Source organism: Mytilus galloprovincialis, chromosome 4, assembly GCF_965363235.1.
Source record: "Mytilus galloprovincialis chromosome 4, xbMytGall1.hap1.1, whole genome shotgun sequence".
NCBI lineage: Eukaryota > Metazoa > Mollusca > Bivalvia > Mytilida > Mytilidae > Mytilus > Mytilus galloprovincialis.
Genome location: NC_134841.1, coordinates 67,313,183 through 67,372,155, shown reverse-complemented (window position 1 = coordinate 67,372,155; position 58,973 = coordinate 67,313,183). Strand labels below are relative to the sequence as shown.

Genomic DNA, 58,973 nt, shown 5'->3' with positions numbered 1-58,973 from the left:
CTTACAGATATATGTAAAATTGTGTAACTATTATATCTGTAGTCTATTTAATATTCAATTATTTTAAGATTTCTCCAACCTTCGGTTCAATAAACCACGAATAAAAGGGTTAATCAACTCTCCTCCTCAGATTACATTTTAATTGCAACGACATTATATGAACAGAAGCACATCGCTGTAGTTCTTCTAATTCTGTCAACTTTTGATACACTAGTAAGGTCGCATTTTGCTGATAGATATGCCTTATGGCTTAGAATCGAGGCAATTTCTGTGCAAGTAAAATGAACCCGAAATATTAAATACCAAGTCTTCAATATAATTTGCCCTCTAAGGAGTTCGGGGACGTTCCATATTTCTTGAAATAGTTTTATTCTATTCGCGACGGATTTGTTTGATTTGTCAGTTTTAACCAAGTAAAAGTCGACTCTTGTGAATTATAAAAAACCTCATATAAAAAATCAATCAATCAATCAACCTAGGGCAAAGCTTTAGTTATAATCATAGATAAACCTTTTTTCTCAAAATACAAAGGATTTTTTACACCAGGAACAGATAATAAACTTAGCTGCATGTGTGTGTCATTGTCAAGTCCTTTCGCAATTTTGAATCATAAATGCTCTCCAACTTCATGTTTTATTTGTCATTTTTGATTCGAGCTTCACTATAAGTCTTTTGTATTGACGAAATGCATGTCTATCTTGCATACAAAATTTAATTACTAGTATCTAAAGCCAATTTTAAATTAGCGGTAGCACGACTTCGTTTTATACTATGAGGTTTTTAAAATGTAATTGCGTTTTTCAGATGACCAATTAGTGAACTCCTGAAGATAAATCAAAACCACGATTTTGTCAGATTTGAAAATTCATTAATATTTAGCCAAATAATGAATAAAAAGACTGTTTTACCATAAACATAATTCTGTTGAATGTAACGATGTATTATTTTTTAGTTAGAGATCTCATTTGACGCAAAATTTGCAACAAACATATTTCAAATTTTGTATCAATAAGCCTACAATGGCATCTTTTATCTTCTTTGTTATGATAAGACAACTTAAAAAAAAACAAACCTGGAAGTGAAATATCTTCAAGAAAATATGGCCTATACCTCTTCAACTCGAGATCTATTGTAATTTATTCTCTCTTCTTACCTTGAGGACTTTGGATATTTTCTTTTTCATTGACAAATTTTTCTAATTCTGCTATTGTTTTGTGTAAAATTCTTTTTCTTTCATCCCGTTGTATTTTATGCTTTTTTTTAGTCAGTTCCACAACCTTCTCTTCTAATAGTCTTTCTTCTTCGTCTATTGATATGTCATCTGACATAATTTGATTTTCAACCTCATCACATTGTTTTACTTCGTAGGAAGCATTTGTTGGTAACGCTTCTCCTGTCAATATAATATTTAGATTGAAACTAATTAAATCAAAGTAATAAAATGTGAATATTATGGCGCGGCATCAGGGTCAAAAATACTTATTTATGTATAAACATAATAATTTCTGTATATACGGAATTCAATTTATGTATATACGTAAAACGAATTTCGTATATACGTTAATCGAATTCTGTATATACAGAAATAATTACGTATATACGTAAATCGAATTATGTATACTCTGTATATAGTGTAAACCATTCAAACAGGAAAAACAACGGTCTGATCTATATAAAAAAAAACATTCTGATTTTTTTCGTCACATAGCTCATCCAGTATTCATTTAGTTAGGTATTCTTAGCTTTCAATTTTAGTTTTGCGGGTTTCTTTGGAATGAAAATCAGGAAAGGGCTTCGAACGCGCCAAAATTAAAAAAAAATCATATTCTAGAGGTACAAGACTGCTAATTCTTACATAGTTTCCTTTAAATGGACACTAGCTTCGAGATAGATACAAAATTTCAAGTATGATTTTTTTTTTTTTGTTCCAATTTTAAATGAAAGTGAAATAATGAAATAATAATTCGCTATTAGCAGCAAGTATGGTTTAATTTTGTTAAAATAAGCAAAGAAATATCGCTGACGAATTATTCACTTGCAATTGAAAAACTCGACCTCATTGAACCTGTATTCATGTGACCGTCAATTAAACCCATTAGCTACATACTGGTTATGCATGCATGAGTCGTTTTCTATCATTTAAAGGAAAAGAAGGTCAACATTGAAAGTAAAACAAGGTTAAACACTTTCTTTGACTGATTCGATCCATGATGTGTTACATATTTGTTTTTCGTTAATTATTTTGTACATAAATAAGGCCGTTAGTTTTCTCCTTTGAGTTGTTTTACATTTGTCATTTCGGGCCTTTTATATCTGACTATGCGGTATGGGCTCATGGTTGAAGTCCTAACGGTGACCTATAGTTGTTAATATTGTTCCTCGGAGCTTAGTATTTTTGTGATTACATTTTTAGTAAACATTTATGTGAACTTTCAATTATATACTATTTCAAATCAAATCAAATGTTATATAACTCGTGAAGAAATACCTGTGCTTGTAATAGTTGCCAAGGAAGTCTGTGAGGCTCTAGTAGATAAAATTGATACGTCCCGTGTTTCATGATAACCTGCACTGACTTCCAATTGTCTTGATAATGTACAATATCCAGAAGACGATGTTTCCCTTAAATTTAAATAAAGTGGGTGTTAAAATTGTCGAAAAAATCTCAAACAACTTTCGCAAATGAAAGAAGATCAAAACGGTTGATATTTTTTTTTAACTTACTACTGGACACTGTAAAATTCGATCAAAATAAAAAAGAAAAATTTTCTGCGGATACAAAATTATAACTAATATATGCAATTCAAGTTTTTGCTCATCATAAACTGTGGATAGTAGGAGAGTTGATACAAATTTGAAACCTGGTAATAAATCTTAGATTAGTTTATCATGTTTATCTCAAATGAACTTAAATTAAAGCTACATAATGATAATATTAAACTAGCATTTTTAACAGATGAGTCTAGCTTGGAAAATCCAACTTTACCTTGAAGCTGTTGTTATTCGATGTCAGAAAAGCAATAAATATCCGATAATTGGTAAAAGCGAACTCCACAATACTATTATTCGTGGTGCCCAATGCAAACACATACAATATATCATATAGCTTTAATTAAATATGTATGTATTATTATTTTAATTTTAGTTTCTTGTGTACAATTTGAAAATTAGTATGGCGTTCATTATCACTGAACTAGTATATATTTGTTTAGGGGCCAGCTGAAGGACGCCTCCGGGTGCGGGAATTTCTCGCTACATTGAAGACCTGTTGGTGACCTTCTGTTGTTGTTTTTTCTGTAGTCGGGTTGTTGTCTCTTTGACACATTCCCCATTTCCATTTTCAATTTTATGTAATTATAATGTAAAAGACACCAAAATACCCAACTTAAAAATCCAACCGCAGAAATAGGAAGCCAGATTTGGGGATATTTTTAAGGGATTTTAACTGACTTTGTATCGATTTGGTCCTCCTTCTGATGAATCCAGCGACATTAATGAGTTATATGTAGACTTTCGTTTTAGCATGTAATAATCACGAAAATGAACTAAACATTAAATAAAAGTACTAGCATTTCAGAAAAAGGGTACATTTTTCGATAAAAATTAAATACTTCATTTTAAAACAGAAATTGATGCTTTTATGACAAATGTCAAAAGAAAAATGAAGCCAGTTAAAGTTTACCATCCTATTATATTCAATGTAGTATGGTTTATCTCATCATAAGCTTTTTAACTACACGTGGATATTTACATATTATCAAAACGTTATATTTTGCTATTATTTATAATCAGTTTGCATGGTAAATTCTTGAATGAAAAGAACCTGAACATGCTGAATGAAAATACATGAAAGGTTAAAGGATTCCATATGAAATATCTTACAGTTGAATTCCTCTTTCTGTTTTTCCCTGTTTATTATTTGACTCAGCACAAGTGGTTGGTAAGTCATTATGTCTTTCACATATTTCTTTTGTGTTGTCACAATCGGTGTCTTTATCTTTTTTCTCGGGGTATAGTGTAACTCTGTGCTTTTCAATTGTAAGACTGTTTTCATCTGAAGAACATGATTCGGACCCAATTCGGACAGATAGAACACTACACGTTTCAAATGGGCCATTTTCAGTATTCGATGTTTCAGGAATAACGTCTTCATATATGCTTTCATATTCAGTTTCAAAAGACACGTTGTTTGTTGGATGAACGATGGTCTCATTCATACAGATTTCTGAGTATACATCCACATTTGGTCGTTGTTGAATAACCATTTCATGATTAAACACCGATTTGATGCTTTTTGAAACCGTTTGATTTAGAAGCAATGGGGAAGAGTCAGAAGATTGGCCATCAATAATCGTTGAGTGTTCTACATTATGCCCCTTTGATTCTTTAATTGTTATATTCGAAGGAAACGTGGGTGCATTTTGAATGTTTTCAGTATCTGGAATATTTCCTTTCTCCAGACTGGGTTGAATGTGTAAATAAACATCACTCTTATCTGGTTGCCTCTTAACAAGCAACTTTTTGTTTAGTTTTTGTAAAGTTGATTCAATGTTTATGATGTTCTTGGAATTATTCACTGTGATGTTTTCTACCACGTCTAAATGCTTTGAACATTCTGGAATAAAACGATTTCTTGAATAGATAAACATTGTAAATTTCAATTTTTACCTGTCTGCTTGTATTAGAGACTGTTCAATAATTATTGGATAACTTGGTCGATAATTATCAGTTCTCTTCAAAATTTATACTTATCTTGCAAAATTATTCAAGAAAAAAAAGATCTGAACACTCAAATCAACTGGTATTGAAAAAAATGACAATTCAATTATAATTCTACATAAGCTGCAGTAGGAATTCCACAAGATCGTGGCTTCTTACATCTGCCATAAGTGTTGTTTTAGAAATGTGCAATGCATTAAAGTAAAAAATGTACCGAACTCCAATTAAAATTCAAAAAGGAAAAGTCCATAAAAACTGTTAAATCAAACATTATCAATTTGAAATGCAGTACAGTAAAAGAAATTACCGAATTCCAAGCAAATTCAAAAGTTACAATTCCATAAAAACTGACAAAATCAAACACTATTTATCAACGGAACAAGTGATAAACTAGTGCCATATTTCTGACTAAGTACAGGAATTTTCCGAAGAAAATAGTAGGTTAAAACTAGTTTGATAGCTGGTTAAACCTTCCACTTGACTTACAGTTGTTTATAAATAAAATCAAGATGAAGTGGTTTCATTGCATATCATTTCGTTATATTTACAAAATGGGATGAGCAACCAAGGCACACATAATAGGTTAATGTGACAATGAGTTGGACCCACCAGTCAAACCTGTTTAAAATACATCACAGACATACAACACAACTGACATATTAGTTAAAACAATCGTACAAATAAATCTAAAAGCGACGGTAACAAAAAGAATTATGAAATGACGACAACAAATTAAGTTTTTGTCGTTGATAGTACACACCGTATTTAGAAACTGATATGAGAGTTTAACACTGAAAACCGGTATGTTATTAGAACTGTCATTCATCGCAGGGGAAGCATACCCTGCAGACGCACCATGGGGTCACTTCTTGAAGAGTTCAAAAGATAACCTTTTTTATTACTTTTTAGAAGTTTGGTTAACATATCTATTGTGCTGGTTGAGGTGACGAATAAAATTTGTGTGATTGCCCAACTTTTTTTTAAGAGTTTTTGTTAAAAAGGTAATAGTTGACCAAACAAGCACCATAAGAAAAGGCAACAGTAGTATACCGTTGTTTAAATGTCATAAATCGATGGAGAGAAAACAAATCCGGGTTACAAACTAAAACCGAAGATAATACACCAACTATGAGAGGAAAACAAGGGGACGACAGAAACACTGAAGTGTAACAAAAACAAAAGCAAACATACTTAAGGGGGTTCGTGGGTCTAAATCATTTATATAGGATTTCTCTATATTTTTCTATAAATGAACTTTATCTTATAGTTAACAGAAAAATAAAATAAAAAAATGGGGTCACCGTTCATTTGCGCTCACAGTCTGCCTTCGAAAGAAGCATACATCTTTGTAAAAGTGTTTTTTTTTCTGTTGAACTAATAGGAGAAATAAAGGTAATATCGAAATAAAAAATGAATTTATTATAGAAATCGCTCAAATTTTACAATGAATTAGTTTAATTACAGCATATATCGAAATTATATTAAAAAAGATAGGTCACCGATGAGTTAAAAGAGATATTTCAATTTTAAAGCCAAAAAATGTCATTTTTCCACCAAAGGGAGATAATTTGGAATTTTTTCAATGATGTTTACATTTTAAAAGTCATCTGGGGCCAACACGAATTAATTGTTTTGAATGTGTTTTGTACCATATGATAAAGTAACAACTACAAAAGGTAATAAATAAAATTTATAATGAAAAACAAATGTTTAATTTTTTTCTGAAATTTTTATACCCTCAAGCCTCCTTAAAACCAAAATATTTGATAACAAGTGTCATATTCCTGACTTGATGCCTTGGACATTTTAACATACATGTGATTCTTCCGGCGGGAGTCAAAATCTCCCGCTTTTCAGACCCTCTTCTGTCCCTCCCGTTAAAATTTGAAATCTTCTGCTTTTTTAAAATGTCAACCTTAAATGATTTAACGAAATACACATGTGATAAACTTGTAGTCATGGCTAGACAAACATCCCGCTTATATGGCGATGTTTAAAAAATATAGCTAAAATGACATCACTACGTGACAAAAATACAGCAAAAACAAACGCAAGAACGATCACTACAGAGAAACGCACATACACATAATAAAATAGTCGTTTAAATATGTAATCCACACACTAACATCTTACATTAACGACATCAAAAACAGTGACGTACTTATACTATTATTTTCACAATACAAGTCCAATTAATAATCATGATTATGACGGTAATTAAAGGCTATTTTAAATAACTGATGTCACAACGTCATACTTATTTGGACTAACATAATACACTTATCCATTGAACTTTAAAAAATAATTAACTCGACTATACTGACAAATAAGACATGTGTGAAATGTACCGAAAATACAAAATTCCATCCACAAACGATAAGATATAACACAATATCCAACCGAAACCACACCAGAGATATCATAAATAAACACATAAACGTTGGATGCACATGCAAATACCGAGAAAAGTCGTATAGCAATGCAATTCTTACTCGGCAAAACATTCGAAAAAAGGTCACGTTCGGTATCTAGAAGAGAGACGACATAGATGTTAAACCACACTCTAAATCAGACTTAATTAATAATACCTTTTCTGCTATGATTATTTTTTCATTATAACCATTAACCATGGGAATAAGAATGAAAAGACATAAAGATTGGAGCATTTTCAAAATCACTGAAAGGGAGGATTAATACGTTTTTAACAATCAGTATCACAGTGTATCATCAGCTCAGTTGTCGGTACTTCGGTACGAACGTGATTTTTAACAGATCCTTCTAAAATTTTCCGTTTATAAATTTTGAAAAATTTAAAGAAACGAAGGTTTCAACTCTCTCAGACAAAGTTGATCATAGATTTATTTTGCTATATTTAGGTCCGTTTTGGTCATTCAACTGATTTGGTTCTTATATTAACCTTCAAATATTCGGCTTCGAGCGCTCCTGATGAAGGCAAATCCAAATAAGTGCTTCCACTGCATGAACTATAAAAACGTATTGTTATCAATTTCTAGCGCACCTGGCACAAATGGGCCAAGTGAGCTTTTCTCATCAATTGGCGTACGTCGACAAAAATCTTCTCCTCTGAAACGACTGGTCCAAATTTAACCAAACTTGCCCACAATCATCATTTGGTTATCTAGTTTAGAAAATGTGTCTGACGACCCCGCCTGTCAACCAACATGGCCATTATAGAACATAGGGGTACAACGCAGGAGGAGTTATCGACACTTTGAAGTCAATTATTAACTTTTGTTTTGTAAACATTTGTATTTTTAAAAAAAAATATTCTGAAACTGCAGAGATAAATTTAAAAAAAACCGATCCCAATCATCCTTTAGGATAGGTGTGTCACCTATTCAAACCAATATGACCAACAATGCTATAAATAGAACATAGAGGTACAATGCATTTTATTTTACTTTCTGAGACTAAAGCCTTTAGAGTAAATCTGACATTGGGTAAACATTTTTAAAATGTTTAGATCTATCTATCTGCCCTAAAATATTCAGACGAATCAGACAACCCAATGTAGCTTACTGCCCCTACATTAGTAATTTTAAGGAACTATTGATGATATTGGTTATAATCTTGAATGTTAATACAGATAGAGAGAAACTGTAACAGCAATAATGTTTAGCAAAGTAAGATCTTTAAATAAGTCAAATGACATAATTGTCAATTGATCCCTTATGGAGTTATTGCCCTTTATAGTACATTTTTCGTAAATTTTTGTAATCATTTACAAAAAATCTTTTACACTTAATCTTTTGTCCCAAATAGAATTAAACTAAGCTTCATTTTTCAATAGGGTGGCCGCTATTGTTGAACATATAACATAAGGGTTTAGTATAGAAGTCTAAGAGTATATCTTAGAAAATAATTTCAAATTGTCACAACTTGAAAACTAAAGATTATTTAAGATTATTGATAAGGGGTCTTCATTAACTTTTATAAGACTACAATGGGACGACCTGCTTTTAATTTAACTACTGGGCGAAATTAAACCAAACTTGGCTGCAATCATTTTTAGGGTACCTAATACCCTTATTTAAGATTTAAACCTTCTTTAACATGATTTCGAAAAACACAAGTAAATACAGGTGAGCCCCACAGTCTCTTGTGAGCCTCTAGTTTGAATATAAGTTCAAAATTTCAAAAGGAGATAGCCATTTATCCAAAGTGTTTTTGAATATTTTGTTTTAACTTGCTTTTAAAATTTAGTTTGAAAGGCTTTTCAATATAGTGAAATAAAGTTTACTTATTTTTGTCGGTACCTGTGACAGTTTTCTATTATATCGTTGTTTAGAAAAAAATCATTTCATTTACTGATTTAAGATGTATGATCTTTCTGCGCGTTTTTTCCCCATTGGTTGAGATTAAAGCAGTACGGTTGAGATTGTGATAAAAATTGTTAAACACCATCACTCATTCAAAATTCATTTTCCGTCGTTAGATGGTTTTATGTCATATTAATAAGTTTTATTTGAGGATTTTAGGATTAAGCGAAATACTGTCTCTAATAGTTTACACCTATTTACTGTTTAAGGCTTTAAATTGCCCTCAATATGTATTTCGAATATTTGTGTCTTTCTGTTTCTCTGCATTTATGCAACCATAAAGTTTCTTTCAAATACATTGGATGCATTATGATCTGCTTACCCTTTCGGAGCACATGAAATCATCACCAGTTTTTGTTTAGATTCGTGTTGCTGAGTCTTTAGTTTTTTATGGTATCTTTTGTGTATTATGTTTTGTCTGTTAATCTTTTTTTAAGCCATGTGGTTGTCAGTTTATTTTCGACAAAATTGAGAACAGAAATGTGAATATTTTAAAAGGGACGACAACCCGAACAAAGAGCAGATAACAGCCGACAGCAACCAATGGGTCTTCAACGCTTGATACCTATTGATTGCTGTCCCGCATCCAGAGATGGGCATCAGGTAGCACTTAAAAAGAAATGTGTACTAGTCCAGTGAAAGTGGAAGTCATACTTAACTCCAAAACATATAAATGAACTAAAATTCAAAAACATACATATGAGTTTGAAATTCCATTTGGTTTCTTTCGTGTCTCTTTCATAAAACATCATCATAAATGTCATTTATTTTCATTAAATAAGCCACCTTTCTTTTATAGAAGAGGGACAAAAGATTCCAGAGGGAGAGTCAAATTCATAGATAGAAAATAAACTGACAACGCCATGGCTAAAAATAAAAAGACAAACAGAAATAATAGTACAGAATACACAACATAGAAAACTAAAGACTAAGCAACACGAACCCCACCAAAAACTTAGAAGTTACCCCAGTGCTAGTTTTACAACAATATTGTCTAGAAACATCTTTGCCATATACTTCAATATTATGCATAGACAAAAGTCAAAGCTTAATGCATTTTATGAAAATAATTTATGAAAATGTTACAAAAATGTATGTCCGCTGTCTATTCTACACTTAGGAACGATAATTCTATGTTTAGATCAAGTTACAGTAAATGAGCTTTGTCACAGATTTCAGTAAATTTTGCATACAACTTTGGCTCGATGAACTCCAACTGAAAATCGAAAAAATAATGCATTTATCTCATTTATCATTGAAATATTACTGATTAAATTCTTACAAAATGGGTGAACATTTGTATAGAAAGCACATAAAATCGACAAAAACCTTCTAAAATTTGTCTTAAAATACTACTCCATAGATGCAACAAATTCCGTTATAATGATGTATAATAAAGATAGGGTCACCGACTTCATTATAACGTTAAACATCATTGACAGTTGTGTTTTTGTGAGAAAAAAATCACACAAAACATCGAAATAATCGTAACTTCACCGCGTCACAGGCTTTAAAACGTTGATTTTGGACAATTTTCACTACCTACAAGGTAACAAATTGATCATAAGACAAAAGACGAAGCTCGTAACCATTTGATTGTTTTTTTATATCATTAAAACAGAAATTTGTGTGTCAACAACATTCATGTTTTTAAGAAAAATCTATGAAATAGAATTAGAGATTTGGCGATTTTAAGACAAATTTTAGAAGTTTTTTTCGCCGATTTTATATTTGTTCTATACAAATATTCACCCATATTAAAAGAAATAAATCTGCAATATTTCAGATTATGAAAGAGATTAATGCATTACTTTTTTCAATTTTCAATTGTACAAAACAAAATGTATTTCAAAGAGCTACGGGTGTATGCAAACTTTTAACAAAATCTGCGACATAGCCCATTTGCTGTCCCTTGACCTTAAACAGTTCATCAAGAGTCTTCGTAAACACTTTCTTTTGTGTTTTTATTTTATTTTTACGTTCTAGTTGCCATGTTTTCAATGTTCCCTTTGGCTGTTAAATGTCTTACAACAAGTTAAACTTAGATTCATTTTTTACATTCTTCTAAAAGAAAATCACGTTGTACATTGTAATTGGAAAAGTGAATATTTGTATGCTAGGACATTATGTTTTAGAATATTTTTTTCGTTTTGTTTATGCCATTATAGAGACTAATCCATTTTAAAAGTAAAACTAAATTGTAATGACTATGTGTTTCCATATCTATTGCAGACTTGAAATATGACTGGACAGTGTCATTATATCTGCAATTTTCTTTGTTTATACTTACTGTCGAAGAGTTCTATAACATTTTGTCTTGCTCTATAAATATATAATAGTTGTGCATTAGATATATATAGATATCTGACGCTTAAGTACAGACATGTTAAAGTAAAAGGAAACAAAATATCAGTTCTTTTATTAGAACTTGTGTTCTCCAAAACAACAATTTTTATGAAATTAAATTTTATCAATTTTTGGCCGCCCCAAAACATTATGCAGCGTATGGCAAACCAATTGTATGATTGCTGGACATTTAAAGAAACTACAGCTATATTCAAATAATAAAAATCTTAAGATCCATTTCAATAGGCTTGCATCTTAACGTCTCAAACACCACAATACATCTAAAGGTCAACATATAGAGTTCATCAATGACAAATACCTTTACAATGTCCGAAGCTTTAAATTGCGCAATGTCTAGAACTGGAATTCAACCAGAGAAAGATTATCAAAAATATTTAATTAAATTGTTAGTTATTTTTTACTTAAATACTTTAGTTTATGTAACAGTGATTTTGTTTTGCAGTTTTATGTAATTTTCCAGAAAATAATGACGCCGGTTGCTTAAAGTATTACAATGGTTTTAGTTTTATTAAATCACAACACCTTCTCCTTATGTTACTCCGATGGCGATGCTCATCTATAGCAGCAGCTGTCCGACTCACATTTTCCTAAGAAAATACCAATGGAAACATATCATTTAAGGAATCTTTTGGTTTATAAAAGAACAAATATGTTGTCAATTTGATAACAGCAAAACTATAGTCGATTTCAATATATATTCAGTTTACTAAATATTGCTAAGAATGTAGAAAAATGTCCCATTAAAAAAATGTTAAAATATTATTTTGGTAGTACATTAACTATATAAAAGCATTAACTAGTGAACTGATATATTAACTCACCGACACATTTGGAAAGTCCATGCAATCATTATAAATTATTACTTGCTAAACCATTTCCTAAAAATATTTAAAAATATACGTATTACATCATATTAAGAGTTGTTTCTAAAAACCAAATCTGCCTTAATATATATAATTCTATTTAGCAACTCTTTGGGTAGAGCAACTTAGCTTTGTACAGAAAAGCAATAGTATACAATGAAATATTTATTATGTGTTTTCGTTTTAATATAACATGCTAAGTAAACCCTTTTATCGACAGTAGTACATTACTTGAAAGAACCATGCATTAGTGTATTTACACAACTATCGTGATAAATCAGTTAGTAGAGTTGTATCAATCTCCCTACCACACGCAGAAATATTATAGTACTACTTCGAATGATTGCCTGCAGATTTGTGTGTTAAATTGAGGTAAAAGTTTATCAACCAGGGTGATTACTGATCAAAGTAAGTCGTTTGAAAACAAACAAAGAATGCAAAAAAGAGCACAACACAATATGTGAAATGTATACTTGAGTGACATCATTAATGTTTTAAAATTTGCCTAATCGACATGTTCACCATAAGCCGATACCGGAACCGAAACCGATACCGATACCGAAACCAAAAATAGTGGTGAGGTAAATAAACTCATCATAGATACCAGGACTAAATTTTATATATACTACAGACGCGCGTTTCGTCTACAAAAGACTCATCAGTGACGCTCGAATCCAAAAAAGTTTTTTTTTAAAAAAACAAATAAAGTACGAAGTTGAAGAGCATTGAGATCCAATTTAACATTCCTAAAAGTGTTGCCAAAACAGCTAAGGTAATCTATGCCTGAGGTAGAAAAACCTTACTATTTCAAAAAAATCCAAAAAAAATAAAACAGTTAATTTATAAATATAACAATATCAATGATAATTAATGTCAGCACAAAAAGTGTTGACTACTGGGCTTGTGATACCCTCGGGGAAATAAATCTCCACCAGCATTGGCATCGACCCAGTGGTTGTAAGTAAACTCATCATAGCTACCAGGACTAAATTTTATATATACGCCAGACGCGCGTTTCGTCTACAAAAGCCTCATCAGTGACGCTCGAATTCAAAAAAGTTAACTCCATTGTATTGTTTGAAATTTGAATACACCAGATGGACAATTACTTCAAAAGTATGAATTATTCGAAATACTAAGGATTTTCTTATCCCAGGCATAGATTACTTTAGCCGTATTTGGCACACCTTTTTGGAATTTTGGGTCCTCAAATCTCTTCAACTTTATACTCGTTTGTCTTTCTTACTATTTTAATCTGAGATCATTGATGATTCTTATGTACACGAAACGCGCGTCTGGGGTATCAAATTATAAGCATGGTACCTTTGATAACTTTGACTTCAATTCATCAATTCACATGAATCTATCAAAAAAGCTTACTTAAATTCAACCATTGTTTTAATACAGTAATGCAAGTATTATACAATTAAAGAGATTGATTCAATTCTTTTATGATGAACATAATTCATGAAGCAGGTATCGTCGTAGGGAAAGAGCTGCAACGGTTCTACAATAGGTGCAATATCGTTCGGACTATGTTTATAACGAGAACCTATTATTTTATAAATTTTCATTCGTCTTATTGAATGTTCTACATAAAATCTTCTTGCAAGAATCTTTTCATTGAACATTAGCGTTGATCGCAGATTTTTACATTTTGATTGCGTAGCTGCCTTTCAGTATATGCTGTTGCAATATGATGTTTAGATGGATATATATGAAATCTTCAAGTAAGTAACAATCACGAGGAAACGAAAATATCTCGTGTGGAACGATCTCATCCATCAATGTGTAAGTCATTGCGTCATTGCTATGACCTAGGAACCAAAATTTGATGTATCTTATTTTCTTTCCTATGTCTATGACTTGCGTATTAGTACAGTTCATATGACAATGTCCACGAAAGATGCCATCAATAGATCCAAATGCTTCTTCCAATTATTGCCAATTACCCTTCATAGATTCCCATTCTTCAGTTGAAGGTAATGTTATCATTAATCTGGATGCTTGATGAATAATTTCATGAAAAGTTTTATGAATTAAGGTTTTGCTAGTAACATCAAACATCAAAGAAATTTGTTCAAATGTAGTGTAACATCTTAACCAAGTGAAAAGTTTATTTTTATATCTTATACGCACCACTCATTTATTTCTCTGTCTTATACTCTAATTTTTTTTAATGTATTTTAGTAAATTTGTATCCACATCTTAATTATATAGAACTTAGTTAGCGTTAGTTTATTTAATATTTATTCCTCGTTGAATTTCACTTTGCTTTTTTGATGGATTCATGTAAATTGTTGAATCTAGTGTATTCAAATTTCACACAATATAATGGAGTAGCAGGATTTAATTGATTGAACATTAAAACATTTACAATTTACAGGATTTACCTCACTACTATTTTTGGTCTCGGTATCGGTATCGGTATCGGCTTATGGTGAACATGTCTACGGGTGCCACATGTGGAGCAGGATCTGCTTACCCTTCCGAAGCACCTGAGATCACCCCTAGTTTTTGGTGGGGTTCGTGTTGTTTATTCTTTAGTTTTCTATGTTGTGTCATGTGTACTATTGTTTTTCTGTTTGTCTTTTTCATTTTTAGCCATGGCGTTGTCAGTTTGTTTTAGATTTATGAGTTTGACTGTCCCTTTGGTATCTTTCGTCCCTCTTTTACAAAATATATGTAAGATGTTGTTGGGTTTTTTTTCGAAAAAAAAAGTCAACAGATTGAACACTTTTATTTAAACAAAAAACTAGTCTTGACTAAAACTTTGCTTCACTTAACAAGTTCAGAATATGAATACTTTTCTCTTTAGCTGAAAGGTTGTTTTTGAAGCTTTAACATGACAAAAAACAAATACCAAAAACAGAGATGCCTGACAGAATAATTCAGAACCCTCAAGCTATTGTTTTTAACAGAACTAAGTGGTTTCAAACACAAGTCTCAGTTGTGCTCCGTTTATGCAGAAAAACTTTAAAAAGTTTTTAGTAGCAAAGAAAATAAATATTTTTTAAATGATTCAAAGGTCAGCTTTTTAAAATTCTTTATTGTTATAAAACCAATTCTTCTGTTCATGTATTGCAAAAATGTATTGAGTCAAGACAGGAATGAGGCAGTTGTTATCCATGCGTTTGTGCTTTGGAATTTGCCATTTGAATAATGACTTTTTGTTTTGAATATTCCGTAGAGGTTTTCTTTGGCCATTTTATTTTTAATACTCCGTTGAGTTGTTACCCGGTTTTTCCCGTTTGTTTTCGTTTGTTCTTTTGTGCTTTTCGTTTAATATTTGGTATGACCAATTTTATTTCTGTTAAGCACATGATTCTGAACAACTGCAATTCAAAGAGAAATGGGCAGTTTTTCAAATAACAATTGTCAGAAAATGTCTATAAGGCTTTCTTAGCAAATGCTTTCAACACTCAAAGAAGTTAATGTTTAAATACTTTATTTATGAAATAACTCACCAATTATCTTGTTAATATATGGAATACCCCTTGATTGTTTTTTATATTCTAATATGACGACCTATTATCGTCAACCAGTATAATCACAATATATCTACCTTTAGCGCAAACGCAGTAATACACAACAACGGCTGTTCTGCGTTACGACCAACTTATTTATACTACCAGATATTTTCAGTTTTCGACATCAAAACCCCTAGTTTACGTAGGCCAAGATTATTGTTTTGGCATGGCAACAAAAACAAGGTGACGTAAACAAAAAATCAGATGTAAATACCGGGCGTTTTAAAGCTTCGTGTACGCCTCAGAACAAATAAAATTACATTGGAAGAAAATATATTAGTGAACCAGATGCTCCGCAGGGCGCAGTTGTATACGACCGCATAGGTTGAACCCTGAACGGTTGGGGCAAGTATGGACACAACATTCAAGCTGGATTCAGCTCTAAATTTGGATTGTGATTAAATAGTTGACACAGCATAGGTTTTGGACACAGAATGAATGTGGTCTAATGAACTTATTTTAATTTTTTTGTCTTTGAGCAATCACTATGCTGTTGAATATTAATGCTCTCAAAAAAATGTTTGAAGAAATTTTCTTTTTATTTATGAAATCTGAAATGAGAAAAATTACCCCCCCCCCCCCCACCACCACCATTTTTTTTCACATCCCCCTTTCCCTTTTTTCAAAACTGATCTCAATTCAAATTTCTAATGGAGTTTGCAACAATAACTACTCATTTAAATACATCATAAAATATTAAAATGTAACAAAAAGTGCTTGTTATCACTGAATGGTAAAGAGTGTTTTAATTTATCAGTTGGTAGTAAAAGTGAATATACATTGTGCATTGTATAAAACAATGATTTCAGTTGATTCAACTACTATTCTGGACAAAGAAAGATAACTCCAATCAATTGAAAATTTCTTGCTATTGCACAATATTGTGCAATTAGATATTTCTTGCTATTGCGCAATACTGTGCAATTGAAAATATTTGCTATTGCACAATACTGTGCAATTGAAGATTTCTTGCTATTGCACAATACTGTGCAATTGAACATTTTTTGCTATTGCACAATACTGTGCAATTGAAGATTTCTTGCTATTGCTGAATACTGTGCAATTGAAAATTTCTTGCTATTGCACAATACTTAATATAATAATTTTGGATCCTGATTTGAACCAACTTGAAAACTGGGCCCATAATCAAAAATCTAAGTACATAATTAAATTCAGCATATCAAAAAAGCCAAAGAATTCAATTTTTATTAAAATCAAACTTAGTTTAATTTTGGACCCTTTGGTATTTAATGTAGACCAATTTGAAGACGGGACTAAAAATTAAGAATCTACATACACAGTTAGATTTGGCATATCAAAGAACCCCAATTATTAAATTTTTGATGAAATCAAACAAAGTTTAATTTTGGACCCCGATTTGGACCAACTTGAAAACTGGGCCAATAATCAAAAATCTAAGTACATTTTTAGATTCAGCATATCAAAGAACCCCAAGGATTCAATTTTTGTTAAAATCAAACTAAGTTTAATTTTGGACCCTTTGGACCTTAATGTAGACCAATTGGAAAACGGGACCAAAAATTAAGAATCTACATAAACAGTTAGATCCGGCATATCAAAGAACCCCAATTATTCAATTTTTGATGAAATCAAACAAAGTTCAATTTTGGACCCTTTGGGCCCCTTATTCCTAAAAACCTGTTGGGACCAAAACTCCCAAAATCAAACCCAACCTTCCTTTTATGGTCATAAACCTTGTGTTTAAATTTCAAAAATTTCTATTTACTTATACTAAAGTTATGGTGCGAAAACCAAGAATAATGCTTACTTGGGCCCTTTTTGGCCCCTCATTCCTAAACTGTTCAGACCTTAACTCCCAAAATCAATCCCAACCTTCCTTTTGTGGTCATAAACCTTGTGTTTAAATTTCATTGATTTCTATTTACTTATACTAAAGTTATTGTGCGAAAACCAAGAATTAATGCTTATTTGGGCCCTTTTTTGGCACCTAATTCCTAAACTGTTTGAACTAAAACTCCCAAAATCAATCCCAACCTTCCTTTTGTGGTCATAAACCTTGTGTCAAAATTTTATAGATTTCTATTTACTTAAACTAAAGTTATAGTGCGAAAACCAAGAAAATGCTTATTTGGGCCCTTTTTGGCCCTAATTCCTAAAATTTTGGGACCAAAACTCCCAAAATCAATCCCAACCTTCCTTTTGTGGTTATAAACCTTGTGTTAAAATTTCATAGATTTCTTTTCACTTTTACTAAAGTTAGAGTGCGAAAACTAAAAGTATTCGGACGACGACGACGCAAGACGACGCAGGACGACGACGCCAACGTGATAGCAATATACGACGAAAAATTAAAATGTTTGCGGTCGTATAAAAATGCGATTAAAACGCTCAGGGTAAAATAATCGAATATGAATGCCCAACCCATGGTTAAATGAAAACAAATCTACGGCTACCATGAATTATTTCTTAATTTTGTTTATGAACCTGAATCGTAATGAATCACAAGATTCGATAGGTACCAGAAGGATATTTAAAATCATAAGTCGAAAACATACTGACAACGCCATGGAAAGCAACAAAAAACGATCCGAAAACACAACGTAGAACACAAAAATTTGTGTAACACAAACCCCACAAAAACCAGAATGTGTCAGGTGCTCTCGAAAGGTTAGCAGATTCAGCTATAATAAATTATTGGAATTTTAAGACTAATTTGCGGGATTTTACAGAGGCGAGCCTTAAACTGTAAAATATGTTATTGTGCAGGTTATTCTCGAATTGGTATATAAATTCTTACAAGCATTAACATTTTTTTGTTTATTTACAGAGACGTGTTGTATGTTTTCTTTTTAAAATAACTTCTTCCAACTGTAGATTTTTTCAGAAGTCTCTTTGAGTTTTGTTCAAATCGAATGCCTTTGCAACAACCTTAGAGGCCATGTAAATAATTGGTAATTAAACATATTGTCAGTTTAATTAACATATCCCATATATATTCATATTTAAATTTACTGCAAAATGTTTGGTTTGAAAGTTACAACAACTGGCTTTTACACTATAAATGCAACACTTGCGGTGTTTACACATGCGTTTGTTATATCCGTTTGGAAACCTCGATTTCTAATGTTCTCTAACTTCTTATATGTGAACCAAGCTTTCATGTATTGATCTTTGTGCTTTCCTAGTGCGAGTCGGTTAGGGCGCATTAGGAGTTTATAATGGTTTCTTCATTTTATTTACCCCTGGTATTTATATTTTACTTCATTTGTACCTCATCTGGAAAGTGTATTTCAATATGTCTTAACTTTTTTTTTTGTTTGTCACATTTATTTGTAAATCACAAATTCGCCAAAATTCCAATAGATTAAATTTTCGGAAAATGACATCGTTATAAAGCATAAACCTTTTGCTACCTCATTACATGCAGAACCGAGTTTTACAAAAGTTCCTATTAACTGACTTCCGAAGCTGCCCAAAATACCTAACACATTTAGGTTAATTTTGAAACCATTGGTTCATTGCCGAAAAATATCTATTCTACTTAAACCTGATAGTACATTTTCCAAATAAGGTCCACAAAATAGTTGAATTCATTACTTTTGGAGTGTCTACAGTTCGTTGGCGGAACTAATTATATTGCTTGCTTATATAGATGTTTTCGAATATATTCCAACTTGATTCATTACCCTATTCATCACTTTGTTTCACAATCTCATGAAAAATATCCATTACCTAACTAATTAAAAGGTCATTTAAAAAGTCAGAATGTGAAAATATGTATGTTCAAACTCATTTATATCATTTTTAGAAATGACAAACGAAAAATCTATGTCAATTTAAACTGCATCAATGTGATTACTGCACTTCAATTTTCTCTTGATAACATTTTAGTTCGCTATGGAGATTCTGTATGTCGCCAAGTTATCGGAATTCCAATGGTGTCTAACTGTCCACCAGTTTCTGTATTGGTAAGAATCATAATTTATGTCTAAAATCAGCTACGATCCATCGAAACAATATCTGATACACTGTTTTGATTACACGTGTATATGATTAGATAATACATTGGATCTCAATAATGACGACTACGACCTGTATGTACACTAAAGTGATTTAATCTTTTGAATTTACTTTAAATACAACTAGTACTAACGCTGAAATCTGCCATTACTTGGATCTACAATCTTATTAAAACCCGATCTCACATCGCTCCCTTTTTATATTATCTGCTACATCTGCTACAGCTAGAGCGACGACAGATCGCTTCTTAATTAGATTGCTGAATCTTAATATTGAAATCTCTATAGGAAAAAAAATAACTACTAATCTTTACCATACAATGGATGATTTGTGTAGTGGTTTTTTGTTCCCAATCGCTCCTGTATGTAACAACTTATTTGATTTTAATGAAAGAAATCCTATGTATAACTGACAAATTATTACTCAGGGTTTTTAAAACAAAAACAAAAATTGTCAAAACTTTTACTTGATTGTATCATCGGTAACATCATTGGTAAATATAAATCAACGTACATACATCTTAAACGTTCAAGTATGTCAAATCCTATTTGTATGTATGTTATATACATAGCACAATTACATGAATAATGAAAGCATTAATTCGATACAAAAGTTAACCAAATCCGCCTTTTTTCCGAAAATAAAGGCAACAGTAGTATAACGCTGTTCAAACTCATAAATCCATGGACAAAAAACAAAATCGGGGTAAATCAGAAAATACCTGTTGTTTTGTTCTTGCTGACATGTCTGCATTTTCGTCGTCTTTCCCTTTTTTGTTTTTGCTTTGACGATGCCGGTTTTCGACCTTTTTAATGTCCACTTAGTACGTGTGTGTTTTCTATCACTGCCCGTTTAGTATTTTTCAATTATTTACTACGACTACCTGTGTGAAAGTTAAATAACAAAAAAATCAGAACTCCAAGGAATTCTTAACGGTAAGTCCCTTTACAAGTGGCAAAATTCAAAGCTAGCTTAAGCCTATCTTTCGAAGATATCTTTAGTCCTGAAACCTTATTAAGCAAATTAACATTAAAGGATAGTAAGCATATTGAAGTTGTCCAGTATAAAGTGGTTCATACTGATAATTTAATTTTGGATGTAACGCGTCTTCTGATTGGCTGACGTCGTTTAGTTTATAATATCATAGACACAATTTTGTCATGTGACCATGACGTCGTTAACGTTTTTTCATGATTTACGCCGGTTTAAAATGGAATTTAGAATTAAATTATAAGAAATAACTGTAATATATTGTCAGTATATTCGAAATAACATAAAAAAATGTGGTGCACACTGTTAATAACCCGCTACGCGCGTTATTCAGTGTGCACCACATTTTTATGTTATTTTTCATAGACAGAAAAAATATTACAGTCATTCCTTTAATATAAATGAACATGAAAAAAATGTGCAGTTATCAGAGCTTTGACCCCATACGAAATTGTCAAATTTTGAGCGTTTAATTTGCCTTAATTATGTTTTTAAAAGTACTGTATTGTTTAAAACTTGATTCAAAATAATCGTCACTGACAAGTACTAAACAGAAATTTCATGCTTGAATAATTATGTTAAATGTACAATTACCAACGTGATACTAAGATTGAGTATGCAAATTCACTGGTGGTTAATTTGTGCAGTAATTTAAGTTTGCTTTAGATGAACTTGGCTATTTATTTTAGGTATTTTTGACACATAGCTCTACGGTACTTATACATCTTCGGATTTCAAATGTTTGGCTTTGAGTGTTCCTGATGAAGGTAAATCCAGAAAAGCGCTTCAGACGCAAGAAATCATTAAACGTGTTGTTTTCAATTTTTGTCATCACTGGGTCGATACCTCTGATGGTGGACTATCAGCCCCCGTGGGTATTATCAGCTCAGTAGTCAGTACTTCGGTACTGACATGATTTAACAAACTTTACTAAAATTGTCGGTTTATAAATTTTGAAATCATTAAGAAACCAAGGTTTCAACTCCCTCAGGCAAAGTCGGCTTAAGATGAATTTGGCTATTTATTTTAGTTATTTTCGACATATAGCTCTTCAACGGTTTCGGTACTTATACATCTTCGGATTTCAAATGTTTGGCTTTTAGCGTTCCTGATGAAGGTAAATCCAGAAAAGCGCTTCAGACGCAAGAAATCATTAAACGTGTTGTTTTCAATTTTTGTCATCACTGGGTCGATACCTCTGATGGTGGACTATCAGCCCCCGTGGGTATCATCAGCTCAGTAGTCAGTACTTCGGTACTGACATGATTTAACAAACTTTACTAAAATTGTCGGTTTATAAATTTTGAAATTATTAAGAAACCAAGGTTTCAACTCCCTCAGGCAAAGTCGGCTTTAGATGAATTTGGCTATTTATTTTAGTTATTTTTGACATAAAGCTCTTCAACGGTTTCGGTACTTATACATCTTCGGATTTCAAATGTTTGGCTTTTAGCGTTCCTGATGAAGGTAAATCAAGAAAAGCGCTTCGGTCGCAAGAAATTATTAAACGTGTTGTTTTCCATTTTTCATAACGGTTAGACTGAATATATCGGTCAACTCGATATTGTATAATACCTGTTATATTTTTTTATTGCACGGAAGTAAATGAAACATAACCTATTTCCTGCAAGCAGAAGCAGTCTTTTTCAGTGCTCTGTTTCCTCAAACACCTCGCCCTAGTTTTCCTTCCGTGCAATACATTATATGGTACTAAGTAATAATAAAAAAAAAATTGATACTTGAACTTACTTTGACAGTTTTTCTTCGCTTCGAAATGGCCAACCCGTGTCAAACATAGCCGACACCCCGCATGTGGCGTTCTACACAGTGATACCTGACACCTCAAAGAAAGTCGGGGGTTTTGTTGGTTTTTTTTTTTATTTAAGGTGGTACCTAACACTACAGGGAGATAACTCTGTAAAGTCAACTAAACGTTTTAATTATGTTGTGTTTTAAAGGGAATATTAAGCTTCACAGTGATCAAAATTGGTGTTTGTCAAACTGCTATATAACCAGTGTAATTTTTCTGATAAAATGGTTGGTTCAAAATTTTTGAATTTTTTATATTTTTGTTAAAGGGTCAAAGTAGATACTTTGTCAAAATTTTATGAAAATTAAACGAGCCAAATTGATTTTAGTGAAAGTGTTTGGTACCACCTTAATGTTCCTATTTTGCCTTATATTTTGGTCGATGTACATGATAGTGTGTAATGCATCTGAAAAATATATTGGAATTTCGTTTCATTAGTTACAAAGAATTCCTCTATACATTTCTTAAATTATTAGATATTAATTTTTCTATATGTTATCAATAATATTAACAAAGATTCTCTGTAAATCTTAACCATGTCAAATATAACGTGTGGCACGCCTAGTTTCAGAACATCTTCAATATATGAGCCGCGTCGGATAGAAATCGACCTTATCCCAAAAAATCTCAATTTGAGTTTTGTTCATATTAATTTTGCTTATAGTCATACAATTTGAATGCAAAAAACCGTTTTACTCTAGCTTTCTTCTTACAAAAGTTTCGCTATTTCAAAGTTGTGACGGCTACATATATTTAACTTCAGAATCTCACGACAACGTCGTGAAATTAGCATTATCGTGCATTAATTTTATTCTTTATCGGTCCTTTTCTCGTTATAGAGAGAGCCACGAAAACATGCATTTGTATACAATATTTAATTTATTTTATAAGATTGTTACAATGAAAACATAAATGATTCTCTAGTTTTCAATCCAAATGTAACCAGTACATGTGAAATGTTACTCCTCTGAAGCACGAGGACAAAATTCGTCACGGAAATTATACTGGAAAAAAGGACGGACTTCATTGTACAGATAACGCATTCTCTCCTCTGTCAGCCCTGCTGGCCGAATAACTTCTGGAAGTATCGTGAGTAACTCCGGTACGTTTGTGCTTTCCTTAAGCAAAGCCAGTCTTTTCTCCGGTTGATCAAGAGTTTCTCTCGAAAATACGACTCTGGTAAATCGGAAGTGATGGAATTTCCCTATATCTCTGGGTGGTTTGAAATATTTAGTGATGAAATTATCCCATCTGTACCACTTTAAGCTGTGTTCGTCATCGTCATTTTCATTATAAACTTCTGACCTATTGCATTTGGCAGAATTGTCAACAATTGTAACCAGTTGTGATACAGTGTTTACGTCCGACTTTCTAAATTTCTTTTTCAACATGCCAAAACATGCGTCACATAAACATTCTGTGTGCCCAGCAATCATAAAATGCAAATTAATAGTTTTGTGTAAACTCTTTGCGCACCTCCACAACAGATAATGTAAAGTAGTTTTATTTTTTTTTTGTCCCACAGAATTATCAGCATGAAAATGACACGCCTTTTCATCGTAAGTATTACCATGCAGATAATGGTGGAGCATGCTTAAAACAGCATTGGGTCCATGTGTCCGACTTCCATTTTCCCCCGATTGTTTGTTGCTCATCAATAGAATAATTCGTTTGCATTGGAAAGTTTTCATCGCAAACTCCAAATATTTGAACCTTTCGAGGCGTTAAAAAGTAAAGAGCTCCAACCTCTTGGGACGAATGTTGCAAGTTTATATATTGTGAAAAGTCAATAGTGTAATGAACATTTTCAACAATTTTTGAACATGGAGTGTTATACTTTCCTATTGGAGACTCAGCCAACTAAATTCATCACGTGATCTTTGTGTACATAATTTATAATATTCACGCTGCGTCCGCGCAGACTGTTTACGGTCAATTAATTTTTGAGTTCTCACTTATTTCGCGTCTTCTGAAATAGATCCGGAAATATCATCCCTTAACTGAAAGCACGTTTTACACAGATCCGTCTTTGGTTTCATAAATTGAATATGAGGGACACATGCATTCCAAACTTCTTTAAATACGATTAGTTGAACATATCAGGGCCGTAACTACCTATGAGGCAGGGGAGGCAGTTGCCTCCCCTGAATTTTCTACATCAATTTTTTTTGAAGTAATAAAATGAAATATTGACAATATGTACACGAAGAACTTGAATTTGTATTATTAACAACACACGTTTACAGTTTTAACAGTGTTATCATGATACGTGATATATATCTGTCATTTTCAGGATTTTTTATCGAAAGTGAACCATTTCAGTATTTGTTTTAGTTTTTTTTTCGTGTGGCCATCCATCTGTTATTCAGTATTTCCTATGTCGTACGAGAACGCATATGAAACTATGCTTTCGGCAATTTTAATTAAAAATTAACTAATCACGTTTATTTACCATGTTTAGGGGCTCAATTAAGCAGAGGAAGTTCCCTTTGTATTGTCAAGATTCAAAGTTTTATTTAGAGTCCATATTCAATAAACTATAAACACAACAGAGATGCAACTAATCGTCGGACCCGTCGGACCTAAGGGGCAGAATTTATGCAGGTCCGGCAAAACTCGTAGCTGTGCAGGACCTGATGGCCGGCAATATTTAAGTCCGCTTGGGTCCGCCAAAACTGAAATCCCCGTAGGCCCCGGCAGAGTATTTTGTTTATAAAATTGCGATCATCTTTAATAAAAGTAAATGTCCTGTTCCCCCGCATTTTCTAACTCCGGGAACCAGTATTTCCGACCAGTAATAGTCTTTCGTACCTTGTCCATCTCGCCCCGAACAATTCTCCGTATTTCCGTCATGTTTTTTGTTTTAGAAATTCGCTCTCTAGGAAGGAGGTCTATTAAGCATAGTTGATAAGTTCAGGAAATATGTCATGGCCGATAAAATTTGTAAGTGGGTCGAAACCCGGTAAAAGACCAAACCAGTCACCTATTCAAGTTGATAAAGCTGTAAAGCGGTCTTTGTACGACTATGAGTCAGATTTTGAATTTGAACAGAATGAAACTACCAATGACTATCTTGTTTCCAAGTACTCTTGTGAAGAATAACTTTTAATCAGATCAATATTATGTAATGTATTATTCAATAAACTACAATTGTTATGAATCACAGGTTATTTTAAAATAATAATAATATCAACAAAATCGAAATTAACGTTTGTTCAATAGCATAATTTCATTTGATTTTTGAGTGAAAATATGGGTCTGGCAGAAATTTGATGGGTCTGGCAAAACTTGGTACCCTGTAGGCCCCATTGTCTGACAGGAAAAAAAAAACTGTTTGCATCTCTGACACAAGCTCTAGTGAGCTTTTCAAATCGACTTTTGTGAATCTTTTATGATATCGGAAATTCGTTACCGGCTGAATCAGCTGTTGGATAATTTTTTTAACGTGTCTAGTCAGACAGTACGTCTGCCGATCGTACGAGAACATTATGGTCAATGCCTTAATTAGTAGTTAAACACTCCCATTCGTTGTAGTTCTATACATGTCTGTTCAGCTTTCAAACTGTGATATTGAAATTCAAGATGCCTCGATAAAAAAAAAAATATTCTTGCGTTCTATTATCTTGCTTTATATGTTTTTTTAACTTACCAGTTTGATTTCTAACAAAAATATCTTTAAATACAGATAATAATTGTTTGCAAAACAAATTGCTCCCAGGTTCAACCATTACTGATGAGTCGTAAAGTAAGGAAATCGAAGGAAAACGGGTTTTTTTCCCGCAATTTTATTGAGAGAAAAAAATCGGCGGTCACAATGTATTTAATGTTAATAATTATAGTTAAAAGTACGACCTTCAAGACGGAGCTTTGGATCACCCCGAACAGCAATCTCAGTTTGTTTTTGCATTAAAATTGCTTCAAGCAATACTGATGAGTCTTAAAGTAAGGAAATCGATGGAAAACGGGTCATTTTAAGCCATTTTACTGAGGGGAAAAAAATTGGCGGGGGCTGCGCCCCCAACCCCCACTCTTAGGGCTTCAATCGGCGGCCCCAAACCCTGCCTCCCCTGAAATCGATCCCTAGTTACGGCCCTGCATATTGTTGTTCTGAGTTAACGAATGAACTAACATATTTGGAGTGTACATATTTCTTGCTCTCGCTACAAGGTCGTAGAAATTTACCACAACATTAAAAAGGAATGGAATTAAAGACAAATTGAACCAAGAGAATTTTTCGATACGACTGGTTGTCGCACTTTTTGACATAATACATTTAATAGTTCAACAGTGATTTGTGACAGGTAGGTCAAAATCCCACATACTATCATCTATTTAAATTATAGGAGTTCAAATTTCAAATTTTAGATGAAATTTTGGTTTATTATTTATTAATCCGACATCACAGCTTACATCTTTCAAAATTGTTACCTTAATCACGCAGACGGACGGACGGACGCAAAATTGTAAGACCCACCGATGCATAGATCGGGAATTTTATTGCCCGAAGACTAATTTTAAAGTTGTCGGGATATGAAAAAGGGGGTTTAAAGGTTTTTTTTTGAAAGTTTTTAGTTTTCGAAATACATGTACACATGTATTATGCAAAAGTTTCCCTCTTTCTTTCAATTTCTAAATAGAAATGTCATTGAACATAAATTACACGCAACACGTACACTTATAAATTTCTGAATAGATATGAACAGATAAATTGCACGCACATAGTACAAAATCCACCTAGAGCACGGGTTGGTCTTTGTTTAATATTGTATATATTTGTGTTGTTGTTTCTTTTTAGATTGTTCAAAATGCGACCTATTTTTGTTTTTGCGTGTCTCACTGTGTGTAGCGAAGTTTTGCAATACAGCACAAATTTCGTTTTATACTACCAGAAATAGTTTTTCAGAATATTACTTAAGTTTAGTTAAGCTTAAGAATTGCATACAATTATTTTTTTAAGCATGTTAAGACAGGTGTTACTTTCACTTTGTAAAAAATGTAAAAATAGATCGTGAACGTAAAAATAGTTCAATAATTATGTAGAACGTATTAGGAAATACATACCTTAGCAAAACAATGTATTCCTGTTAGCCAAAACTGATACTAAGGTTGAGAAATATGTTATTTAGAAAAGGACAGGATTCAGGAAGAATTTTTTTATCAGATAATTTGAAAATGTTCATGTCGGACCGGATAAAGCGGTTTCCGTGAAAGATTTATCGGCATTTTTCACTAAACTTATCAGAAATAATACACTAGTTTTGTCCTATATGTATGGAATACGTTAGCTAAAGGCTCGATTTAATCAGATTAAAATTGTAAGGTTTCCCCGTATATCTTTTTTTACCAATTTCATATAAAACCCCACTATAAAAAGTGAAGGCATATATATTATGTTGGATTTTCACCAGTACAGAGTTAAAAGACGCAGAATCGTCTAAAGTATACTAGTTTAATTTGTCATAGTTTTGTCGACCATAACTTTTGTTTCTCATGTTATGAACATGTATAACAGTTTTTACAATTTAATTTCGTTGAAATACATAAGCAATTTTTGAACAAAAATAATACTGGTTATATTATCAAAAATTGAAAACGTTATACAACAAAAACTATCCAAATAACCAAATACAACTGTGACAATTCTGCTTCTATTGGTACCTAGTACATTAAAATCCGACCAGAAATGTCCCCACAACATTTTTTTGAAAACACGTAGTTTTGTCAGAAAGCGACATGTTTTTTTTTATAACGTCAGAAACTACCTGTATGAAAACCTGTGAAACTTTATCGTAACGTTACTCGGTTTGACGTCGAATTGCATTAGGTCGATTTCTATTCGACTCGGCTCATATGTTAGTTATCACACTTTGATAAATAAATTTAAAAAATCGAATATCTTATATATGTAAAAAGCAAAATCACAAAAATACTGAACTCCGAGGAAAATTCAAAACGGAAAGTCCCTAATCATACAGCCAAATCAAACTTGTATCTAAATACTAGTAGTTTGTAAAACAATTGAAAGGTCTTTCCTGTAAAAGTGATGTTTTCGTAATGTACTTTTTACGACCTTTCGATTGATAAACGACAAGCATAACTTCTGACACTTTTTACACTTAATGACCCCATCCGACTACATTTTCGAGATTGGAAGTATGGTATATGTAATGTGGAATTGACTATCTTTCATTTGATATGCGACAACACCATGTTGTACAAAGTTTGATTTATGCACTAAATAACCTCATCCAACTCATTTTTGGGGAACAGAAATTTGATATTTGAAATGTAAAGCTTAACCCCTTTCATTTGATATACAACAACCTTATCTTCAAAGAAAATGTATTTTTTGCACTCAATGACCCAACCCAATCGATTTTTTGGGGAAGTCAATTTGATATTTGTAATTAACGCTTTGTGGACTTTCATTTGATATGCGACAACCTTACAATCTGAGAAGTTTGAAATTTTTGCACTAAATGACCCCACACTAGGATTAAACAGGGGTTTGAAATTTTCATTTTTGAGTAAGGCTCATTTAAACGTTCAATTCGATATACATAATGACTGCATTTGGCAAAGTGCAAAAAATGATGCAATATCAATTATATAAATAGAACTTATGAAACTTAAAAAGTTAATGTAAAAGATGAAAATTTCAAATTGACTTTTTTTTTAGTTTTTCATTGAATGTTTTTGGTAATTTGTCAAACTCTTTTCATGTGGTAAGAAGTTGTTGATTCAGAAATATATGCCTCCGCTTGCAAAACTTAAAACAGCATTATCTCTAAAACGACAATAGATATCTCAAATCTGTTAAATGATAAATGATCTGCTGTTGAAGGACAACGTCAACATATTAAAAAATTAAAAAAATTAATTTGAACGATTCCAAGATTTATCAAGGTCACAATGAATAATCAAATATATGATGCAATACCAGATTTGAGAACCGGACGTCATAGATACATAGGACTACCACCATTCAATTCAGGACCACTTGACCTTTCAAATATCATAGTATGTCAAGATCATAGTACACTGTGAAGGTCAAGGTTACATTTCATCATGACCTGCCATTGACCTCAAATTGAAGATCTCGAATTACTGATCATCTTTGCAGTTTAGAGTAGGTTTGACACATTTGCCATTTCCATTCTCAATTTTATTTGATATCTGTTACCTTTTAAAAGATATACAGATGGTACTATAGTTTAAAAAAATTGTTGATGAAACTTTTAAACAGAAGGTCTGACATTTTTTTAGCTTAATGTATAAAATGTAGAGCTCACCGAGAAGAACATTTTATACACAGTATGTATGCAGTAACTCTTATCGTTTTCTTAATGTGCAAGCTTTAAATTGCAGCGAATTTTTTTTTTAACTCGGTGACCTTTGACCTTGGGTGCAAATTGAAGGTTACATGAAGTTAAGATCATTGGTGTAGGTCCCAAGTCTCTATGAATTCCAGTTCTTGGGATACAATTTTTCTAAATTGGGTATATATTTTCAAGGGTAATAACTCCTTAGAAGGGTTAACAACAAAATAATTGCATATGTTTATTAACATAACCATCTGTTCTTGTGCATTTTGCCGGTTTCAAATCGAGTCTATCTCAAATACTTTTTGAGAAAATGCAACAACAAAAAATTGCTTCAAGGGGATTTAACTCTCATAGGGTATGATAAAATCCTATGCAGCCTCATATGATTATACATCATGATGAGATCTACCTTTTGTACAAATAAATTCTTGATATCTTGAAAAACAACGAATGGGGACCATGTTGAAAAAATAAATAAAAGGGAGATAACTTCTAAAGAGGATTATGAAATCCTACAAAAGTTCATATGGTAAAATCTTCATGAAGAGGTCTGTCGATGGTTCAGATTTGGTATTGATTACTTGAATAGAATTTGTAGGCGGGCATGTCAAAAAATGCTGGTAGACAAACAAAAGAAAAAAAACATTAGAAAAACAATAAGGTCTTTCCTCGCCTGTTTATGACAAAACACATCAAACGAATGGACAACAACTGTCACACTGTAAAACGCTGAAAAACATTTAGGCTATAGATATTATTTTTAATAATCTACAATATATTTTAAATCACACTGCCTTGTAAAATAAAGACTTACGTAAAGATAACTTGAAGTATTTTTCTGCAATCGTAATCGATAACTGCATTAAACAGTAAATATAGTGTGTATCTCAATCTATAAATAAAACGTTAATTTATTAATAACTGTGACTCCAAGAAAATCTTTCAATGAAATGATACAGAACAATTATGTATCAATTATATTATATAAATAAATATTTCTAACATTACGTATACAATTCACACAGTTGCTAAATTATAATTAGAAACATGTTAGGAAGAAGGAAATTATCAAGAATGTGATTTTTTTACTTAAATATCAGATTGTTTGTAGAATCTTACTGTATTATTGTATCATTCATTATGGTAACTGGTAATGCTTAATTTATATTTCACACATCATCCGTCGTACCAAAAAAGGTGTTTTTGTTTTTTCACTGACATAATCTAAGCCTAATCATACCTGTAGGTGAAATATGCACAGTAGACTTGCTACATCTTCAAAAGAGTATTATCAGGAGTTCATACTTCGAATAGTTATCAAAGGTACCAGGATTATAATTTAGTACGCCAGACGCGCGTTTCGTCTACATAAGACTCATCAGTGACGCTCATATCAAATATTTATAAAGCCAAAAAAGTACAATTTTTGAAGAGCATTGAGGATCCAAAATTTCAAAATTTAGCAAGTAAATAATGTGGTTCAAACTTTATGGTTTATTCCTTTGAATGATACAACGGACAATGTAAGGTAAGTATACAACGAAAACTTTAAAAGATCCTCTCTATATGAAATGTTTTTCATTTATCGTTTTATTCAGTTTTTGTTGTAAAAATAAAATAGAAATCGACGAACCAATATTGGCAATAGCTTTATATTTACTTAAAACAAAGGAAGATGTCTTTTTCTACAACTATTAAATCAAAAATTATTTGATAAGATTTAAGATAATGATCTATCTTGATTAATCAAAAGTCAACACAATTGCAGATAAATGAAGGATTATGCACCCTTGTGATTAAATTAAAGGCAACAGTAGTATACCGCTGTTCGAAAGTCATAAATCGATTGAGAGAAAACAAATCCGGGTTACAAACTAAAACCGAGGGAAACAAATCAACTATAAGAGGAAAACAACGAAACAACAGAAACACTGTGTGCAACAAAAAACAAACGACATTTCAACATACACAGAAACGAACTATAAGATAACAACTGCCATTTTCCGGAATTGGTACAGGACATTTTAAGAAAAAATGGTGGGTTGAACCTGGTTTTGTGGCTAGCCAAACCTCGCACTTTTCTGGCAATGTTAGATATATAACACTTAAATGACAACATTACATGACAGGACTAAGTACAGTACAAATAAATGCAAAAACATTCAGGACAGAGAAATAAACAAATAAACAATACAATAGTACATTTTAACATTCTTGTAGTTATCAAAGGTACTAGGTGTATAATGTAATACGTCAGACCCGCGTTTGGTCAAATAAGACTCATCAGTGACGCTCAGATCAGAATCGTAAGAAAGCTAAACAAGTATAAAGTTGAGGAGCATCGATGATCAAAAATTCTAAAAATTTGTGCAGAATACGGCTTAGGTTATCCTTTGTATTTACAATAACTCGTATTTTTGCAAACAGTAAATTTGTAAATATGACCATATAATTGATAATCATGTCAACACTGAAGTGCTGACTAACCACAGAATGAAAACGAACACGTAAAACAACCTTCGACAGCACATAAAAACAGCACAACAGGAAACGCATCGTCTGTCACACGACTGAATCGACGCCACAAAAGTAACGTTACAGGTAAATTTCTAAATATTTGATATAGTTCATGATCAGGTTTTTCAATTATGGTATCAGATATATTTCATAACAATTACAAGACTATTAATATAGAATTGTGTTAGTACTAGTAATTAATTATAGGGAAAACGGTACTATTTATTCTGCCATAGGCAACAATACTAACATTTTCTAATTTTACCACTTTTTATAACAAAAACCTGGATAAAACAGTTATGTGTGGTGTTAGTACTTTATTGCTCTATTTTAAAAATTGAAGCCAAATAGTATCATGACCAATTTCCAACGGAGCTTGTTTATGTTATCCATGCCCACCGTCATTTTGCAGTAAATTTATAAAATTTTGAAAGCCTTTTTGAATAATTCTCTAGAAAATATTTCAATAGGTTTTAAAATTTATATTGTAAATATAAACACTGCAGTTATTCATAGATAAATAAAAAAATATATTGTACCCTTACATCCAATCACGGCGCTCCTAAGTTGACTTCCTTCACCTGTCGTGGGTACACAAAAGGCCAACCTAATACAAGGAAAATGTATTACTACCGTTTTCCCTTTATTATCTAGCACTATCGGTAGATTCATAACTTTTGGTGTTTTTTCCGTGTGCAGTTAGGAGAACCGCCGGTCAATAATTAGGCGAATTGCACTTTCAAAAATATGTCTTACTTACCAACGAAACCAAATAAAATAAAATGAATACTAGTTTACAGGTTTCTAGTGGTAATCATTTTTAAGAGACCGATTGAAAATTGTATCATTAGTTTCTGTTACAGGGTTTAGAATAACTAGGAGGTCGTACAGTTTTTTAATCCTGTGTTAACATTACTATTTAGATAGGGTTTATGCAGAACTTATTTATTTGTCAATAGCTATATATTTCCTTTAAAAAAACCAAGGTGTCTTTTTCTACAACTAAATCAAAAACTATTTTAAATAGATCTAGAATAATGATCTAGCTTGATTAATCAAAAGTCAACATAATTGCAGATAAATTAGGCAATGCACTATAGGTAGATCCATTACTTTTTGGTGTTACTTCAAAAAATTTATATATTTAGCTATTGCCAAATATGTGTCTAATCTTATGTATTAGTATGTGATGTAATGAAAGTTCTGTATAGGGCCCTTTGAATGGAAATAAAATATTGTTATTCTTATTCTATTTATAAAATCTGGGTTTTTGCTTTTTTTATTTAAAGATATGGTTCATTCAGCACTATTTTTAATCTCGTACACTAGTACAGTACATAAAAAGATATAACGTCTTTAATAATCTGTGATACAAGTCAATCGCACCTAATTTCTATTTAATGATGCAGTTTCTTGAATAAATGTCCAAAGAAGAAGAAAGCAAAAATTTTGACTTAAACAAGAGGCCCACTTGGGTAGATTTCATTGAAAAAAGGGGGAGGGGTAAACTATTGAATGTGCTTCAATCAAACAGAAGGGGGAAAATAATAGATAAGAATACTCTTCTAGCTTCACAGTATCCAAATAATAAGAAAACATTCATAAAGATAGACTAGAATGAGATTTTCAGATCATTTGATAGACATGACTGATTTCCAAATTTTGCCTGTTTTCAGACATAGGTACTGCTTTAATAGTGTGATTATTTTTATTAATACAGTCAAGCAGTTCTTTTAATAGCATTTTTTATGTTCAAATATGGCTACTTAATGAAATTAAGTAAATGATTTTGTTTAAGACATGTCATTATTGTTATAGGTACCAGTCTTGTATTACAATTTCAGTTTCCGGTGCATGTCAAAACAAAATAGTGCATTTTTTCTGATTTTTTTTCTGAACTCATTTTTTTCTGTTTGATTATAGGTTTATGCTGAATTAAAACATATATATAGACTTTAAAAAAAATCTTGCATCCTTGGGAGATATCAATCCAGGAAAGTGGAAGGATATCATGTTTACTGGAAGTGGTGCGGCATAGTAAACACAGCAAACAGAAAGTATATAGAAAAAAAATGTTTTGACTTCAGGTTTACGTAACTTTTTATTCTTCGTGGCATGACCAACTTTTTTATCGATTAAATCAGAATTTCACATTAATACATACATGATATGAACATGAAATTTTTTTTCTATGTAGCATTTTTTATTTTTCTATTTTCAAAGATCAGCTGTTTTGCATGTAAGCCTATGGAGCATTCAATTACAAGACTGCAACCATAAGAACTTCTGAGACGAAAATTAATGAACTGGTATGAGCTACTCCCATTATTTGATTTTCATATGCCAAGGATATGAACGGAATCAATATGGAATCGAGGATTGTGAAAAAATAAATACAAAACATTCACTTAACAAACTCCTCGAATTTTAACATATGTTGTACTCACTCGAAGACAAAAATAATTTGCCATTCGTGGTACAATAGATTTTGTCAAGGGATTTGGCATTTTACCCCCAAAATGAATATTTTTTTTGTATTGCTTTGATCTATTAATTTCAACTTATTATATAGCAATATAGTATTTTATAATGCATTTCATGTATTTTTGTTAGTGCGATATTTAATCCAAATCTGTTAGTCTAATATATATACTAAAACACACCCGCGAATTCGCGGGCATTCAGAGCGTAGCTTAAAGTATCAGTATGTAAAGTGTTGTTGGAAGAATTTTGTTAAATACAGAATGACTGGAGAATTTCAGCAAAAGTATCATAAGTCATAGGTTATTGGGGACAGGAAAATGTTTTTTTTTACCCTCCACCTTTATTTCCGAAGTTCCCAATTTTTGTTTTTCTATCAATTTCAATATGAACATACATTTAGTATGTTATGAACATTTATTTAAGTAAGGAGCCTGTAATTCAGTGGTTGTCGTTTGTTTATGTGTTACATATTTGTTTTTCGTTCATTTTTTGTACATAAATAAGGCCGCTAGTTTTCTCGTTTGCATTGTTTTACATTGTCATTTCGGGGCCTTTTGAAGCTGAGTATGCGGTATGGGCTTTGCTCTTTGTTGAAGGCTGTACGGTAACCTATAATTGTTGATCATTGTTAATTTCTGTGTTATTTTGGTCTCTTGTGGAGAGTTGTCTCAACATGGCAATCATACCACATCTTCTTTTTTTTTTTGTAATCAATGAATTTTGTAAAAGATTTAATGACTGGAGAATTTCAGAAAAAGTATCAAAAGTTCACATGAATAATTTTAGCGCTTATCTGTATATATATATATTATGAGCGTATTTACTTTCAATTCTAAGTTTACTAATCGATCCATGGTGATCATTGATATAGTATACAGACCCTCTCTATTTAATAAACTCTGTGACTGCCGTGGATAGTAAACTTGAAAATGATAGCAGATAAAATTCTGAAAATACTCTTTATTCGTAGTATATGTATGTTCAAAGTATACAGAAAAACGCAAACCGGAAGTCTAATCTGACTTAAAATTTCGTACAATGACGGGACAATACCCGGATGCCTTTTTTCTCGTTTTTCTCCTAAAATAACTCAATCTGAATAATCATATGAATGGATGACAAATGCGACTATGCACTGTACCTATAGGACACAGAGGCATGTTGATTTATTTATTGTGGAAAGAAGAGAAGCGACACCAAAAATGAGGTCTTCTCGTTTAATAGTATATATATAAAAAAAAGAAGATGTGGTAAAAAAAAATTATCCAGGGGTGTACGTAATTTTTTAGGGTCAGATAACATATTAGTAGTTCCTTGTTTAAACATAACGCCAGACTATTATTTGATAAAGTAACATGGGGATATTCATTTTTTTCAATTATCTTACAGATTAGGAATTTTAGTACATTTGTAGATACAACTATATTGACAACATATTTGTTACGTTCGGAGGACGTGTTTTTCAACAGACTGTCGGCATTCAAATGGGAACAAACTGTGCCCCTCTACTTGCCGACTTGTATCCTTTAACTCTACTTTTTGCTATATAGATGATGTTTTTTCACTAAATAATTCACAATTTGGTGACTATGTGGAACGCATCTATTCAATCGAGCTAGAGATAAAGGACACTACAGATACAGTTAAGTCGGCCTCATATCTTGACTTGCATCTAGAAATTGACAATGAGGGTCGGTTGAAAACAAAACTTTACGACAAAAGAGATGATTTCAGCTTTCCAATTGTGAACTTTCCATTTCTAAGTAGCAACATTCCAGCAGCACCTGCATACGGGGTATATATCTCCCAATTGATACGATATTCCTGTGCTTGCATTTTCTATCATGATTTTCTTGACAGAGGGTTGCTGCTCACAAGGAAGCGATTAAACCAAGAGTTCCAAATGGTGAAGTTGAAATCATCCCTTCGTAAATTTTACGGACGCCATCACGAGTTGGTTGACCGTTATGGAATAACCGTTTCACAAATGATATCGATATGTTCCTTACGTCGTAACTACAATCCCCTTTCATGAATGTGACCTACCGAATTAGACTATTTACCGGATTTGTTATCACATAAGCAACACGACGGGAGCCGCATGTGGAGCAGGATCTGCTTACCCTTCCGGGGCACCTGAGATCACGCCTAGTTTTTTGTGGGGTTCGTGTTGTTTATTCTTTAGTTTTATATGCTGTGTCGTGTTTGCTGTTGTTTGTTTGTCTTTTTCATTTTTAGCCATGGCGTTGTCAGTTTGTTTTAGATTTATGAGTTTGACTGTCCCTTTGGTATCTTTCGTCCCTCTTTTCTAAATTAACAACTTTGTAACTTAATTACGGTATACAAAAAGAAATAATAGATTTAAAATAAGTATAACTACCGTTGATAGTTTTGAGCTGAAACAATATAACGTCTTTATTTATAGCTACATCCAAACATTTTCATATATCAATTACAGTAAAGTCTTTAATCATTAATAAGTGGTTGTAGGCGGACGCGGTTGAATTCTCTCACGTTTCCTTAGTGTGTTTTCTTAATCGCTTTAAGAGATTTGATAATCGGTAAACTGCTGTTGCCTTACTCTATCTTGGATCATGACATATTTTATTGACAAAAAGATCCAAAATAAAAACTGTATAAAAAATAACTGATTTGAATATGATTTGTAGCTTTTGAGCTCGAACACTGTAATCACATTTTTGTTAGTTATTTAGCTAGCTCTATATAACACTACTAACTTGTACTGAATTAAGTAAAAGGTCCTTTGATTATTTAGTGGTGAGATTCGTGCACGGCAAAATTTTCAACATTATTTAGTTGAAAATGTTGGCTTGTAAGTGACCATCAAAAAGTTTAAGTATTCCAAAAACAAAATCTCTCAGAAAGAGCAATAAATAATTCTGGCTAAAAAAGATCAACAAAAAGAGGTACCAAATGGTAATGGTGTGAAATAACTAGCAAGCAAAAGAAATATTCGATCAACTAATTACTAAGACTTTGACTTTATCTCAAGGCATCTCTAAATAATATAAAGACCGAAACAGTTTGTTGCAGCCTTATGTCCCACTGCAGATGAAGATGGGCAGTTTCAAGTATGAAGTATGTGTCCTGTGCTTTCTACACATCGTACACCACCATCCTCCCTCATTTACAGATAACGATTTGAAATGTATTTGAAGTTTTTTGTAATGAGCGAAACAGATATTTGATAGGCAGCTATGAAATCAATTGAAAATTACAATACATTTGATACGTGTATCTTCAATCTGTTTATTTTATATTCAAATATTGAATGTTGTACTTTCGGTTTGTATAATTGGTCAATCATTTTTTTTTTCATACATTGATCTACGAAACAGAATAGGAATTCACTAATTTAAATCATATAGAATTATTTGATCAATAAATAGAGGGTAATTCAAAACTTTAAAACAATTGCTGGTTATGCAACTTACATGTGATAGGGTTAAATCACTTCCAGGTTACAGGTGAAATATCACCTAAGATACTTATCAATCATTTAAATGTGTCATCATTTTATTATTCATTTTTATTTATTTATATAAATTTAATATCATGTTTTTTTTAACATTTTATATTGAAAACTTTTAAAGTATATATGGATTTTTTTTTATTTAACATGCTATCTCTAAGGTTTATTGTATTTGTTTGGTTGTTGCTGCGTTCCTGATTGTTTTATTTATAAATAAACTACCGGTAAATTCAAATCGATGTTTTCTTTAAATATGTATTTTAACTGTTTTGATTATATAGACTAAATTATGAATCTGGTATTTTTTTTTATAAGTTTGTACATATTTAGTTATGCACAATTGATATGATTATAGTTATCACCAAATATCATTTGGTCGAAAATAATTATTTCTTTTAAATTAGTACTTTCAGAAACACATGCACAAAGCCAGTTTACACTCTTTAACTGTCTACGAAGCGAAACATGTAAACTGCACCTACTTTAAGTATGTTGGAAACAGTGACAAATATCTGAGTATTGTTTTCTGTTTTTGCATCTGCCAAAATCACAGATGATAAGTAACAAGGATCGGGCAAGATGTGTCTTTTTTCAAAATCCTCAACTTAATAGTAGTGCTTATAATGTAATAGTTTTGTCCTAAATATTGAATTATTTGTATGCATAACTAATGCTGCTAGGATTGAAAAGGCAGTGAAAATCACCATGTAGGGTTTTAAACAATTTTGCCCATGTTTGCATATTTGTAGATCTTGTTTTGCTAATCATGTGTTGCTCTTTGATATTTTCAGAATTATAGACAAAAATGTAAAAATCAAACTGTCTTATCATTTACTCCCTCAATTCTTTCAATAAGGATACACATTGAGCAAAAAGTAAAATCACAAAAATACTGAACTCCGAGGAAAATTCAAAACGGAAAGGAAAGTCCCTAATCATATGGCAAAATCAAATGATAAAACACATCAAACGAATGGACATAAATCGTCATATTCTTGACTTGGTACAGGCATTTTCAGATGTAGAAAACGGTGAATTGAATGGGTTTTATAGCGCTAAACCTCTCACTTGTATGACAGTCGCATCAAACTCCATTATATTAACAACGAAGCGTGAACAAAACAGACATAAAAGGTAAATTTGTAAAAATAGGGATATAGCAGTCATCACTGTGTCAACGTCATTAACCTTTTTAGCTAGAATATATTTTCGTTAACCATTTTCTAAACCGTTAGTTTATATACATAAATCAAGGTTTGAAAACGTTTCCAATCTTTCAGACTAATGTTATTAATTAAGTGTGGGTTTGCATGGCGGTTGGTACAGGCAAAACAGGAGACGCAAACCCCGCTGCCTGTACCAAGCCAGGAGCCTCTGGTCTTTTTTAGTCTTGTATGTTTTTTTAATTTTTATTTTCGTTCATTAATATGTTTTGGAGTTTAGTATTACGTACTTTTTCACTGAATTAGTACTCATTTTTGGTTATGGGCCAGCTGAAGACCGCCTCCAGGTTTGGGATTTTCTTGCTATGTTAATGAAGACCCAGTGGTGGCTGTTTTCTGCTCTATGAGTGGGTTGTTGTTCCTTTGACATTTTCCTTATTTCCATTCTCAATTTCATAAAAGACTATATAAGACTGTATATACATATGAGTATAATCAATGGTGGGTTTTGTTAACTCTAAATGAAGCAAGCGTGATTGGTTATGTCTTGATTTTCAATTTTTTTTTTTATCATCCCGTTCAAGATTTTAGCCCTGACGGACATTTAATCTTTCGTGGAATTGAATGGCCAAGGTTAAACAGGATAAACCATAAAAGGCAAAATGTCAAATGTTTGACGAGTGGTTTGGCTGCTCTCCTCTTGACAGTTATTTGCTTGTTTTACTCATACAAACAAATGATTAATTGTTTCATAACGAGTGGAGTTAGTACCTAGATAAAATATTCATGCATGGTGCCAAATGTAAATGAAATCGAAATATTTGTGATACAGTTCTTCACATATATGATAAGCCTGGGACCTTTGATAACTATTGAAACTAATTATTAGCTGTGTTCACATTTCTGAAATTTGCTTAACTTTCGATTATGTAATTATTTTCACATAACATGAACAAATATTTTAAAAAAAGATTGTTAAACATTGTTTATGGCTCTGATTGTAGTAAGTTACAGGAAAATGAAATTGCTCAATGTATATTGTGTGCTCAATAATTAAACCTTAGTTTATGATCAAACCTTTATAACAATGCGGGATGGCGCCTCGCTATTCACATACGTGTTTACATTTGATTAGTTGAAACACTTACCTACTGGTGCAAAGGTAAACTTATTATTACACCGAAAGCACGCCTGGTAAACCATCTAATCTCAACCAAATGGTTGAGACGGAAAAAAGTATTCTGGCACTTCCTGTAGAGCTTTTCTGGTTCAAAATATTGAAAATAAACACAGGGTAGGTCGAATTTTCGTCGATTTACTGAAAATCAATGACTTTTTTGTAAAATCGGAGAATGTCATGCCATAGATAAATCATAATTGTAACTAATATGTCTCTTCTTGGTTTAAAATATTTTAAATTGAAGTCACAATCACCTACGGATAATAATAATGTTTACATTCTTTAAATCCGATAGAACTGCTATGATATTAATGACTAGCAAGAAAATATGTCAATTATTTGTGTTTTTTAGGCTTTACGATAACCACGTCTGTAAATTGCCCAAATATTTTTTTGTCAAGCCTACTCTGAGCAGAAAAATAAAAAAAATATAAATGGTTGAGATATAAAGGTATTGGTTGAGTCTTTCTGTCACAATGTTGAGACTTTCTGGTTGCGCTGTACTATTCGAGTTTACCTTTTTTTACGGTTAACCTGTTTCATGTTTTCTGTCTGTGGTAAATCTAAATACACTCAGATACAATTTTAAGCATTGCCGATAGAAAAATGCATGCCTTACAAATATAAATAAGATTATTTTACAATGGTTATTTATTAATATGATTTGGATGAATTCGATTCCTAACAGACATCAAAATTTATTTAATGCCGAAAATGCGTTCATTACTATACTATATATAAAAATATTAATTTTCGCGAACCATTTAGGTCACGGAAATTCCAAAATATGGCATCAGTAAGGAGAGTTGTACAAACAATGTAAATACACAGAACCCCATCTAAACTTGCTTTAGCTAATATTATTCATCTTTTTCTATTTTATATGTACAAACAACATTCCATTTTTCTATAATTTCGATTAAAAAATTCCAAAATCTGAGTTAAAATAGGTCGAATGCCCCAAATAAACGTTGTCTGATTGGTTGAAGTACTGTGGCGTCGATGATAAGCATAGAAAGCCTCGATGTAAAGCACACGCTTCACAGGAATAAGGAGAGTTTTACAAATAATGTGAATACACAGATCCTCCATCCTATTTATGTTTTACTGAAAATGTTGCAGTGTTCATCATTTCTGTTTTGATTCTGCTAACAACATTCCATTTTTTCTATAATTCCGATTTAAAGATGTGGAAACCCGTAATAAAAATAGATGGCCTCAATGATTTAAAAGCAACGCAAAAAAATCCGTTAATACGACCCTGAGTTCAACCGGGGTTATATAAACCGTTTCACAAATAGATCTCCTTGCGCTCAAATGTAATTCTTAGTGAAGTATACGGGTAAATTCGTTTACGGAAATTTATACACACTTTATCATTTATATATTACCAGGCTTTTGCATATTCACGTTTTTTTTATGCTCAACTTTAGTCAAATTCAATTCTATACATTTTTTTTACGTAAAGCAAAAGGAGTAAGAATATTATTTCGCGCCAATTTAACTAGCATCACCACCACCATCAAAATTATTTACCGTTATCTTTGTGAAATTTCTGTTATATAGTTTATTAATTAGAGAAATTTTGGTAAGTATTACTTATTAATGTTAAGGTTCTACTGATGTGCTTCTCTAGACCTTTTTGACGGTCAGTTTTATCCCATTTATCTCAATATTATCCCCGATGACAAAAATGTCAACCCGACCTATTCGTGTCAAAAGTGAAAATCGATCTATTTGATGAACTAATTTCTTCATAAACTGTACATGCATTATTTCTGTATTATTTGATAAGCAATCACATTCACGTTGCATGTTTGCATACTAATGCACTAATGGGTTATGTATTAGTGGATTGTAAGGGCGATGCAACATGCGAGGTCTGCGCGATCACGTGACATTATTATTTGTAAACAAACCTGCTCCCCGTGTAACACGTGTCTGAATTATCCTTTCAAAGTGTTATGAATCTTTCAATCACTGTTTTATGGTATATTTTTAGGTTTTTAGGTTTGCATATCAGTAGTCAAAGTGAATTAGACATAGTTCTGAGTATTGTGGTGTTTTTTTTTTTAAATTAGACTGTAACAGTGTTAGAAGGTAACAGTGTTAGAAGGTAAGTCTACATAACTTCATAAGTCATTATTCAACTCTGAGACTACTATAACGCATTATAGTAGTCTCAGTTTAACTGAAGTCTAAAAAGATGACTCAACTTTCCCTCTTATTCTCCCTTAATCCACAGTAAGATTTAGGTTTTGATAAATTTTGGAAATGACATTAGGAAGTTATAAACTTTGTTCTTTGAATATGTTTCAAGCATATTACATGCATGCTTGGCACCGCTTTTTATCAGGAATTTTACAATTTATGTCTTGAAACTCAGGTTTTTCCCATTATAATAGGTGGATTTTCAAGTTAACGAGAAAAATGCTTTGTTCACTAATTCAGCAATGCTTTAACTGTTGTGAATGTGAGCTCCCTTCGGCTATTATTAGAATCTAGATTTACATCATTCATTTTCAATGTTAGAGTTCTCCTTTCATTCAAAAGGTAGATTTCCATGTTTGCTGGTCACTTGACTAGAAACTGCATTCAGTGATATTGTTTGTCTCAATTTACGCCTGAATTTCAGATTTTTCCTAATTACCAATCACTAAAATAAATGTCATTTAATACGTATTAAATACATGTAGCATTGTATGTAACTATCATATTCATGTTTTTATTTGACATTATGAAAGTACTATTGAGATCCAGGATTCTGACTTGAATAAACAGTGTTTGTAACACACATGGTTTTATCCGTTTCTTTCCCTTCCCTTAAAAGTATCTTTCAGTTTGAAACTACCTGACAATCATACTGAGTTCACACCTAATCTGAATTGGATTGCATTGACATTAACTAATTTGAATTAGTTTAATTCACATTTGAAATGGTTTACATTAACAAACACATAGTTCAAATGCGAATCGAATGCAAGTGAATTGTTTGTCTATCTATGGTCAACATGTTGGGGTATGACTGATCATGACTATACCACTTTCACCAATTTTAAGAAACATTTGAATTTTATTTATGGAAGCTTACTTTTCATTTATATAAATTTAAGATTAATATTTCTGAGGTTATGGATTGTCTCTACTTATAAAGGGGGAGGATTCCCAGTTATTTAATATATTTAATTAAATTGTATTCAGGCGCGTAGCTCCCTATATGCCAACACGCAACTGCGTGCATATCAATTCAGCATGCAAAAAAAATATCAAAATAAAAATTTAAAGCATTCAGCATGCAAAAAAAATATCAAAATAAAAATTTATAGCATTCGGCATGCAAAAAAAATGTCAAAATAAAAATTTATAGCATTCGGTACGCAAAAAAAAATAATGTCAAAATAAAAATTTAAAGGAAACACAAATATGTTGTTTATAATAAACAAATCATTTAAAAATTGTATGTTTTTCGAATATCATAAATACAGTTGTGAAAATGAATAATCAGTCCCTTGCTTTAATGAAAATGAAAAATCTTGCTTCACTAGTGCAGAAAATGAATAATTTGTCCTCTTAGATTACAAAAATAAATAACCGATCAAAAACAAATCCTCCTGCCCCCTCCCCCAGAATATCAAATGGTCGACCCCTAAGTCTATATATAGGATTTTTTTCTGCGACAAGTGCCTCAAACCATGTATTAAGACTTTTGGATAAAGGACCACAATAGGTAAAAGTCCAATTTAATATTAAATGTTTGAAGTTCTTAGACTACATTCATTCTGTGTCAGAAACCTATTCTGTTTTGACTATTAGATCACAATCCAAATTCAGAGCTGTATCCAGCTTTAATGTTGTGTCCATACTTGCCCCAACTGTTCAGGGTTCGGCCTCTGCTGTAGTATCAAGCTGCGCCCTGTGGAGCATCTGGTTTATTTGAAGGGTAGATGTTCCTGACCTGTTTATTAGTGGAATTGTGAATCAGGCCATTACTCTTCTCAATTGTATTAATGCATACTTTTCATGTTCGGACAGTTTCCCTCATTTTTGAAGGCTGTATGGTTGCCTATAATTGCTTTGTCATTTGAACATTTGTGGGTAGTTGTCTTATTGGCAATCTTATTACATATTTTAATTTTTATACGTATCCATCCTTCAGAAAAGTTGTTCCAAATGTAATGAATCCCCTCCAGGCTTGCCTTTATCTCCATTGGAACTATTTTTGGGATACGATTGCTTTCGAGCAATCTGTAGACTTATACTGGTGGCTCAGAGTATTGCCCTCACGTCAATCGTTTTATTCTAAACATTAAGGAACATCTCAGATTCTTATGATTGTCTTGCTTTAAAAGTTAAAAACAAACAAAGGGATTGAACTTTAACAACTTTCCTATAATGTTCTTTTCATAATCTTCATGTTTGATAATTCCCTTGACTTATATGCGTGTTTTTAACAACACGGAAAATCAGAATTAAGCAGTATTTATATTTAGTGTTTTTATAAATTTAGAAACACGTTAGAGGGAATTCCCAGTTTTGATAAAATGCGAGAGTTCTCTGAATTCCGATAAATCTTATTTCTGTCATATAAGAACTGAAGTGGAGTTTTTCTTATATTTTACCTTTATGAAGGTACCTTTTGAGATTGTACTTCCATAAAGAAATAGAGAACTATCTAGGTCGTTTAATAAACATTTAATATACGTTCTTGCTCCAGGTTTTTTTTGGAAATTATGCGCATGGGTATAGTTTTCTTGACTTCGAGGGGTTTTCGATTGAATGGTTGCTCTGGATTCCCCACTCAATTAATTAATTTTTAACTCGTGGGATCTTTTCTATGTATGTCTGCTATTGAAGGTTATTATTGTTGCATAATTTTAAATCATATGCATCATTTAAATTAAAATAAATATAGTCCACATCGTAGAACACCCCTTCGGGCGAAATGGAGTCTTCCATATTATTGTTTCGAGTTGTCTCCCTTCCGGAAGTAACTTCCGTGAATTCTGAATCAAAACAATACGTCGAGTATTAGCTCATTCTGTCAATAAAGTGTATTATATTAAAAACGATCGCAATTTAAACATATAAATGTGTACGGAAAGGAGTCATGATCACTGACCGAAAGGAAATTAAATATTTAAAGAGTTAGGAATTGGGTTCCTCCTAGAATTAACGTAGGAAAATAGGTGATAAGATACGAAGTGAAATATCTTCTCTCACTCTGAGTCTCAGTGACTGCTGTGGAAAGTAAACTTGGAATTGATAGTACAAAAATAAAACACAATAGGCCTAATTGCATTGTTCATACACTTTTATCCGGGATTGGCTATTTTGTAACTATTTTACATGTGCAGTTGAATTAGTTTTGAAAATAATATTATCCAGCTACATGTACATGTGTCAACAAAACAACGGCAATCGTATCCCTCAGAGCAATCTGCTCTTTGATTTTTTTGGGGGGAGGGTTCCAAACCAGTTGTTTATAAGTTGCAAATCAGGCCATTACTTTTCTTAATTTAATTGTTGCTTACTTAACATGTCTAGACTGTTTTTTTCTCACTTTTTAAGGCTGTATGGTTGCCTATAATTACTTTGTTATTTTAACCTCTGGAAAGCTGTCTCGTTGGAAATTATACCACATAGATACAGATTTTTATATGGATTGTAGACCTGAAAAAGATGTTCAAAGTTGAATATGCTGCAAACTTCAAACAACCTACTACTTATTTACCATGCATGTCTATCATGAAACTTTTAATCAGAACTATATATAAGTGATTTCACCATTTCTTCATATGTGTACCACTATCAATCAACAGAACAAATGCAAATTATTTTTTTAATATTTGCATATGGTTTCCTTTAATTTCTCACATCTATTTTATTTGAATTTAGGGAAATAAGTATTATGTATATAAACAAATCTCATGTCGATATATAACATGTATAACAATCAAACATCAACCCACACCAAACTGGCTGTAGTTGAAAAACATCAAAAGGGAAAATACAGTGAAATTTGGAGAATTTATATTATCACATGTACATGCATTTGAAATATATTTAAAATATTTTTTTCAAATTTTTTAGTTTTAGGTTCCACCTAGCTACCATATTAGAAAACTGGGATTTAAACGCTAGTCTATTAGAGGGATATTTCCAGTGGCGAATCCAGAAATTTTCATAAGTGGGGGCCCACTGACTGCCTAAGAGAGGGACCACTCTGATCATGATCCAGTGGTTCTCTAAATAATCAACCATTTTTTTTTCAGACAAGGGGGGGGGGGCTCTTAATTTACCTTTGATTTCATTGGTTATAATTTTTATTTTATCATGAATCAGATTTGAACACGACTTGGGGAATGGAGGTAAAGACCGAATGTCAGTTTTAGTCTTATATATGTACTTTAATTTTAGTCTTACATGTATTTATGTGTACATATATCACTGATTCAGTGGCGATGGTGAATAGCTATATATAGACACTGACAAGTCTTTGATAACATTTTATAGTTTTGAATGTTTCTTCATCAGTTGACTAAAATTAGGTGGAGGTATATTTTTATTTCCAACAGAGGGGCACTCATGCTCAACCTATATCAGTTTGTGCATGAAGCGATTGATAGTTGCCAGACACTGAATGATTATACCACCAATTTGTGAAAGTTTTAACCTACATGTATGCATATATACTTTAAATACAATAAAAAAAAAATCATGTCTTTTTCAGGACTTCTGATCCAACCATGTAGAATGGCATGTTATTGAGATATGGTTCTGGTTGATGGATGTTCATGAAGGACCTGTAGTACAAAGTATATCACTGGATTGAGCTCTCGGTCAAAGTGTATTATTAAAGTGCTTTGCTTTGAGCTCAGTTCATTGTTATGCAATTCATTCTTTGTGAAATAAAGATTTTACAGACAACTCTCATGTACAAGGATGTCTCCAAGTATTATCATTTCTATGTACAATGTAAGTAACAGGGAGATAAAAGCATTTTTTTTTGTTTGAACCAAACATTATTTGTCCATTGACCAAATTTGTTTTGCTTTCACCAGCTTTGAAGGAGATATTATCAAAGAATTGATAGAAAACAGCACAGAAGCTTACTTTCTAGCTCATCAGGCCCAAGCATCATGTTAGGCATTGTCATTACTAAAAACCAATAAATGTCTTCTAATCTGAGGATCAATTCAACATTTTAAGGTGTTTTACTAATGATACTGACAAGCCACCACAAAGATATACTGAATGCCAATGAAAACGCAACACTTTTGTTTTTCAAAAAAGTCTGATAATTTTTATTTATTTTATATTAGAACTTTGTAAAGTTGGTTGAAAATGACTTTAAAGACAATTGTCGACAACTTTAGGGTTGGGTGATTTTTGGAACAAATGCAAAGTAAGGGTTATTTTGAACGGACATAAACCAAGTTCACCGCTTTTCAACATACGCACCATTTTCACGATTTTGTCATTTAAAGCTTGGCTAATGTCATGAATTTTCCCGCCCTTATTGTAAGGAAACTGCAATAAACATTTGAGTAAATGCCAGGACTTTCTGACAACCAGCGACATGCAGTTTCGGGCATGATCCAATGAAGCCTTTCACAGCATACAATAACCCAAATCATCCACAAATTCAACAAAAATGGATCAGTTAATGATAAGCCACATCCCGGGGTTCAAAAAGCAAGAAACACTCAGCAAAACCGATACATTTGGTCTTTAACATATCCGATATTGACTCTGATGGATGTCCAAAGGTCACGTGAGTTCAATGGTGGTCACGGTAGATCCTATGGAGCAATTTCAGTAAAGCACCATTTGCGCAGAAATTCAACGGTTAAAGAGGACCACAGTCGACATCTAAACTGCTGTCTGGTGTAAACATCGAATTCTGTAGACCAAAAATCATTCATTATGTACCAAAAATCATCAGTGGTGGTTACATAGACGTTTGGCACCAGCCTTGGCCAAAAGTCGTGCGTTTCGCCAGATTTAGGTCCGATAGAGCAAATTTTGCATCAGATTTGACATGGTTTAGACGATGAAAACCACCACCAATATCATAAAGTCAGCTTGAGTTTGCTTTACAGGACAAGTGGAATAACATTCCTCGAGATCACATTAAACGTCCGGGATGATCAATTCCACGGCGCTGTCGAGATTGCGCTGCACAACGGGGTTGTAACATTTTTAGTTAGGACTGTGATTTGATGATTCGACATTGGATGTTTTGTTTATCTATTGCGCCCGAAAGATGACAATGAAACATTTTTGTTTGATATCGATCTATTGTTAGAATTGTTAATTTTCAAGAACAATTCAGTTTGAAAGATTATGATTTCTAATATAAATTTTATTTTTGAAAAACCAAGTGTTGCGTTTTCATTGGCACTCAGTATATATAAATAGAACCATACAAATAGTTAGCAAATACATATTAAAAAAGATGTGATATGATTGCCAATGAGACAATTCTCCACAACAGACCAAAATGACATAGAAATTAACAATTACAGGTCGCCGCACAACCTTCAACAATGAGCAAAGCTAATGCAGCATAGTCGGCTATAAAAGGTCTCGAAATGACAATGTGAAACAATTCAAAGTAGAAAAATAACAGGCTTATTTATGTACAAAAAATAAAGAAAAAACGAATATGTAACACATAAACAAACGACAACCACTGAATTACAGGCTCCTTATATCATGTTCTCAGATATCATGTCTCTGATGGCATCTCCCAATTTAAAAAAATCACGAAAAATTGAACCTATTATGTGTTGCTCTCCTAACTATAAAATGTATCCAAAATCAAAGATGTGGAACATATTCTATCATAATCATTTGGTAACTAATGCAATTAGTGTCTCTTCCATGCCTGTCTTGAACATAAAAACTAAACTAAATATAAAATAAACAATACTCCTAATGCTCCGGTTGGTTGTCATCGTGCAACACAGTTAACAACACATATAGGAAAATCATAGAACTACATTTATCATAAAACACTGTCAAACATCCAAACATACTATCCACACTCATCTGTGTCCACACTTGTTTATAAAGAAATAAAATAGTTAAAAACTAAACAATCGAACAGGACCCCTTTTCTAGGTTTATTTTATCGTACACATTATTTCAGGTAAAAGGTGGTGATAACTTAAATATGAGTAAAAGATGTCATTTTTGTCATTATAATACTTATCACAAAAAAAAATATGATTCGATTTTAAAATTGCTTTGTAAGTACTATAAGGGAGCTACCATTTGATTTTTAGGGGGGGGGCTAGGATGAAATTTGAAAAAAATAGGCAGGACAGAGTTTTGAGTAAAAAAAAAGACAGGATGAGACACTGCAAAAAAAAAAAAAAGGCAGGATGACAATTTAGGTAAAAAAAAGTCAGGATAAACTAATTAAAAAAAAGGCAGGACCGAATATAGTGAAAAATAAAAAGGCAGGACAGAGATTACAACTAAAAAAAAATGCAGGACAAAATTTTTCATCCTTGATGAGGTCTTGGTATTCGTGTTGAGAGTAGCCAACTTTTATTAATTTAAACATGTTCAAAACAATCGTGATGCGTTCGTGGCGAAATCAGGTCGCAGTTCTGTTCTAGTCGTAGATTTTTTTAGTCTCGATTACCCAGACACATATTTAAATATATCTACTTTGAAAAATAAATTAAAGCGGCTGAATGATCGAGACTAAGATTTTTTTAGCCTTGGAACTGTCAGGATCAGTTCCAGGTTGAACTGTGTAAATCGATTCTAGGTATATAACTCACCAATGACCAAATCAGTTCTTTGTTAGAACTGTTCTAGCTAGAACTGTCTTAAAAGTGTCAGGAGATAGTTCCACATTTGTCCGGTTGAACAGTTCTCCTTCAGATTATGACAGTTAGGGGTAATCTCCATTGTATGTACATCTCCTTTGCAATTTTTTTTAAATGAGAATAACTTTTGATGAAATGAATGAATTTAATGATTATCCATTTCTGAATATTAATTCAGTTTTCTTTTGAAATATTTTAAAACTGGATTCGACGTAGGTAAAATTGTGGGAGATAGTTAGTTTGAACTCTGGCCTGGTCAACTTAAATTCTAAAAAAAAATTGTGTGTGTCTATGCTAAGCATGCGATATCTGCTAAAAACTGTGGTCACACCTTACCAGATAGCTCGAACTAACGCCGAAAGGATAAACAAAAGTTTTACATTTACAAAATTTTTGCATCCGTTAGGAGTCCGCGATGTAATGACCAAATAAAACGGACGTGTAATATGCCGAAAAATGGGGTGGAATAGGAATAAGAAAAAAAATAATGTCAGAATAAAAAGCCAATAATTTTGCCTGATCATGATTAAGAAGTTGAGCCAAAAATATTAATGATACCAAACAAAACTAACATACCAATAATTGATTTTTCTTACGCGATTTGTTTTCAATTTTATGTATCCGTTTTATTATCAATGTTCTTTCTGTGGTACGATTGCCAATGATACAACTCTCCACAAGAGACCAAAATGACACATAAAGTAACAACTAGAGGTCGCCGTACGGCCTTCAGTAATAAGCAAAGCCCATACTGCATAGACAGCTATAAAAGGCCCCGAAATGACAATGTAAAACAATTGTAACGAGAAAACTAACGGCCTTATTGATATATAAAGAAAAAATGAACGAAAAACAAATATGTTACACATAAAAAAATAAATAAATTCTAGCCCTGGAGATGTCAATTACAACATTATTAAAGATTCTGTGCAAAACTGCATCTCAAACGCTAGACTTAATCTCCAGCGTTAGAACTTTAATACTAGTACTTAAAAACACAGCTATTTACTATTTAGACTCTATTACAACCAAAGGCCTCTTTAGAAGCTGCTGTGATAACTACAGACAAGATTAAAATGACTGTTGAAATGTCAAACAATATACGGCAAGTTTATGAATTTTGACAGTTGTATATGTAATTGATACTAAGCTACACAAGGTCATGTTTTTCTCTGACTGTTTATGACGTCTTTACACTAAATTCATTGGATGTTGGATGTGTACGGATTGATAGTTTAGTCTTACCTGCATGATTTTTTTATTAGTTGTTAGTGGCTTTGAACTAGCTGTCAGATAACTGCGAGTACTCTCAGATCTGTTCCTATTGTCTTTTTGTTGTCGGGATGTTCAAGAACCCGGCCACGTCCAATTGTATTTTTGTCCATCTGATGAGTTAAACCTTTTTCAACTGATTTTTAACCGGATTTTTGTGACAAAAATGTCGGTTATTGATTTGGGGATGTACGGCGGGCGGGCGGTCGGGCGGGCGGGCGGTCGGTCGGGCGGGCGGTCGGGCGGGCGGGAATCAAATGTTGTCCGTGCATTAACTCATGAACCGTTCAACCAAAGCTTTTAAAATTTTAATATGTTGTTACTGACAACTAAATGAAGGTCAAGTTCAATAATGGCGATTTTGACTTTTACCGTTCAGGAGTTATGGTTCTTGAAAGATTGAAAAATGGAGTTTACAGTCGTGTCCATGCATTTACGCATGAACTGTTCTACCTAAGCTTCCCAAATTTTAATATGTTGTTACTGATGACAAAATGGAGGTCAAATTCAATAATGGCCATTTTGACTTTTACTGTTCAGGAGTTATGGTTCTTGAAAGATTGAAAAATGGAGTTTCCAGTCGTGTCCGTGCATTTACGCATGAACTGTTCTACCTAAGCTTCCCAAATTTTAATATGTTGTTACTGATGACAAAATGGAGGTCAAGTTCAATAATGACGATTTTGACTTTTACCGTTCAGGAGTTATGGTTCTTGAAAGATTGAAAAATGGTGTTTCCAGTCGTGTCCGTGCATTTTCTCATGAACCATTCAACCAAAGCTTTTGAAATTTTTATATGTTGTTACTGATGGCAAATTAAAAGTCAAGTTCAATTATGACGATTTTGACTTTTACTGTTCAGGAGTTATGGTTCTTGAAAGATTGTGAAATGGCGTTTCCATTCATGTTGTTGCATTTACTCATGAACCATTCAATCTAAGCTTTTCAAATTTTAAGATGTTGATACTGATGACAAAATGGAGGTCAAATTTGATATTGACGATTTTCACTTTCACCATTCATCAGTAATGGTTCTTGTGATATTGCCAGGACACAAATAAATATTAATAAATCCGGTTTGCTGTCGTTGTGACAGCCTCTTGTTATAGTTTGTTCTTATGTTCTTATGTTGTACTGTTATATATACCACTGTCCCAGGTAAAGGGGGGGGGGGGATTCCGCTAACATGTTTAACCCCTCCACACTATTTATGTATGTGCCTGTCCCAAGTCAGGAGCCTGTAATTCAGTGGTTGTCGTTTGTTTATGTGTTAAATATTGAATCATATTTGTTTTTCGTTATTTTTTTTTTTATAAATAAGGCCTTTAGCAGTGTATATAAAGTGCGAATCCAGCTAGTTCATTTTCACTGTCATATGCGGGTATGTCTATTGTAGAATAAAGGATCATGGGAAAACTGTATTTGTTTACGTTTTGAAAATACCAAATTAATTGATTTGAAGGAAAGTTTTTACATATTTTCATTGTGATATGTCTTTATTATGTACAAACATAGCATTAAAGTTCAAATAAGTGTTATAAAAGCAACATAATATAGCATATCGATTTTTGAAAGCGATCCATTTTAACTATAGATGCGATGAATTATCACTGTTAGTGCAGTCATTTCTGATGTGGAATTTTCGAAGATGCGAGGAATTTTTATTGTAGAATTATGTGATAAATGCACTTGAAACAAGTGAAAAAATTTAGTTGATGACCTTAGAATTTATGATAAATGTATTTTCAAATTGAAATACAAACTCCTCATTCATTCTTTATCAAATATATAGCTTTTCAAACTTGTAACAAAAACGCTTCTCAAAATGTCATATTGTATTCCTCAAATTACGTTTTTCTTTGATTTAAAAAAAAAATTAAAAGATATTTCTGTATTTTTTTGAAGTCAAAGATTGATATTGCGGAGTTTAAGTGCAGTCTGTGTAAAATAGAGACGAGTACATTTGAGGACGTTATCTTCCACGCAATAAATACACTTGCGAACAGAGAAATATGCATCTTGAAACGCAATGGTGACAGAAAAGCTTATAAAAGATTAACTTTCCCCAGTTTTACCCTCAACTGCTTCAATTTCCATATTCTGAAAAAGACAGTTTTGGTAGAACAAATGTTCTTGACTCGATTGTTGCTTGCATGATTTTAACTGTATAAGGTGAAACGGTATGTGACATAAATTATCCACAGTCATTAAAACATGAAATGTAAGGTGTGGGCGAACTTTTTTGTTTGCATTGGTACGTGAAGTAGAGCACCCTTGGTACAAAAAAAATTATCCGTAATGAACAGCTCGATACCAGAGGAGGATTTAGGGGGACAGGGGGTTGCCTCCTTTTTGGGAAAACATTTGGTTACTTTTATATGGAATCACTGGAGCGGGCCCCCTCTTAGGTAGTCATTGGACCCCTAATTATAAAAATTTCTAGATCCGTGAGTGGATACTACCACAGAGGTCAAACAATGCACATTTGGGTAATTGTACACAACATGCATGCTACAATTCATGTTTGATGATCTAAGACCCTTTGGACCTCTATGTGGGCTATTTCGGTAACTTGGTAAAAATCCCCAAACTGGATACAAGGTTAGATTCAGCATGTCAAAGAACCCCAAATATCCATAAGGTCTTTTGTCTATAAAAATGCATGCATGGGATACATTTGTTATTGAAGGCATGACTGTTACAATAGGATGAAGATAAAAAAAATATCTTATTCTGGGGTCTCATTTGGGGGGGGGGAGGGGTCTGATCCCTGATCCCGCTTACTGCTTTATCAGATTCCTGTATCCAGTTCTCATTTTTTAAAATTTTCCGTGTCCCGCTATACTTTATTTCTCGTTTTCACGACACAATCATTTGACTATCACGTCTCACGCTTACAAAAAAATCGGCAATTCCGCGTCACGCTTATACCCCAACGCGACCCACTATTCTACTCTTTTCTGACTCATATTAAGCCCATTATAAATATATTAAAAAAGTGTGTTTTTTATCCCTTTTTATCCCGTCTCGTTTTGGGTTGAGCCACAGATAGATAAGATGTCATATGTGACAATGAGACAACTCTCAAAACGAGTCACAATTTATAAAAGTATACCTTTATACGTCAAAATACGGTCTTCAACATGGAGTCTTGGCTCACACCGAACAGCAAGTTATAAAGGGCCCCAGTGTAAAACCTTTTAAACGGGAAAACCAACGATTCAATCTTTATCAAGATGTACGTAATTAGTCGTGAAGTGTCATGGAAATGGATAAAAAAAACAAGGATATGGAAATGGATAAAAAAAAACAAGGATAAAGATCCCTATACGATTCATAAGAAATTTTAAAAATGGAATACATTTGAAATAAATGTTATTTCTATTGAATTTATTTAGAGTGTTTTAAAACCAAACTTTCCTCCGTAAGTTAAATTTTATCAAATCCGTCTCTTACTTTATCTATTGTTTGAGCAAGTAGGCTAAATTAAGGCTTTACAGCTAATTTCCTAATGCATGTAAAGCAAAACTTTGGTTGACTTGATTGCTTAGTTTGTATTATTGTTTATACAAACTTTGTAAATAAGATTGACAGCTTTAAACAATATGTATCGGCATAGTTTAACCTGTATTTATATAATTATTATATTTGAATTAAATTGGGTGTTATCATAATGATTGTACAAAAAAAAAAGCAAGCACGCTAACTAAAGTCTTGCTTTACATGCTTCAAAAAATAGCTGTAATAGATAAAAAAATGAATATATCATACAGTGAAAATGCGCCGCATATACAATACTAATGAATCGCTCTACAGTGAAAATGAAAGAATAGTATCATTATTCGACAGTAAACATGACTCGCATAAAGAAAGCATCATAGTGGAATTCAGTTCAATATGAAGAAACTGAATGACAAAACCTATTCTACGTTATACAACTTTAATAATTGTGTTGAAATGAATATTTATCTGCAACAACATCTTACCTGTTAGTTATAAAACACCTGCACGATCTGTTCGTGAAATGTCCTAAATATTCACCTATTTTGGTATATATTTCACAGCTATTTGGATTTAGGCGCGAAAAAAAAACCCGTTCGCATCTCTTACTTTGTTTTATTAGTATTATGTGTTTCTTAACATATACTTTTTAACTAATTTTCTTCATTTTCTTCAAAAATAAAAAAAAAAGTCGTCTGTTTATTTATCATTCTACATCAAAAATTTCTGGCATATACAGTGAAAATGATATTTTAGGATCCGCACTTTACATACACTGCTTTAGTTTTCTCGTTTAAATTGTTTTGCATTGTCATATCGGGGCCTTTGCGGTATGGGCTTTGCTCATTGTTGAAGGCTGTACGGTGACCTATGGTTGTTAATGTCTGTGTCATGTTGGTCTCTTGTGGACAGTTGTCCCATTGGCAGTCATACCACATCTTCCTTTTTATAGTTGAAAATTTCATTCACCAGAAGATCTCAACATTGTTCCAGAATATCTCAACCGATACCAGAAAATCTCAACATGACATACTTTATAACATATTTATCATAATGAAATTATATTAGTAAAGAAAAAGAACAAACTATAATTTTATGTTTATAATATTTTAGAAAAATACTAATTTACTAATATATATGCTAGTTTATCAATGATATCACTGTCATTTTGTCAATAGCAGACTGCGCTGGCCATATTTACCTGCTAGAGAAAAGTCATTACGATGTCATTTTAAATCCCATTCATTTGTGTTATACACGAGACAAACTGTAATTCAAATATCTCTGGCATGACATTCTCCGATTTTACAAAAAACGCATTGATTTTCAGTAAATTGACGAAAAGTCGACCTGCCCTGTGTTTATTTTCAATATTTTGAACCAGAATAGCTCAACAGGAAGTGCCAGAATACTTTTTTCCGTCTCAACATTTGGTTGAGATTAGATGGTTTACCAGGCGTGGACAGTATAAAAATAGATTATTACTAAACCTATGATTACCCTTTTATCATATAGAGAACATATTGTTTGTTCTTTTTCGTATTTACTGCGATGATGTATATATTTTGATATTTGTCATTTGTTGTTGTGTTCAACATGTTCAATGTAGTGATATTAATCTACGCTACAGGCCTGCGAATTCACACTTAGTAGAAATGTCACAATTGGAAAAAAAGACTCAATGTACAGTGTATATAAAGTGCGAATCCAGCTAGTTCATTTTCACTATCATATGCGAGTATGTTTATTGTAGAATAAAGGATCATGGGAAAACTGTATTTGTTTACGTTTCGAAAATACCAAAATAATTGATTTGAAGTTAAGTTTCAACATATTTTCATTGTGATATGTCTTTTAAATGTACAAACATAGCATTAAAGTTCAAATAAGTGTTATAAAAGCAACATAATATAGCATATCGATTATTGAAAGCGATCCATTTTAACTATAGATGCGATAAATTATCACTATTAGTGCACTCATTTCTGATGTAGAATTTTCGAAGATGCGAGGAATTTTTATTGTAGATTTATGTGATAAATGGACTTGCAACAAATGAAAAAACTTAGTTGATGACGTTAGTATTTATGATATTTTCAAATTGAAATACAAACTCCTCATTCATTCTTCATCAAATATATAGCTATTCAAACTTGTAACAGAAACGCTTCTCAAAATGTCATATTGTATTCTTAAAACTACGTTTTTCCTTGATTTTAATTAATTAACAAAAATTCAAAAGACCTCTTTTTTTTATATTTTTTGGCAGTTAAAGATTGATATGGCGGAGTTTAAGTTCACTTTTTTTTTTAGGATTTACTTCACTATTTTATTTTTGATCTAATATTATGTAGACCTACATCTGAATGTGCAAGGCTTTGTCATACTATAAACGAAATGTCAACTAAAAAAATTGTACTAAAATCAAGGTGAATGTAATTAATGTATACTTGATGTAACTGGCTTAATAATTTTCGATTGAAACACCCACATTATTTTCTGAGACATCAAGAGAAAGAGAAAGAATCATTTTAATTCAACGAGATTAAGAAGGTTTTTTTATTTTTGCAATATGAAGATATTACAAACGCCATAGCATATACGGTGGTATTGGATTATTAAAAGTCAAACTTCGCCCGTATTCCTCACAGACAATCCTTATAACATGTATAATGTGTAAAGGACAAACGTCATTGAAGACTCATGGGTGGCTGTAATCTGCTCTTTGGTTGCCGGTTGCTGTCTCTTTGAAAGATTCCCCATTTCCATTCTCTATTTTTTTTTAAATTCATCGTATTATGAAAACGAACATTTGTAGTGTACTATAGGTAAGGCTCTCAAACATTAACTAAAACTACCGGTTAACCGGTCAATCGGTCGAACCGAGTAACCGGTTTGGCAAAATTGTACGATTTGACAACACCCATATTAAGCCCATTATAAATATATTAGAAAAGTAGTGTGTTTTTTTCCATCCCGTTCCGTTTCGGTTTGAGCCATAGATTTTGAGATATAAGAAGATGTCACTGTGACAATGAGACAACTCTCCTACCGAGTCACAATTTATAAAAGTAGAACCATTTTATGTCAAAATACGGTCTTCAACATGGAGTCTTGGCTCACACCGAACAGCAAGTTATAAAGGCCCCCAGTGTAAAACCTGTCAAACGGGAAAACCAACGGTTTAATCTATATCAAGATGTACGTAATTAGTGATGAAGTGTCATGGAAATGGATAAATAAAACCAAGGATAAAGATCCCTACAATTTATAAGAAATTAAATGGAATACATTTGAAATAAAAGTTATTTCTATTGAATTTATGAGTGTTAAATTAAACTTTCCTCCGCAAGTTAAACTTTATCAAATCCTTCTCTTTAAACGTTATCTATTGTTTGAGCAAGTCGGCTAAATTAAGGCTTTAATAGATAAAAAAAAATCATATATAGTGAAAATGCACCGCATATACAATACTAATGAATCGCTCTACAGTGAAAATGAAAGTATAGTATCATTATTCGCCAGTAAACATGACTCGCATAAAGAAAGCATCATAGTGGAATTTAGTTCAA

At 32.3% G+C, this 58,973-nt stretch overlaps 1 long non-coding RNA gene across 1 annotated transcript; it reads right to left on the bottom strand.

The window, feature by feature from the left end:
• Nucleotides 1-3,386: 3,386 nt before the first annotated feature.
• Nucleotides 3,387-20,751, bottom strand: LOC143070719 (uncharacterized). The gene is made up of 5 exons (XR_012976659.1): nucleotides 20,543-20,751; nucleotides 12,248-12,304; nucleotides 11,949-12,013; nucleotides 11,350-11,381; nucleotides 3,387-4,615 (listed from the first exon to the last, which is right to left on the bottom strand). It is a non-coding gene; the product is annotated as an uncharacterized LOC143070719 (long non-coding RNA).
• Between the last annotated feature and the right edge of the window lie 38,222 nt (nucleotides 20,752-58,973).